The sequence below is a fragment of the Hordeum vulgare genome, chromosome 5H (assembly GCF_904849725.1).
Source record: "Hordeum vulgare subsp. vulgare chromosome 5H, MorexV3_pseudomolecules_assembly, whole genome shotgun sequence".
NCBI lineage: Eukaryota > Viridiplantae > Streptophyta > Magnoliopsida > Poales > Poaceae > Hordeum > Hordeum vulgare.
The window spans coordinates 160,341,661-160,413,749 of NC_058522.1; the positions used below are offsets into that span (position 1 = coordinate 160,341,661).

General features: G+C 46.0%; 1 protein-coding gene and 1 pseudogene across 3 annotated transcripts; one reads left to right on the forward strand and one right to left on the reverse strand.

The window, feature by feature from the left end:
- Window positions 1–17,879: 17,879 nt before the first annotated feature.
- Window positions 17,880–49,023, reverse strand: LOC123451955 (outer envelope pore protein 37, chloroplastic-like). Of its 3 annotated transcripts, none has more exons than XM_045128523.1 (7): window positions 48,537–49,020; window positions 41,111–41,257; window positions 19,264–19,353; window positions 18,861–19,031; window positions 18,685–18,779; window positions 18,324–18,444; window positions 17,880–18,194 (listed from the first exon to the last, which is right to left on the reverse strand). In XM_045128523.1, the coding sequence occupies exons 1-7, from the start codon at window positions 48,921–48,923 to the stop codon at window positions 18,063–18,065; spliced, it is 1,143 nt and encodes a 380-aa protein (XP_044984458.1). In that variant the 5' UTR covers window positions 48,924–49,020; the 3' UTR covers window positions 17,880–18,062. The 3 variants fall into 3 exon arrangements, with proteins under 3 accessions (XP_044984458.1, XP_044984460.1, XP_044984459.1); XM_045128524.1 differs by having other exon boundaries at window positions 18,122–18,214; window positions 48,537–49,023; XM_045128525.1 differs by lacking the exon at window positions 41,111–41,257 and having other exon boundaries at window positions 48,537–49,018.
- LOC123398390 lies at window positions 33,601–37,768 on the forward strand (annotated as a pseudogene).
- Window positions 49,024–72,089: the final 23,066 nt, after the last annotated feature.

A 72,089-nucleotide genomic window follows, 5' to 3' on the forward strand; every position in this document is an offset into this window, starting at 1 on the left:
TCTTGGGCATATTATCTATGCTGAGGGCATTAAGGTTGACCCGTCCAAGGTTCAAGCCATTGTTGAATGGGAACCTCCGCAGAATGTGAAGCAGCTTCGAAGCTTTCTCGGTCTTGCCGGATATTGCAGAAGATTCGTTGAGAACTTCTCCAAAATCGCCAAGCCGCTCTCTAGCCTTCTTCAGAAGGGTGTCAAGTATGTTTGGTCTCCAGAGTGTCAACTGGCTTTCGATACACTCAAAGAGAAGCTTATCTCCACTCCGGTATTGGCCCCTCCGGATGATTCCAAGCCGTACCAGGTCTTTTGCGATGCTTCTCTCCAGGGTCTTGGTGCAGTCTCGATGCAAGATAGGAAGGTGGTTGCTTATACCTCCAGGCAGCTGAAGCCTGCGGAGAAGAACTATCCGGTGCACGATCTCGAGCTAGCAGCTGTTGTGCACGCCTTGATGACTTGGAGACATCTCTTGTTGGAACGTAAGGTTGAAGTTTTCACCGATCACAAGAGTCTCAAGTATATCTTCACTCAGCCTAACTTGAATCTTCGGCAAACACGTTAGGTGGAAATGCTCCAGGATTTTAATCCAAGTGTTGAGTACACGCCAGGCAAGGCAAATGTTGTGGCAGATGCATTGAGCAGGAAGGCATATTGCAACAGTCTGATTCTGCAACCTCTCCAGCCGGGTCTTTCTGAGTCTTTCAGGAAGCATAATCTTCAGCTAGTTCCTCAGGGTTTTCTTGCGAACCTTCAGATCTCTCCTACCTTGGAAGATCAGGTCAGAGCAGCTCAGCTACTTGACGCTATGGTGAAGAAGGTCAAGATTGGCGTGGGAAAGAGTCTCCCCAAGTATAAGTGTTTCACTGTTGATGCCAGGGACACATTGTTTTTCGAGGATCGCCTTGTCGTCCCGAAAGGTGATCTCAGGAAGGTGATCATGGAAGAAGCTCATAACTCTCTGCTCTCTATTCATCCTGGAAGTTCCAAAATGTACCATGACTTGAAGCAGACTTTCTGGTGGACTCGTATGAAACGTGAAATTGCACAATTCGTAAACGAGTGTGATGTATGTCGAAGGGTGAAAGCAGAACATCAAAGACCAGCGAGCCTCTTGCAGCCTTTGCCGATTCCCGAGTGGAAGTTCGATCACATTGAGATGGACTTCGTCACCGGGTTTCCGAAGTCCAAGAAGGGCAATGATTCTATCTTCGTCGTCATCGATAAATTGAGTAAAGTAGCGCATTTCCTTCCAGTCAAGGAGTCCATTTCAGCAGCTCAGCTGGCAGAGTTGTACACCTCCAGGATTGTCTCTTTGCATGGCGTACCTATGATGATCTCGTCAGATCACGGAAGTATCTTCACTTCCAAGTTCTGGGACTCCTTTCAGTCTGCTATGGGCACGTAGATCCGCTTCAGCACAGCGTTCCATCCTCAAACTAGTGGTCAAGTGGAGAGAGTGAATCAAGTTCTTGAGGATATGCTGAGAGCCTGTGTTATCTCTTTTGGCATGAAGTGGGAGGATTGTCTGCCTTTCGTGGAGTTCTCGTATAACAACAGTTATCAAGCAAGTTCTGGCAAGGCTCCGTTTGAAATTCTCTATGGCAGGAAGTGTCGTACTCCACTCAACTGGTCCCAAACAGGCGAGCGTTAGATCCTTGGCAATGATATGACAGAAGAAGCTGAGGAGATGTGTCGGATCATTCGCGACAACCTCAGAGTAGCTCAGCCCCGTCAGAAGAGCTATTACGATAGCAAGCACCGTGACATGTCGTATGAGCTTGATGATTTTGTCTATCTCAAGGTGTCGCCTATGAAGGGTATGCAGCGTTTTTCCATCAAAGGCAAGCTTGCGCCTCGTTTCGTTGGTCCTTTCGGAGTGGTCGGCAATAGGGTAGACCTTGCGTACTAGCTCGAGCTTCTCTCAACCTTTGCAAATTTCCATGATGTGTTCCATGTTTCTCAGCTTTGGAGGTGTTTCAAGAACCCCGAGCGCACTGTGCATCTTCAAGATATCGACCTTCAGCCTGACCTTTCTTATCGTGAGCATCCAGTTGCGGTTCTCGAGGCCACTGAGCGCAAGACCCGTAACAAGACTGTCAAGTTTCTCAAAGTGCAGTGGTCACACCATTCCGATAAAGAGGCTACGTGGGAACGCGAGGATCACCTCCGTTCCGAATTTCCCGATTTCTTTCAGTCTTAGATCTCGAGGTCGAGATCTTCTTTGTAGTGTGGGAGAATTTGTAGTGCCCCAAGTGTAAAGCTTTCCCTTTTTGTAACCTTCCATGTGGGACCACCTTGACCTTGTCATGAGAGTTATCTATGCATGTGTGATTTCATGTGTTACCTTGTGTTCTTCTTTTGCATGCATGCATCCATGCCATACCATCCTTGCCATACCTTATGATGCTATGACTTGATATGATTGCATGTGATATTGCTAGGTGTGATTTATGTGATCTTGTGATTTCATGCTTGTGTGGCTTGAGTGGAGTGGTGCATGTGCTAGCAAGTGCTTAGTTTTCAAAACCAACCACCTTCTCCTCCTCTCTATTTTTCTCCTATGTAAAATTCCACCTCTTCTTTTCCCTTTTAAAATAATGCCCATGTTTTAGCTAAAATTGTGATGGATGAGAGATGTGAATTGCTGGTTTTGAATGGGTGTTAAAGGTGCATATGAAATTACAAAACACATCAAACAAATGCTGTTTTGTAAAATATCTACTTGCTCCTATATCCTTGGTCTTATTTTTATTAATTAGGAGTTGATTTTCCAAGTCCAGGGATGTGCTTGTTATATTTTTATCACTTGTATATACCCATGTGCATTTCTTTCCTCCCTATTATTATTTCTGTAAATAGGAATCAAAAGGAATGGTTTTCCCTTATCTGCCGCCACAGGTGGGCTCTCTCCCTCCTGGCCGGCCCATCTTCTCTCCCTCACGTGCACAGAGCCCACAAGAGCGAACCTCTCTTCCTCCTCTCGACGTCATCTCTGTACGACCGCAGCTCAACATCCCGATCGCCTCCCCTTCGATCCTGTGGCCCTAGCGCCTCACTCGAGGTGATATAAGGTGGAGGGAACCTTCCTCCTTCCCTAGGGTTCCCCCTCCTTCCTCCAGCGCCGCCGCCACCTCCCTCCTTTTCTCTTCCCTCTCCCTGGTAAGCTCTCTGTAGAGTAGGAGCAGAGAGAGAGAACCCTCCATCGTCGAACGCCGTCCTCCCGTCGTCTCCGGCACCGGTGGCCATGTCCACGGGCACGGGAGGTCACCCCGCGCTCCATTCCCGTCATCGCTGAGGTCGAGGAGCGACCTCAACAACGGCCAGGACCTCGTCATCGCCTCGGTCCAGGAGCTCTTCTTCCTCTTCTTCGGTTCGACAGCAGCAGTTCGTCTCCTTCCTCTCCATCGTCTCGTCGCCGTGGGGTCCCCTCCTTCCTTCCCCAAGGTGAGGTCGTCCTCCCCCCTTCCTTCCTCCTCCGTGGTCAGCCCGAATCCGACGAGGGCGTGGGCATTCTCGCTGCTCGAGCAGCAGCAGTAGCAGGTTGACGTTAGTGGTAGGAGATGCATGAGCTTTTGTGTGTGGGTGTGTGGCACAGGTGGATGCTCCCTCGCCTCTCGTAGTAGTAGCACCACCGAGGCTTTCAGACCCCCTCGCCGACGTAGAGCCCCCATGCCGCCATAATCTGTGTCAGCAGAGATTTGCAGGTGTTTCGCGCATGGGTGATGGTGTGTGTGTGTTGTAGCGCAGGTGCAGTCCGTGTGGGAGGCGTGCCGCAGCAGCAGGCGACGGCCTCCTTGACGCGCCGCAGCAGCTACAGCAGAGCGGTGCACCGGCGGCCTCCCTGTTGCCGGCGCACCTCCGTGCAGTGCAGCAGCAGCTCCGGTGCAGTAACTTGGTGCCAAGCTGGCACCTTTTCCCGTGCTTAGTGCGAAAACGGAACCCCTGGGTTCCCCGCGTCCCCCGCCGAGGTTTCTTCCTCCTGTAGATGGTCATGAGAGGCATCGTCAGCTCCCTCTGGTTCGGTCACCGGCGGGACGCCTCGTAGCAGCAGAGAGACCCTTCTTCTGATTTCACAACGCGCACTTGTCAGTCACCGTTCTGTAGTGTGTTGGTAGTAGTAGCGGTGCCAGTTGCCTGTAGCCTGTAGGAGGTCGTGGGTTCGAGTCCCCCCCCCCTCGGCACCTTCTTTTGGTTTGTTTTGTTTTCGGTTCAGTGATCTACAAGGAAGCCATACCCTGCTTATTCCATCTCCTTTGTCAACGGCAGTAGCAGCAGTGCAGTGGATGTGTGTGGTGTGTTGCACCAGGGGCTCTGGGGTTCGAATCCCAAAGAGACCTCATATTTTTTCTTTTCTTTCTTTCTGATGTTTTTTTGTTTTCCCTTGCTTTGTTTGCTACACTTGTGCCTAGATCAATGGGTTACAAATACCCTCATATATATTTTTCTTCCATGTTGTTTGATGGAGGAGTGAGAGAGAGCATGTATGTAGGGTTCATGTGTGTTAGGGTAGATGTGTAGATTTATGTGTGTGTAAGGTGTTGCACACACATGTGGTGGTGCTAGTGTAGGTGTGCATGTGTGTGCAAGTGGCATATGCTTGTGTTAGCATCCTTTTGTATTGCTAGCATGTGTAAGTGGTGTGGTTTCTACTAGATGACATGCATATGAGTAGATTTGAGTGTGTGGTGAAAACATCCCCATTGCAAGTTGTGCTCCTCCTCATGTTCATATGAAAGAGGGCATGAGGTGTGTGTAAGATCTACGAGGCTTAGTGAGTAGCATTTGTGTTGTTGATGTGCATGACACAAACATGGGGTTCAAACCCCCATGTCACTTTGTCATTTTGCACATGAACTCAACCTTTGTAGTTGTTGTCTTAGTAGGATACCTTATGGAGTTGACATATTCAGTTTTGTTGCCAGTTTGATCTTTGATTCCATGGAATAGGTGGAGCCCAAGGGCATGAGCTTTTGTGTGATAGTAGTAGGGGTTTTGATCTACACCATAGTGGTGTCATTTATCACTTGGTGTTATGTGTGTGCAAACTATGCCTAGAAAAAGTGGGCATGTGGCTGAAAAGTTCCAGAATAGTGAAATCTGAAATTTCACCTAGTCTGGGATTCTGGAAACATTTTCTTCCCCTATAGATGAGCATGTGCTGGTCATTCTGTTGATAACTAGTCTTAGTTCAGTGCTAGGATTTTGAACCTGGTATGTTTGTGAAACTTCCTGTCAAATTTCAAATCATTTGGAGTCCAGTAGATTATGTTTTGATTGCTGTCAAAACGCTTCAGAACAGAGACAGAAACTCAGGTGCAGGAATTTTCACTAAGTCCCTGAGATCTGATGGTTTTGGGAAAGTTTGTGGCCTTGTATCTTCTAGAGTTTAATTACTTTTTCTGTGATTCTTGCTGGTGCTTGTGGTGTTCTTGGTTGGCAACAGCCACATATATTATTTGTCATGTTTGAAGACCTGTAGCTATGTTGCATGCAGCTCCCGTACAGCTAAGATGCAGATTATGGCAGACTATGTAGTTTTGTCATTTTGGGCAATGTGTGTGCTTAGTTGATGTTGTGGTGTTCTTCCTTGGTCCAATCCATTCATGTTGGGTTGTTATTTGTCTTGGCAACCTGGTAATACCAGATTTGTGCCAAATGTGAGTGTGGTGTTGAATCTTCCACGTAGAGCTTCATATCTTGTTTCGTTGATTCCCGTTGATCCGTAGCTCCGTTTGCAATGTTCTTTATATGGTTTTGCACCGTTTTCACGAGCCGCATCTGTTCATGTCATTCTCATGCATGTCAAAATAGCTTAGTGTACAGTTCTGTCCAGAAACTTGCAGTAGTTTATTTTGCTTGTGCTAGTGATAGAAATAGTGGTGCATGCTCAATTTTCATCTCATGCATCATGTGATTGTTGCATCTTGTGGTGCTGCTGTTCATTGGTTATTATTATTATGTTGGGTAGCACCGGGATCGGCGAACTAATACGTGGAGTCAGGAGAGTACGTGCAGGACGAACCAGAACCATTCCAAGCTGAGGATATCACAGGCAAGATGATATGACCTTGATTCCATCTCTAGACTTGTTATGTTAGTTTCGTTTCCATGTCATATTGCTCGCTGCCTACCACTGAAATAAATTGCCTTCTTGAAATGCCATGAGCCCAAACACCGTTCTCCTTCCTAGCAAACTTGTGTGGCTAAGTAGGCTTGCTCAGCTACTAATGTTAGCATTGCTAGTTGCAGGTGTTTTAAACTCATGTGATGACATGAGCCTTCATATCATTATCTTAAATTCTGTTATTTAATTAATGCACCTATATATACTTGGTAAATGACGGGAGGCCTAGCCTTTTGCCGGGTGCTTTGTTCCGTTATTACCGCCTTAGTTACCGGTTACCGGTGTTTGATTCCATAATGATCGCTCCTAACACGTTCGGGGTTGTTATGGGGACCCCCTCGATAAATCGCGTAGTGCTAAGGCTTGTCCGGCAGGACCCAACATTGGTTTTAATCTGCTAATCACATAATAATCTGCATAGGGAATAGCTACCCCGAGGAATTTAATCAACAACCCGGGCCAGTGCTCCTCATGAGTGTTGGTCCAACCACCAAGCAGTCGGCAAGACCACCCTGGGGAAACTTGAGGTTTGGTCCTTGTCCACTTTGCATAGACGGTGTTGTCCTGAGACTGAGATACGCGGCTCTTATTGGGTCGTCGACACACCGGGAGGTCCTGCTAGCCTTGTCTTACCTTAGCGGTACATCTTGCGTATAGGAATCCCAGTGAAGCTTTGGTTCTCCCCAGAGTTGAGGTTTTCTTCTAAGGAATCCGACGAGATCACGAGATTCGTGATAGAGGATGCCTTTGCGGCCTGTGTTCATTTGTGATGGACTAGTTGGAGCACCCCTGCAGGGTTTAATCTTTCGGAAAGCCATGTCCGCGGTTATGTGGCAACTTGGAATATTTTGTTAACATCCGGTATTAGAGAACTTAAACATAAACTAATAAAACTGCCAACTGTGTGCATAACCATGACTGTCCCTTCGAAGATCTCTCTTCGATCGGGAACATGGTGGGGTTATGAATGTCGTAGGTAGGTGTTCAGGATCACTTAGTGATTAAGTAATCCCGACCGTTATTGTAGACCACCTTCCCTTCTATTGTGCGTAAGTTAGTCACTTATTCAAGCATAGGATGCTGCAGCCTGATACACTTCTCCCTTACCCTACCCAATAACATGACTAGTTCTTGCACCAAGGTCTTAAATTGTTGAGTCCCCGTGGCTCACGGATTCCTCCGAAACTCCTAGCAGGTACAGGTACCCCAGAGACAGATGATCCCGACGGCACCCAGCTGGCGTGGCAGTACGACGAGGAGACAGACCGCCTCTACGTGAACTATCCAGAGGACTGAGACGTGGTCGTGATCGTGGGCCTGCAGCAGGGTAGCATAGCATTTTCCATGTTTTCTAGTCCGTAGCGGAACTACCTTGTTTGTATCTGTGTTGTACTCTGAGTTATTAATAAGAAGACAGTTGAATCCCGAATTGTCTACTTTTATTATTATTTCTGCTATGTTACTTGCTTGCGAAACGCTTAGATGCGCTTCTTGCCTATTCGGGGCCTTGACCCCCAGATCGGAAAGGACCGCATCTTGGTCGTTACATGTGGGTGTTTGTAGTAAACCATGAGCCACGAGGACTCAGCAATCGAATGACCTTGGTATCGAATCTAGCCAAGTTATTGGGTAAGGAAGGTTAAGTGTATGGGTTTGCAGCAACCTAAGCATATATGGTGGCTACCTTACGATGATCAGAGTAAACATGTGGTGGTCTACGCAAGTCGGTCGAAGACTAGATTGATCACTAAGTGATCCTGAACACCTACTTACCTCAGACATAACCTCACCGTGTTCTCGATCAGAGAAGGATCTCCGAAAGAAACAGTCACGGTTACGCACTCAGTTGGCAGTTTTATTAGAATTACTTTAAGTTGTCTAGAACCGGATGTTATCAAAATATCCATATTTGCCACATAACCGCGGGCACTACTTTCCGAAAGATTAAACCCTGCAGGGGTGCTTCAACTACTCCATCACAAATTACCATAGGCCGCATAGTAATCCTCTATCACGAAACTCGTGATCTCGTCAGATTCCTTAGAGGAAAACCTCAACTTTGAGGAGACCCAAAGTTTCACCGGAATTCTAATGCGCAAGATATCTCGTAGAAGGTAAAACTAATCCAGCAAGGCTGCCCGTCGTGTCGACGAACCCGATAGGAGCCGCGTATCTCGTTCTCAGGACACGGCGGATGGGCGGGACGTCGGGTTGGCTAAACCCTGGGTGACCAGGGGGAGCCGGACATCGCCCAGTTTCGACCAACACTCAAGAGGACCACTGACCCGGGTTGTTGATTAAATCCTCGGGGTAGCTATTCCCTATGCATTTTTATTATTAAGTTATTAGCAAATAATACCAAAGTTGGGCCTGGCTGGAAAAGCTTTAATCTAAAACGAGTTATCAAGGGGGTCCCCATAACAACCCCGAACGTGTTAGGAGCGCTCAGTTATGGAATAAAACACCGGTAGCCGAAACTAAGGCGGCAACAACGGAACAAATCACCCGGCAAAAGGCTAAGACTTCCGTTATTTACCAAGTATATAGGTGCATTAATTAAATAACACTTAAACATAATGATATCAATATGCCCATGTTATAACATGGGCCAGCTCGCACCTGCAACTAGCAATGCTATCCATTAGAGGTTGAGCAAGCCTACTTAGCCAAACAATATTTGCTAGGAAAGGGAAGTGTTTGAGGTTTCATGGCAAAGACAGATGGCATACATATCATGTGGTAGGCAGCGGGCATGTAACGAATGAAATGTGATTCTAAGCATAACAAGGCTAGAAACGGTGTCAAGGTCATGGTCATCTTGCCTGTGATTTCTTCAGCCTGGAAATGCTCTTGTTCTTCCTGCACGAACTCTCGAGAATCCACGTACTCGCTCTCCGTTCCCGATGGTACCCATAGATAAGATAACAGCAAATAAACACCAGCAAAACATAATGCAACAACCAATATGATGCATGTGTGAAGAAGAAGGCATGCACCACTATTCTAGTCACTCTCACATGCATAAGTTGAGTTGTTTATATTCTGTACAAAACCTCATATTAAGTTATCTTGACATGCATGAACATCGCATAATCATATGCATCACGAGAAAACGATGCAAAAACCTATAAAGAATGTCGTGAACGGAGTCTCGGATCAACCGGAAACTACAAAACAAGTTACGAAGGCCTACGGGTTCAAAACAGCCACAAACACAATTATATGGGCACTCACTGGTGTAACCAGGTTGCCAAATGATCAAGCACCAAAACACAAGTGGAATGGTGTTTGAGAACACACTAAACCATCAACCATAGCTCACACAAGCTCAAAAACCAACTTGACACCAATCTGTTTTTATCAGCAACCTAGCACTTTGACTACAAGATCTATAGCAGCTACAGCCCTCTAAATAATTCAAACAAGACATGAAACTGAAGCCATCCAACTGCATTACAACCTCTAACAAGAAGCTAAGGCAAAGGAATCACAAATCAGCAAATATACAACCTCTAACTTGGACAAAATATGACAGATTGGGACTTAGTGAAAATTACAGATTTTCACCAGCTGCTTATGCTCTGAAGCATTTTGGCAGCCTCCAAAATTGTATCTACAGGAGGTATCTGGGCATGAAATTTGACAGGGAGCTCGACAAACATAACATAAAACAAACATTAGTTTGTTGCTTGGGCCAATTCCCAACAGAGGAGCAGATATGAACAACACAAGAGGGGAAGAAAATAACTCCAGATTCTGAGACTTAGTGAAATTCATAGGTTTTCACAAATCTGTCATTTTCAGTCAAGTGCCCACTTTGACAAGATGTAATAGCAACATGCAAAATCCTAAGAGCAACACATCTGCCCCAAGTTCTAGAGGGGTTCACCCACTACCATTCCATCAAGGAATCAACATCAATAGATCAAAGCTCCACCTAATATGAAGCTCTAAATAGGGCATGAAAACATAAAGTCCAATACTTAGGGAAAAAATATATGCATGGTGAGGGGGTCCACTGGGCAGTGGCTCTCTCTCAGTATGACATGTGGGTCCTCTGGACCCACTGTCATACACACACACTATACCTACACATGCTACAGCCACACACACACAAATACACACACAGTTGCACACAGTAACGAAAAATATAAAAGGGCTGATGGGGGATCGAATCCATGCCCTCTCGGCCGAAGTACGGGCTCGCTACCACTAAGCTACGGGTGAGGCATCTGATAGGAGGGGAGCTCGGGGCCTTTTGACCCATGCCCTCTCGCTGGGCCTCCCTCTCCGGCGGCAGGAAGAAGACGACCTTGCCGGAGGCGGCTACAGCCATGCCGAGGCCGGGCAGCACGCGGCGCGGCTGCGGAACCCCACAGGAGCTCCATTCCCGGGGCTTAGCACGGTTGCGCACTACGGGGCAAAACCCCAAGCTTGCACCCTACTCGACATGACGACAACGGCGGCTATGGCATATACCGGCGAACTACGGTGGCGACTAAGCGCGGGACACAACGCACAGAGACGGGGGGATGCTCAACGAAGGAACCAGAGAGGAGATCGGGGTGAGAAGGAGGAAGAAGATGGCGCGCTGCTGCACGGCTCGGGGCTTCGAGAACACGCCGGAGACGAGATCGGGGCCGACGTTGTGGACGCGCTCCGGCCTCGCTAGCGACGGGAATGGGATGAAGGCACCGCTGGGGGCGACGCGGACATCCTTGCACGAGCGGGAGGCGTCGACGTTGACGAGGGCGACGACGACGATGGTGAGGCGCCTCATGGCCCCTCTCTGAAACTCACCTCTCTCTCTCTCTCTCTGATCTAACTACAGAGAAGAATAAGGGAAGAGGGAAAAGTGGCGGCGGCGAGGAGGAGGATGCGGAACCCTAGGAGGAGGGAGGGCACGTCTGACGAGGCTAAATAGGCCCCTCGACGTCCGTGAACTTCACGGCGCCGATGCGCTGGCGTTCCTTCCCACGTGCTCACGCGCCTCCTCTGTCTGACGGAAAAGAAGGAAGAAGGAACGACGTGAGAAGAAAGGAGAGAAAGGTGGGCTACGCGGGGGACGGAAGGAGCTGGGCCTAGCGCGAGGGAAGGAAAAGGGGTTGGGCCTGAGAGCCCAACTTCTCTCACACTCCCTCTAAAAACAAAAGAAACACCCGAACTACTTACTACCAAAACCAGTTGAAAGGAATTAAAAGGAAGGATTTTGACAGTGGAAAATAACACTTTTGTAAGATATAAAATGAGGCCCCTATTTATATAAATAAAAAAATAAAGGAGGCATTTTAGAGCTAAGTAAATTAATTGATTTTTTTAACATAAGTCCCTGTTTAAATTAAAACAAAAAGGAAAATAATTTCAAAACAGTGAGGTTTGTCCTCCACAATTATTTGAAAGAATTTCCAAAGAAGATGAACATTTTAAAACCCCAAAACAGCAACTTAATTATGTCTCAAAATATATAAAGGAGAGGGGGGTTTTGGGCTATGGTGCAACTTTGATTTTGAGGTCATAGTTGCACCCACACCACACTCCACAAGAACATCACTAGCCACATGAACTCACAACACCAAGGTAGCCAAGATAAAGATTAACACAAAAATGATATGATGCATGAGATGCACATGAAATGACAAACACGTGCAATGACAATCACCTCCATATCATAGGTTCAACAATGTTACCACAAATTGAAAGGCTTACAAAAATAGGAAACAAAGCATCTGGGATGTTACAGTAAGGCAGACCGATCTAAAGGGTGGAAGCAACGGAACTTGGATATGTCCGAGGTCAAGTGTTATAACTGCAACGAGATGGGTCACTTTGCAAAGTATTGTTCGGAGCCTGACAAGCGGGAGATCAAGGAAAATTTGGCAAAGAAGGAAGACGAAGGTCCAAGTCTTCTGATGGCCGAAGTTTGTGATCTCGCTGAAACGGTGGTCGTGAAACCAAGCCAGAAGGTGCTACTTCATGAGAAGAATGTGACACCTAAGTTATCCGGGGATCACAACGTGTCGTGGTATCTCGACACGGGTGCCAGTAACCACATGACGGGATGCAAGAAGAAATTTCTTGAGCTGGTATATGATGTTGAAGGCTTGGTAAAGTTTGGTGATGGTTAAAATGTGGAGATTTGTGGGCAAGGATCTGTCCTCTTCGAGGGTCTCACAGGCGAACATCGCATACTCACCGGAGTGTACTACATCCCACGGCTTCGCAACAACATCATCTCTATTGGGAAGCTTGACGAGAATGGATGCAAGGTGGATATCGAGAACGGAGTGATGACGATCTTCGACAACCTCCGAAACGTGCTAGATATCCTCAACCTTGATCAATCTCAACCTGAGTGTTGGCTCGCCAAGAGTGATGATGATTCGTGGTTATGGCATGCTAGATTTGGACACGTTAACTTCTACGCCTTGAAGAAGATGTCAAAGATAGAGATCGTATCCGGGATGCCATTTATTGACCATGTTGATCGAGTATGTGACGGGTGCTTGGCTGGAAAACAGCACCACGGCTCGTTCCCTGCTCAGTCTACCTATCGTGCAAAAGATGCACTCGAGCTGCTCCATGGTGATCTATGTGGCCCTATCACCCCGGCAACTCACGCGGGAAAGAAGTATTTCTTCCTTGTGGTAGACGACTAGTCGAGATATATGTGGGTCATTTTAGGCGTTTGAAGCGTTCAAGAAGCTGAAGGTTGCAACGGAGATGGAACACAAGTTGAAGGTTCGCGCTCTACGAACAGATCACGACGGAGAGTTTACGTCGAACGAATTCAATGATTATTGTGAGAAGATTGGCATAAAAAGGTTCCTCACGAAACCTTACACGCCATAGCAGAACGGGGTCGTTGAAAGACACAATAGAACCGTCGTTGACATGGCAAGGAGTTTACTCAAGAGCAAGAACCTGCTGGGGACTTTTTGGGGAGAAGCTGTCTCGACGGCGGTCTATCTTCTCAACAGGGCACCAACGAAGGCGGTGATCGGCAAGACTCGTATGAAGCAATTTACGGACGTAAGCCGAATGTGTCTCATCTACGGACGTTCGGGTGCGTGGCACATGTGAAGATGGCGGAGCCGCATCCCTCAAAGCTTGCCGATCGTAGCACCAAGATGGTGTTCATCGGATACGAGAGGAGTTCCGGCACCAAGGCATACCGCTTCTACGATCCACAAACCAAGCGTCTACGGATTTCACGTGACGTTGTTTTTGAAGAAAACAAAGCGTGGAATTGGAGCGCATCAGCCAATGATGCTCCAAATGGTAACATATTCAGAGTTGAATTTCCAACTGACGATGATGCAGGAGAGGACGTCCACGTGGTTGGCAAGACGCCCAACTAAGCTGACCACCATGGTAGTGATCATCATGGTGCTGACACCGACGACGATGCTCATAGGTCGCAAGGAGATAGCGACAACGACGCACACGACACGGGTCGAGATCTCAATGACAACATCGACAACGAGGCGCATAGTGACGACGACAATCCAGATGATGATCACGGTCACGGCGACTACGCCGACGACGCGGATGTCGATGACACGCCCGGGACTCAGCCGTCTTCCTCAAGTGCATCAACACCGACACAATTTGTGTCGCCTCCTTCGCAAGACACAACGGACTCCTCAGGGCCTCGTCGCTACAGGATGCTCAAGAAAGTCTACAAGTACACAAAGCCAGTTACGCTCGAGTACTCCGGACTATGTCTGCTCGGAGTTGAGGAGCCGACGAAATTCGTAGAGGCGAGCAAAATTCATAGTTGGACGCACGCCATGGATGAGGAGATGAAGGCAATTGGGAGCAATGGCACGTGGACTTTGGTAACCCGACCTCCGAACCAAAAGGCGATTGGTTTGAAGTCGGTTTACAAGTTAAAGAAGGACACGAAAGGTGCCATTGTGAAGTACAAGGCAAGACTCATTGCAAAGGGCTACGTACAATGTCAAGGAGTGGACGTCCACTCGTATGATGCGGGAAGGTTCATCATACGGATGTTAAATCCACTTTCCTCAACGATGATCTCACGAAGGAAGTGTACGTGGAACAACCCCTCGGCTATGAGAAGAAAGACGAACAAGCGAAAGTTTACAAGCTCAAGAAGGCACTTTACGGGTTGAAGCAAGCGCCAAAAGCTTGGAACTCAAAGTTAGACCGCAGTTTGATCTCGCTCGGGTTCAAGAGATGTCCCCTCAAAGATTCGAAATTCAGTCTACCAAGCACCAACGAACATGTGAAGGTTGAAGACACGACCAACGGAAAGTATTGCCGTCAAGCTACGAATGAATCGACAGTAGCAAAGTCGGTAAATGGGATGCTACAAGGAACGATGAAAGCAATATCAAGAATGAAGCATGCGAGTAGTCGCATTTGGGATCCAGGTCGATAGTGGTGACCACGTCATGTTTAGAAGGGTGAATGTAAGAGCTAAACATGTCGTGTCCGAGTAGCACTCGTACAGCTGCCCGAGTAAGAATCGGTTAGCAGTAGGCTAAACTTATGCATATATATATATATATACCTAATAATAAAGCGGCTATTGCTTCCGTCGGAAAACCCACCGCGATATTTTTATAAAAATGCCCCTGTAATTTTTGTTATCCAACCCGGGCTCCATCATTTATCTGCAACGCAAAAGGAAAAAATGATTCGCTGCAAAAATTATACCCGTACGCATCGCCTCCCCCCATCGACCCTGGGCCACCCTGGCCTGTGCCCAGGCCGCCCCCACACCACTCGCCGCCGCGGTCGACCTCAATCGCCACCGCTGCCGATCTCAACCCACCCGCCTCCGCGGCCGTACCTCTCCCCGCTCACTGCCCACGTTGCGGCGCTCGAGCGCATCGCGTCGACCCTGGTCCACCCTGGCATGTGCCCAGGCCGCTGCCACACCACTCGCCGCCGCGGCCGACCTCAACCACCACTATTGTCGATCTCAACCCACCCGCCTCCGCGGTCGCACCTCTGCCCGCTTGCTGCCCCCGTTTCGGCGCTCGAGCACAGCTTCTGGATCAAATCAATGTGACAACTCCAGTGACTGGGGATGATGCGTCTGCTTGATGCAGAAAAGCGGCGGCGCGCGGATAAGGCGCGGCGGAGCGAAGTACTTGTAGGTGGAGGCGGGCCTCCATGACTCACACGGGGAACTTCGAGGTTATGGCGCGGCAACGGCGACTCCTTATGGCCAGATAGAGGCGCCTAACCCTTGCTCCCCTCATCGTATCCCCTCCTCCGGCAGGAACTCATCATCTGGTGAGATCCCCTCCCCATGCCTCCAACCGTGTGCCAAGCACCGGCAAGAAATTTTGTTTTGTGGGGATTTGTTTGCTGATGAATGAATGTATTGAATGTAAGATTGTATTGTTTGTAGAGACAGAGAATGGAACACCACCTTCAGTTTGTCATCTGATCCCACATTCTCTACCCCATGAGTGACATAAGATAACAGTCCATTGATCAATTCACGTAGCCTCTTTGTTTTCCTTTGTTTGTCCCGCTCAATTTCTCATCATGGTGGAATTAACAATGAACGGGTTGATTTCTCAACAAAATACGATAGGACTCACTACATTAGTTAGTTAGCTTATTATTTTAATAAATCAAAATGATTATAAAAAGATTAAAAGCGTGTGGTATTTTTTTCTCTCGTTGCAACGCACGGGCCTTTTGCTAGTATATATATATATATATATATATATATATATATATATATATATATATATGCTTGTACCCTTACCCCTTGTTATACATCAAAGATCAAATCAGATCAAAACGCAATAAAGCAATCGATACCAGCCTGTAGCAGCCACCGATTCTTTTTAACGTTGAGTTTCGTCGAAGCAAGTCGGTCGATCCGATTGACTAGAGCTAGCTAGCAAGCCAGGTTCACAAGTCCATTAACCTGCTTGCTTGCTTGTTTCGAGTCAGCTTTACGCACACGTGTATTAGCTTCGGTCGTCATTTCATCTACAATTCAAAAGCCAACATTGTTGACACAGTACTACGCTCGTGAGGCGCGCTGCAGTTCCTGAGCGAGCTTGCGTGCGGCGACCTCCAAGTGTTCCGGCGACGGCAAGCGGGCGTGCCGGCAGATTATCTGGCCTCCACGCAATCCCGGCGACGACGAGCGAGTACTCGAGCAAGGGTTGGAGTTTACCCGTTCGGGCAACGGCGGGCAAGCGACTCAAGGCGGTACTTGCGATGGCGAGCGAGCGAGCAGGGCAACCCTCGGCCATGCACATTTTTTTATTTTCTCTAGGTGAAGAGGCAGATGGACCATCAATACCAACTGCCACTTTTACAGGAGTTTAGATTTCTCCCCTCACTTATCCTTTGTTGTCTCCTTATTTCTAGGGTTAGCAAAGTGATAGCTGGTTAGTTGAGCTTTGCTCCTTCCTCTATTTCTCACATGGAGACCAAGGCCTTCACAGTAGAAGATCCCTAGAGGATGTCAAGGCCCCTTTTGTAGGGAAGATTCATGTTAGATTCAAGGCCCATCTCTCCTAGAGATTTGGATGAACTACACATCTATCTTTATTTCCTTTATTGTTCTTGGATCTTGATGCAACCCATGCATTGCTTGTGATTTGAGGGATACTTGGTGTGAATCTTATCCAATAGAGTGTTTTCCCCTTTGACTTTTTCACATTTTCCCTCGTGTTCTTCGTTGAATCCACCTTCGTGTTCTTCCACAAATCTACCTCCAATTCGTGAAGATCGAACCACCTCGGGTTTGCCCCATATCACCAAATATATATAATGTGAAACTTATCTTATGATGAATCTAATGATATATGTTTGACTTCCTAGGTGTAAATAATTTTATCCGCAAACTTGATCAAAGTTTATAAAGTTTGACTTTTTAAAATATCTATATGCACTACATTATGAAACAAAGCAAATAGGGTTGTTTGAATGTCCAAGGCTAACTAGGCCCGTGGTTTACACAAGGAAAAGGCATCGATCCCCGGGGATACTTTACAACCAAATGGGCGGAAATTGCGTTTGGTGACCGAGCTCCATGAAGGCCTTTAAATTTGAAATTCAAATTTCATGAAAATTCATATTTTTACATTTCAAAAAATTCTGAAGAAAAATACGAGAATAAGTGAAGGCGTAACACAGATATGTGTAATTTTCAGAAAAAAAATACATTGAAACGAAGGCTGTGCAAAAAAGACAAATCTAAGGCTTTTTTTACGCATGACACTATTCATCGTTTCAGGTCATGAATTTGTTTTTTTTATGCAGACCGTATTTCAAGGTATTTCATTCTAAATTTTTACACACATATACATAACATCCTTCTTTACTTGCAGATTTTTTTGAAACCGAAAAGTTTGAATTTTGAATTATTAAAAAATTTCGGTCTCCATGGAGGCCGAGCTTCAAACGTCCGCTCTCATGTCATACAGTAAAAATATGAGCTGCATGCAGCTACCTGTTGCACGGACAACAGAGTCAAATTATTTTTTACTGATAGTTTTAGCACTTAGATCAAGCATGTGCATGAGTGCATTAGGCTAGGTAGATGCAGATGCAGCTCTGCCCCTGGAGCCAGGACTGCTGCTTCAACCTCAGAGACCATATTGAACACATACTTTCTTGTACCGGGATGTATCAAAGCACTTTGCAACCTCCAAGATCAAGTTGGACCTCGCCAGCAACTACGAGGACGAGATGCAATTATCTCGTAAATATCCAAACTAACCCTGATAATTACCACATGTATGATACGAACACATGATAATTCGAAACATTTTTTATGACAAATTTAATGACGCAAGGATGACAACTTTAGTTGTCGAGCATGACAACTTCTTTTTCGAATGGCAAGTTTCAGTCTTTTTTCAGGTTGGTCTTTTCTTTTCGGATGGCAACTTTAATTGTACAAAACAGGGCCACACATGTTGCACTTATGATTCGGGAACTAAAAGTCCCATCTTTTCTTCACCCGCAACACTACAGTTGGATTCCGTATATTGTCCTGAGGGACTTTCACCATAAGTTGGACTTTTGTCTTCAGGGGGGCCTCCTTTGTCTTGCCGCTTGCGTCCCCAACCTGCATTACATGGTGCAAATCTACATGAATCCAACAACAAAATATTATTAAAAAAACAATAACTTAAGTCCTATGATGATCCAAATTACGCTGACTAGTTATTGCTGTTAGTTATGAGTAAATCCTTACCCAAACAGATGCCCAGCCAAGCCTTTCGTTCGACCCATAACCTGCTTTCCATTTGACATGCTTACTGGCCTTTTGTTTATAGACAGCACTCCAGTAGTTCGTGTCAAAATGGTACCGATAACTGAAGATGATAAGGAACGTTAAGCAATGGACGTAACATATAAACAAGGGGCTTCAAGCTCCATGTGCATTGGAACGTACAGCAAGGTTACAAGTGCATCATTTGCAACAGTCTCACAGATCTAGTAGGCAAATCATATGATGTTTCTTTTCTAAGCCTAGATCAGCTACTCTACATCAACCTGTAGAGCTTCTGGATTCCAACAAAAAGATGGAAATCATTCACATCATTTTTGTTTACCTGAACTTGTCTGAAGGAGTTAACTGGCGTTTAAAACCAAATGATAGTGAATTTGATGGTAAAGTGAGGCTGGGAATGAATGAAAGCTCATCATCCTACAAAATAGAACAAATGATCCATTACAAGCAACATGGCAGAGCAAATGCTCATTAAACAAGGCCAGCTTAGGGATGTACCTTATAGAGATACTTGATATTCATCATATTATCATTGTACAATGCAGTGCAAACCCCACTCAGAACATGAGACTTCACTATACCATTTACTGACAAAATTTTCTCACCCTCATCCAATTTCTTCTCCTTAACTGAAATTTCCCCGTTAGGAAACATCAAGGTTGCTCTTGGCTACACACAGAAGATATCTATTATCATGGTATCTAAGTAATAAACTCAATTACCACACTAAAAAAGGTTGCAATGTTCACATGATCTGTACCAAAGATTTGACAGCTTCTGAAAAAGTTGACAACACAAGAAAGGAATCACAGCACAGCATACATATAGGAAGATCTTTGTGATTGCATAACACTAGCTGTCTTCAGCTAAAAAAAAATCCTCTGCAATGCAAAATACTGACCAATCCATTAGGAGGAACCAGCGATGCTAACTCAATTTTGCATGGTGAATCTCCCAAATTAGTAGTTACTGCCACTTCTCCTTGTCCCTCCTAAGAAATAAAATGTTGTCACCTATCTTTTATGATATATAGTATACACTGTAGAACAACAAAATATTACCTCCGTCCGAAAATTCTTGTCTTAGATTTGTCTAGTATTTAAACAAATCTAAGAAAAGAATTTTGGGACAGAGGGAGTATAAGATTAGCATAACATTTTCTAACGTTGGGTAAGCCTTCCATTAGATTTAGAACCAAGGAGTATATTGACAATGTGCAAATCATTACTCATATTTCATTTAGCTCAAATAGAAGTGGCAATCAAGTACTCCCTCCATCTGGAATTACTTGTAGCAGAATGGGTAAAAATGGATGTATCTAGGACTAAAATACGTCTAGATACATCCATTCCTCTGACAAGTAATTCCGGACAGAAGGAGTATAAAACTATAAGCTGAATGCCAACTTTAGAATACTGGGTGGGTGATGTCATGTAATGGTAGAAACCACATACCAATTTTGGATGGGACTGCTACTATCTGAGAAATGTCAAACGAAAACAATAGTCATTTTAGCCAGCCAGCAGATCGGATGGTATGTATATTATCATCAGGTGCTATGGCAGAGAACCAAATCAGGAACAAGATGCATGTTATTCTCATTGTTCAGGTGTATCTGTACCACTGGTCAAGCACATAAATCCAACTTTCAACAAATTGCAACGGAAACATGATATTTTTTTCTCGAAGATGCATGAGAACTGTGTATCATTGCATTAAGGATAAAAAATATATTTACTAGGAAGCCTCGTCACACACACCATTCAATCCAATACTACAACGAGAAAAACATGCACCTGCAACAAAAACCAACAAGCCGAGTAACCCCAAAAACGACCATTAGGTGGCAGCAGCAAAAAATGATTGTGCTTTGGTTTTCATAGGACACGACAAGACTACAACAATGATTGTGCTTTTCAAACAAAACTTTCAACAAAAATATCTCTGGATATGATACCGTTTGTTTTAGAACAGTAGGTAAAAAGCCGTGAAATAGTCACAAGCCGTGAACAAGCCTCAACAGTTAAAAGGAGAAAAACAGGTAGCATATACTGAGTTGTTTCTTTTCTACTCCATAGAGAGAAGTATAATAGAGAGAACATCTCATTTTGCAGTAGAATGTACATACAAGTGTTAATTACTATACATAGTATGCAAACATAACTAATGAGAATTCCCTAGCAAAATCCAGGTAATGATTAATGCTCGATTTCATTAGCGCATATTTCTGTACCAAATAAACTGAAATAATCAGGTCATTATGCCAATAAAAACTAAAGATTTTTTTATGCACACATGCTCAAATTTTTATATGCACACCAAGAGGCTGCCCGTTTCATGCCCAGGAGGAGAGCATAAATCACATCCTACTGGAGTGTGTTCTCGCGAGGGACGTCTGGACCAGTGCTTGTCTAGCTCTCAACAAACTGGATTGGGTCGCCCCAAGGGGATCAAGATTGTGCACTAACAAGCTTGGGGCGGGCCTAGGCAACAAAGTCATACATGTGATCTTCCTTCTAGTAATGTGGGAGTTATGGAAACACCGCAACGCCATTGTGATTGATGGAGCTTCACCATCACTGCCACATGTAGTTCATAGAATAGAGATATTGAAGGTAGAGCATGGACGCAAGCAGGAATCTTAAAGGGAGATGTGGAAGCCTTGTTTGGGGCTTTGGAGAGGCGGGCTAATTCGAGAAATTATATTTGAGTAGGAGGGTGGAGCTGGTGTTCATGTAATATGTAATCACCAACGTAGGGGGGCTCTTTACCCCATCCTCTTCTTTAATATATAGTACACACACTCATGCGTATTTGAGAAAAAGGAATCATTTCATGATCAAACACAGGTTGTGACAAGTATGTGACTTTAAAAAACCTATGGGGGCTGACCTATACATACGATGAAACAGATAGAGCAGCTCATCAAGTTGCACTTGCCATAATTAATTCATCCAGGTGAACTAAAGAAAAACCAGGTATTAGAAGTGCAAATGTTGAAACTTGGAAAATTGAAAGGGAGCTTCATGGATGCCATGAAAAATCATGAAAGTTGAAACGCAAGTTAGTTGCATCTTGATTAACTTGTTACTGAGTGTTGGATACTAACTAGGCTTCAGCTTGTGCTACATCTCCTGGCCCATGTGGCCATATGTCTAGTGGTGTGTGAGAACATCATACCCTAATCAGGGCGACGGCTGCGTGTTAAATAAGCAGGGGCGCAACTCCCTGAGATAGCGTACACAATTTGAATTACATCTTGGAGAAGAAGAGATAAGAGAGATAGAGATATTCGGTTAAAAGAGATTACAATCGTTTAAACTAACTCTATCTAGCCATCTTCCTTGGAGTCCAAGATAGCCGGTTGTGTGCACACCACGGGAGGCATCATATGCTTAACATCCTCCCTTAATCACAACTTTGTCAAGTTGAGATTACGCTTAAATTCCTCAAGATTTCTTGTTGGCAATGCTTTTGTGAATCCATCTACAACCTGATCCTGTGAATGCACAAACCGAATTTCCAGTTGCCTTCTAGCAACTCTTTTTCTGACAAAGTGGAAATCGATTTCAATATGTTTTGTCCTGACATGAAAAACAGGATTAGCAGATAAATAAGTAGCATCAAGATTGTCACACCACAAACATGGGACTGGTGTATGCTTCACACCAAGTTCTCTTAACATAGACTGCACCCAAATAATCAGTTGTGGCATTCGCTAGTGCCTTATATTCAACTTCTGTGCTTGACCTTGATACAGTGGCTTGCTTCTTAGCACACCACGATATCAAATTAGAGCCAAAGAACACTGCAAAACCACCAGTAGAGCGTCTGTCATCTAGACATCCTGCCTAGTCAGAATCAGAAAAGGCACTAACAAGAATGGATGAAGATTTGTTGAAGGTGATACCAAGATTCAGGGTATCCTTCACATATCTTACTATACGTTGGCGGCAGTCCAATGGGTGTTGGTGGGTGCCTGAAGAAACTGACATACTTTGTTTACAGCAAAAGAAATATCAGGTCTTGTCAAAGTTAAATACTAGAGTGCTCCCACCAAACTTCTATATCTCGTGCTATCCTCTTGACTCGGAAGTTCACCATCAGTGAGGGACAACTTTTCAGTACGAGAGAGACGGGTTGGAGAGGACTTGCATCCCTGCAAACCTGCTCTTCTCACCAGATCAGTAGCATATTTTTCCTGAGAGAGATGAAGGTTGTCACCATGTTTCTTGACTTCAATCTCTAGGAAGAAATGCAAGTCTCCCAAATCCTTGAGAGCAAACTCAGCACTTAGATCTTTCAACAGTCCTGTTATTGCCTCATCAGATGAACTTGTGACAATAATATCATCAACATAGATAAGGACAAATATTGAGGTATTTGACTTATTGTAGATAAACAAAGACGTATCAGATTTTGAGGGAGCAAAACCAAGTGCTTGGAGTTTTTTACTGAGTCTGGAGTACCATGCTCAGTCCATATAGGGCTTTATCAAGCTTGCACACATGAAACGGCTTACTCTTGCTTTCAAACCCAGGAGGATGTTTCATATATAGGATGTTTCATATATACTTCCTCTTTCAAAACACCATGAAGAAACACGTTCTGTACATCTAGCTGTCTGAGACTCCATCCCCTGAAAACAGCAATGGATAGTACAAGACGAATAGTTACAGCTTTTACAACACGACTAAACGTGTCCTCATAGTCAATGCCATACCGTTGTTTGAAGCCTTTTGCAACTAGTCTAGCCTTGTATCGGTCTATGGTTCCATCAGATCTTCTTTTGATTCTGAAAACCCACTTAAAATCAATCAAGTTTTTACCTCTCTGTGGGGGAACCAGATGCCATGTTTTATTTTTATGAAGTGCCATATGTTCGTCTTCCATAGCCTTCTTCCATCATGTGTCACTGAGTGCCTCCTCGAGAGTACTAGGTTCACCTATTGAACATGCAAGACCAAACTTTCTTATTTGCTTATAATCAACAGGTTTTGTTACCCCTTCTTGTAAGCGTGTACGCGGTAGAACAGGGACTGCAGCAGGGTTGCTTGGAGCAGAAGATCCACCGGCTGCACCTCCTGGTCCTGAAGCTGATCCCTCCAGCGATACAACGGGATCTTCTATCATCTCTGGTGAAGTTAGCGTCATAGCGACCGGCGCAGAAGATCCTCATGAGGTGATGATGGCACGGGCCCAACCAAATCCTCGTTGAATCCCAAGTCGGTCGACTGGGCAAAGCCAGCACCGAGCTACGCGCCGGTCTCCTGTCGGCCCACGCGCGCCGGTTGGCGCCTCACGTAGTGGCGGGGCACATCAGTAGGCCAGCGAGCCGACGCAGGCCGCGTGTCGCCACAAGATTGGCGCGAGCCGGCTGCGGCATCCAGGTGCGCAGGCGACGCGGTTTCTGCCGCGCTGACACCCTGCGGCCGTGTTGATCCCGAGGGAGATCCGTTGCTGGACTCCTGCAACGCCAATCCCGAGGAGGATCTGTCCCCCAGCCGTGGACACATAAAATGTCGCGTTGTGGGGCTATTTTCTTCACCATTTTTGCTAATTTCCACACTGTTGTCTCCATGATTTTCATCTACATCATCACAAGGCTCAAGTAGACAGTTATGAGAATTAGCCAAAATTTGATCATCACAATCATTTTCCCCTTGATCAAGACCAGTGAAACTAGATGGTAAAAGGAGGATTTCTTTTCGAAGAAGGGCACCGGCGTTAGGATGAAGATCAGAAAAGGGAAATTTTGTTTCATCAAAGACGACATCCCGTGAGATGTAGACATGGCCAGTGGAAACATCAAGGCACTTAACACCTTTATGTTGAGCGCTATAGCCAAGGAAAACACATTGCTTGGAGCGAAACATAAGCTTGTGATTGTTGTAGGGGCAAAGATTTGGCCAACAGGCACATCCAAACACACGAAGAGATGAGTAATCTGGCTTGGTGTGCAGGAGCCTTTCCATGGGAGTTTCATTGTTAATAACACGACTAGGAAGCATGTTGATTATATGAACGGCGGTGAGGAATGCCTCATCCCAAAATTTGAGTGGCATGGAGGCGCCAGCAAGAAGTGCTAAGCCTACCTCAACAATATGCCTGTATTTACGCTCAGCAGACCCATTTTGTTGATGGGCATGTGCGTAGGACACATGATGAGATATTCCAAGATTTTGAAAGAAAGAGTTTAGTTTCTCATATTCACCTCCCCAATCTGATTGCAGGGCAATAATCTTGGTGTCAAATTTTCGTTCAACAAGAGCTTGGAAATTAAGAAGCACTTGAGTATGTGTGTCTACCAACAGAAGAGGGCGCAGGGCCCCAAACATCAGAAAATATAAGTTGCAATGGTTTGATGGAAATGTTGGTAGACACTGGATAAGGTAATTGATGACTTTTGGCCTTTTGGCAGGTATCACAAATTGTTTCAACAATGCGCTCTCCAACATGTGGGAGTTTATTTTTCCTAAGCAAACGCTCAACTAAAGAAAAAGATGCATGCCCTAGACGATCATGTCATCGTGTTGAAGACACTTTGATGGCACTAAGAACTTGTTTATTCAATCTTCTAAGCTCTGGAATCAAAGGGTATAGCCCACGAACACATCTACCTCGATAGAGCACCTTCTTCTTTGCCTGATCCTTAATCAAAAAGAAGAAAGGGTGAAACTCAAGGAAGACATGGTTGTCAATAGCAATACGATGAACGGAAAGAAGATTCTTGGAGGCACTAGGAATATGCAGAATTTTTCGAAGATGAATCTTTTTGTGAGGGGTTTTAATGATGGAATGACCAATATGGCTGATTTTAATACCTTCTCCACTGGCGATGTGAACGTGGTCCTTGCCACGGTATTTTTCCCGCATGGTTACTTTCTCTAGTTCGCCGGTGATGTGATTCGTGGCGCGCTGTCGACATACCAATTTGTGTCGATGCCGTAAGAGCCCTCCGCAGCTCCAGTCACCTTCTCATCTTGAGATGAGTCATCACCATCTTCATCGAAGTGATACCAGCAATCTTTTGCTGAATGCCCCGGCTTGCCGCACATTTGGCATCGGATCGTGTCCGAGTGTGAGCGGTTGGAGGAGTTGGAGTCTCGCCGGCCTCTGTTAGGCCGACTGCCGCAGTTGTTGCGGACGTTGCCTTACCTTCGGATGTGCGGGGATGTCTGTCGGCTTACCTTCGGATTCTTCTCCAATCTCATCGTCTGCGTCACTACCGTTGTGACTGCTGGGGGATGTTGAGTATTATGATTATTAGGAAGTATAGGATAAACTAAGATTTGTTCATGCCTTGTCTTGTACTCCAAGATGGTCATGTACCTATATATACGCCTACGAGGCTCAAGCAATACAATCAACTATTTCACCAATCCCTGTCTAACTCTTCTAACAGAAAGTACCTGAGTTGGTCCACGAGGGGGATGCTAATTCTTAGGATGAAATCGATTGAAGGGTATGTGTTAGGAAAGTTAGTGAGCCCAAAAAGAAGCTGGGAGAGGAGTGGAAGAAATGGAATACAGATTCACTGTAATCACTTGGTTCTGAATTCCTTGACACCTGCCGTAGCAGCATCAGCAGGAGTGCTTTCCACGTCAACAGAGGTATGGAATACCCTGTCAGAGATGCATTCAGGCAAGGGAAATGTTATGCTGGTCTCTCAGATTGAAGACACAATACACAACCTGACTCGAGATGAAAAAACAATGATGACATATGTGGGAGAGCTGAGGTATGCATGGGCAGATCTGAACCACCTTGCACCCTTGTTGCTGCCTACTCTGAATGTGTAGCAGAAGCAAAAAAGTGGATCGAGGGCTACATATTTTTTTGAAGGGACTGCATTTGAGGGCAGTTGCACTAATGCATCTGCCCCAGTTGCCTACACTAGAAGAGGCCATTGCAGCCATGGCACTGGAAGAAACAAGGTAGAAACAGATTGAGAAAGTGGAGGTGGTACCTAAATCAGCTTACTATGTGTCAAATAGGCAGGAGACACGGGATTATTACTGTTAGGAAGTATTAGTATTAGTCTAGGAGTCCTTATTAGTCTATTAGTATTAGTCTAGGAGTCCTTATTAGTTTATGTTTACTTTCCTTACACCTCAAGTCATGTGTAATATATATATGCCCCTTGGGCCTTCAATAGAGATAAGTTGCTTTCCTAACATGGTATTAGAGCTTAGGTTATTTTTTTCGGGCGCCGCAACTCGCCCACCCGATCCAATCTCGCGCGCTCCACGCCGCCTCGTCCTGCTCGATCTCCTCTCGATCTGAGCAGGGGCGGCTCGTTCTGCTGCTCGATCTGAGCAGGGGCGGCTCGTCCTGGGCTCTTCTCAGCCTCCAGCCGCCGCCGCCTCCACCCGCCGCCGCCTCATCCCGCTGATCTCGCTGCTGTCCGCCGCCAGCTCGGGCTCCCGATGGAGGTGCGATCTCGCGCCGGATCCTGCTGTCGACGCGCGATCTCGCGTCGGATCCCGCTCGCGTCCGCGCCGCTGCCGCCCCACCTTGCCGCTGCCTCGTCCTGCCTGTCCGTCGCCGCCGATCTTGCTGCTGTCCACCGCCAGATCAGGCTCCAGCTCGAGGTGGCTTGGATCAAGCTGTCGACACGGTTTCAGATCGCGGCTGACTCGGTTTTTCCTTCTTCCGCTGCTGCTTCACGACACCACCAGCCCCGCGATCTGCCCGGCGCGTTACAGCTGCGTGGGCGTGTGGCTGCTCGCCCCTGCTTCGGTGTGGGCAGCAGCTCCTGCTGCTACGTGGTGGTCCTGTTACTGTTCCTTGCAAGTAGCATGACGTTCCTGCTAGGTGGTGCTCCTCTTGGCCGCCGCTGCCTCTGCTCCGCACGTTGCTGCTGCGTGCTACCTTTGTGCGGCATGTGCAGCTTTGCTTCCGTGTGCGTAGCTGCTGCTATCTTCTGCTACGCGGGCTACTGCTGCATGCATGTCTGCGCTGGTTGCTGCTAAACCATGAACCACATCTCTGTTTGATGTTCTCTTAATTACCATTAGTCCTTCCCGTTAGCAGCTAGCTTAAAAAAATAAATCCAATGTTGTTGTTTCGTCCTTTGTCCAGTGTTGCATGCTTATGCACCTTTGTCTGGTGTTGCATGCTCTTCTCGCTAGTTGTTTTCTAGTTTTCTATATTTTCCACTGCGTCCACCAAATCCATTGATATTTTGTGTTTTCTTATGCCATGTGAGTCCACCATACCTTAGTCCGTCGGCCTTTTCTTTGGTCCTGATCCTTTCTATGCAACTTTTGTGGCCTATTTGCCCTTGTTGTTTTCTATAGGATTTTCTGAACTTCTTTTGCATTGTCGATCTACGTCCATCGTGCCTTATCCGCCGAGCTTCTTTCGCCGATGGTTGTCGTGGACTATGATTTTCTGCACAATGCTTTATTCCTCTTGATGTGCCATCTCTTGTCTTCCTCTCGATGTGACATTTTTTTTTTGACAACCCATCTTCTCTTGATACTTATCTTGTATCTTAAGTGATGCGGTGTCTACCTCTGACGTGCCACCTCTTCATTATCTCCTTCGACGACTCGACAAGTTTTGAGGACTCTTCATGCTACGACGACACTCTCAAGACGCGGATTTGGATTATCATTTTTTTTAGTATTACACTTCTTCAAATGCAATGCTATTGCATACGCTTTGCATTTGAGGGAGGGTGTTAGGAAGTATTAGTATTAGTCTAGGAGCCCTTATTAGTCTATTAGTATTAGTCTAGGAGTCCTTATTAGTTTATGTTTACTTTCCTTGCACCTCAAGTCATGTGTAATATATATATGCCCCTTGGGCCTTCAATAGAGATAAGTTGCTTTCCTAACAATTACAATGTGGAATAAATGGGAATCCAAGTCAGAACTGTTTTGCCCCAAGACATGGCCGTGGAAGGGGCAGAGGAAATTACAGGGGAGTTAGAGGCAGGAATGCAGAGAATTCCAACAACTTCAGTTATCAAAGGAGTGCTAGAGCAAACATGTCAGGCATGGATCAAGGGCAAAGACAGTCTAGTTTAGGCAGAATGAAGTGAAGAGGGGAAAGCAGCAGACTAATGCAAGCTTTGGGCATTTTGCCCACTTTGTCTACACCGATGAAGGTAAGACTGAAAATGCCTCTATAGCTATACACGGATTAAAATCAAAATTGATATAAGATTCTGGAGCATGCAAACATGTTGCTGTTAACCTTGGGGGATTTGAATCGTATAGTCCATCTACGCATCAAGAAACAATACAAACTGCCGATGGTACAACTCAGTTAATCAAAGGAACTAGAGTAGTTCAATGTGTGGCAAATATTAAGCTATCATCAGTGCTACACGCACCGGCATTTCCTGTGAATTTACTCTCTCGAAATGCATTGGTTGGTAAAATAGATTGTCATGTAATTGTTGACAAATATGTATTCCTAATTCAGGAGAAGCTGAGTGGAAAGAAGATTGGGACCCGAACCAGACGTATAGGCCTGTGGTACACGGACCCGTGATGAATCCGGCAAGCAATGAGGTTCAGCACTAGCTGCAACACAAAATTGTCATGATGCATCATTGTAGAATGGGACATGTAGCGTTTGATAAAATGAATAAAGTTTTCCAGATGTAACGAGTGGAATTGATAAGAACAATCTTAAGTGTGAAGCGTGTGAGTATGCTAAACACACTAAAAAAACTATGTAAGGGGCTCAAAAGTCTATCCACGTTTATGCTTGTGAAATCTAATGTGTGGACATGTCCTATTTCCTCTATCAGTGGGATCAAGTATTATGTGACATTCATTGACTGTTACTCACACAATGACTTGGGTGTACCTTATGAAGCATAAGGATGAAGTGCTATCTTCTTTTCAGATTTTCTCCGCGTATGTTAAAACTCAGTTCAAGCTGCAGGTCCAAATGCTCGGAAATGGGACAGAATACATCAACAAGTTTTATTTATTTTATTTTTTTTGGGGGGGGGGGGGGGGGGGGGGGCGCTATCTGATCACGGTATTCTACATCAGACATTATGTCCATACACTTCACACCTCAAAATGGAGTGCCAGAGAGGAAGAATCGCCACATCTTACAAGTGGCTCAATCATTGATGTATACCATGAATGTCCCAGAATTTCTCTGGAGTGAGGCACTGATGACTGCTACGTTTCCTATAAATCACATGTCTTGAAGAATATTAGATATGAAACCTCCTTGTAAATTATTGCTAGGTGAGAACAAGTTGGTGGTTCCTCCCAAGGTGTTTGGCTGTACTTGTTTTGTTCGTGATCACAGGCCCTCGGTAACAAAACTTGACCCGAGAACTGTTAAGTGCATCTTTGTTCGCTATCCTACTGGACAGTGAGGATATAAATGTTGGAGTCCCTCCGAGCAGCGCACATATGTAAGTCTTGATGTTACCTTCTGGTAATCGAACCCCTTTTATGGTGAAAAAACAGATTTGAGTTGTGTATTTGAAGGGGTTGACCAGCTCGGATGTAGCTAGGCGAGTGTCGTAGTCGATCTAAACCCGCATGTTTGGGCATATGATGTGTTTGAGTTTGACTGGCCTATAAGGGACAGTCGAACGTATTGGGTACAATAGTGCATCCTGCAGGGATAAAACTACTCGAATAGCCGTGTCCACGATTATGGGCGACTCGGATCTTGTTGAGTTGTTCGTAGAACAACTTAAACATTAATAATCTTAAAATTTGCCAACCATGTGAGTGCCTTGTGGGTTCTTCCTCAGTGGGAGATGCGAGGAGGAATACAGGGCAGTGCCCTTTGCTTTCGTTGAAGCCTTCTTAAGGTAATTGTATACTTACCTGTCTAAGGTATAATTTGCTTCCGTTGATGAGTTGTATCTTCGTCAAAAGACCCTAGTTGTATTCATTCATTAAATTTGTCTGTTTGAAGTTGTATATATATATTGTTGTTGTTGCGGATTATTTCGTTACTTGTGTTGTGATACCGATCGTTCCACAACATGGTGTACGTTGTGTGAAGGTGTCGCCTTAGGATCGATATTATGCGGAGGCCAAGGGAGGTTGCTAGATCTGGATAGTGTCAGTCCCTGGTGCTACATGTGGTCCGAGCAACGCCATGCAGGCCAGCTTTGCCTTGAGCTTGCCGTTGTGTCAGATTTTCCCGATCTCATGTCCGCATAGAAGACAAGTAGGCCCTACATGTCAGTACATATATTGAGGATGGAGTTATTGGGGATCTCCTAAAGCTGATGGATAAGTCTCTGTACTAAGGTCTTTGTGGGGCTGCAGCACATGGTCCTTGTGTCCTTGTGGCTGTTAGGATAGCATCCTTGACCACCAAGGACTGGCAGTTAGGATAGCATCTTAGACTAGCATCTTAGCATATGCTTGGTTGGCTAGCAGCCTATAAATATGTATCCCCAACCCCTTATGTTGGCATGGCATTGTGTGAGAAATAAACCAACGAAAATTGCCCCAACTCTCCCAGTGTCATCCACCACTATCGTAGCCTCACGTGCTGCCTCCGCTGCTGCTGCTTCTACCTTCGTCAACCAATAGTCGTTGGGGCAACTCTCCCCTCACGTGCTGCCCCAACTCTCCCAGTGTCATCCACCACGGAGAAATACCCAAGGCACTCCGCGGCAGCTCCGCGCCTGCGGACGACGGCGCCGACGCAGACCGCGTCAATGTGGCGCAAGAGCGGACGGCACAGTGGGCAGCCGAGCACGCCCGCACACATCGCGATAGCGCTCCAGAAAGAGGCGCGCACGGCGACGGCGGCTGCGATGACCAGGACCGCGGCCTCTACGGGGTCCGGACTGTGGTCAGGGATGTTGGTCCTGGTGTTGGGTGGCCTACCCTCACCAAAACCAACTACGTCGAGTGGGCCGCGATCATGAAGATCAGGCTCCAGGTTCGGCACCTGTGAGAGGCGGTCCAGGACGGCGACGTCGACCTCCATGAGGATCGACGGGCGCTGGACGCCCTCATCGCCGCGGTCCCACCCGAGATGCAGTTCTCGCTTTCCAACAAGCGGACTGCCAAGGAGGCTTGGGACGCCATCGCCGCGGCACGCATCGACAGCGACCGTGCTTGCAAATCCACACTGCAGGCACTTCGCAAGGAGTGGGAGAGCCTGGCCTTCAAGCCAAGTGAGGACGTTGATGACTTTGCTCTCCGTCTCAACACGCTGTTGTAGAAGATGATGCAGTTCGGCGATGTCACCTACAACGAGGAGAGAGCTGTCGAGAAGCTTTTTCGGTGCATCCCCGAGAAGTACAAGCAGATGGCTCACTCGATTGAGTCTTTGCTGGACCTCTCCGTGATGACGATCGAGGAGGCGATAGGTCGCCTCAAGGTCGTCGACACCGACGAGCCACAGTCTCTCTCGGGGCCCATCACCACCGGCAGGACGCTGCTCCTATCTCGGGAGCAGTGGGATGCCGACCTCGGTGACAGGAAGACGGGGGAGCCCTCTTCCACGATGGGCGGCCGCAGGCGAGGCAAGTCGTGCAAGACGCGAAGAGGCGCCCAGAGCAGGGCACAAGGACGTGTCAAAGGTGATGCCCGCAGAGGCGCTAGGGACGGTGCCGCTGGCAAGCACAAGCCGGGACAAGACAACACTTGCCACAACTGTGACCGGCTTGGCCATTGGGCCAATTAGTGTCGATAGCCACGACACGGTCAGGCTCGCGTCACACAGGCGGAGGAGGAGACGGCTCTGTTTATGACGCATGCAAGCATCGAGCTACCTTCAGCGACACCGGTCGCAACAGCTCTCCTCCACCTCGATGAGTCAAAAGCGTACGCTCTTCTCGCCGATGGCTCCGGGGAGGACAAGACTGTGGGGTGGTGCCTCGACACCGGCGCCACCCACCACATGACCGGTCGAATGGTATTCTTCGCCGAGCTCGACTCCGACGTGCGAGGCTCCGTCAAGTTTGGGGATGCCTCTACCATTGGAATTAAGGGTGTCGGCTCCGTCATCTTCATCGCCAAGACTGGAGAGCACCGGTTGCTCACCGGTGTCTACTACATCCCCACGCTAAGGAACTCCATCATCAGCTTGGGGCATCAGGATGAGAACGGCTCACGTGTGCTGATCGAGCATGGGATCCTACACATCTGGTATTGCCGCCGTCGCCTTCTCGCCAAGGTACCCAGAGGTGAAAATCGACTCTACGTCCTTGACGTGCAGGTGGCACAACCCGTCTGTCTTGCTGTTCGTCGAGACGACGAGGCGTGGCAATGGCATGAGCACTTTGGTATCTTCATTTCAAGGCCCTGAAGCGTCTAAGTGCCAAGGAGATGGTGCAAGGCCTGTCGTGCCTCGACCATGTGGAGCAGTTCTGCGACATCTGCGTGTTGACGAAGCAGAGGCGACTCCCCTTTCCCCAGCAGGCGTGTTTCCAGGCCAAGAAGAGGCTTGAGCTCGTGCACGGGGACCCATGCGGCCCGGTGACGCCAGTCACACAAGGAGGTCGACGCTACTTCCTGCTGCTCGTCGACGACCTCTCTCGCTACATGTGGGCGATGGTTCTCGGCAGCAAGGGAGAGGCAGCGGACGCCTGTTGTTGCGGAGGCGGAGAGCGGCCGCAAACTACGCGTGCTCCGCACTGACAACGACAGCGAATTAACGACGGCTGAATTCGCGTCATACTGTGTCGATGAGGGCATCCAGCGCCACTACTCCGTGTCGTACAGCCCGCAGCAGAACGACGTCATCGAGTGGAGCAACCAGACGGTTGCGGGGATGGCTCGGCTCTCCTCAAGCAGAGAGGGATGCCGGCTGTCTTTTGAGGAGAGGCGGTACTGACGGCCGTCTACATCCTCGACCGCTCGCCTACTAAGGCACTCGACGACAGTACACAGTACGAGGCCTGGTATGGGCGGAAGCCGGCGGTCTCCCACTTGTGGGTCTTTGGCTGCCTCGCGTTCACCAAGGAGCTCGACCACATCGGCAAGCTCGACGCGGGAGCACTCCGGGAGTATTCATTGGCTACGCGGAGGGTTCGAAGGCCTACCGCATCCTCGACCCAAAGACACAGCATGTGCGCACGGCGTGAGACGTCGTGTTCAACGAAGGGCGAGGATGGGCATGGGACAAGGCGGTGGACGACGGCTCGACTCCGAAGTTTGACGACTTCATTGTCGAGTACGTCCCCTTCAAGGAAGCGGGGGGAGTAAGCAGCTCCCCTTCGCCGAGCACTTCTACCTCAGTTCCCAAAACTCCATCGACCCCTGTGTCTGCTACGCCGATGGCACCACAACCAGCGACGCCACGTACTCCAGCACCGACAGTCACCCCTTCGGGCTCGTCTTCATCAGCACCAGCTCACGTCGAGCACGGCCCGGTGGAGTTTGCTTCTCCGCTCTCTCACGACGAGGAGCGCATCGTGTCACGCGACCTGGATGCGCAGCTACAACTTGCGTGTGACGACGGCGAACCTCGGTCCTTTGCAAAGGTCGGGAGAAACGCGGCATGGCGCCCCGCGATGCAATTGGAGATGGATGCAGTCGAGCAGAACTGCACATGGGAGCTCGCTGACCTCCCTCGTGGTCACCGCGCGATCACCCTTAAGTGGGTGATCAAGCTGAAGAGGGATGAAGTCGGCGCCATCGTCAAGCACAAGGCTCACTTGGTGGCACGAGGTTTCTTGCAGCAGGAAGGAGTCGACTTCGACGATGCTTTCGCTCCCGTGGCACGGATGAAGTCCGTGCGACTTCTCTTTGCGCTAGCTGCCCAAGAGGGCTGGCGTGTCCATCACATGGATGTCAAGTCGGCGTTCCTCAATGGCGACTTGAAGGAGGAAGTCTACGTGCATCAATCGTCAGGATTTGCGATCCCCGGACAGGAGGGCAAGGTACTCCGCCTGCGGAAGGCTCCCTATGGCCTACGACAGACACCTAGGGCATGGAACACCAAGTTGGATTCCACGCTAGAGAAGATGGGCTTCGAGCAAAGCCCGCACAAGGCGACCGTCTATCGACGGGGCAGTGAAGGAAATGCTCTGCTGGTGGGTTTCTATGTTGACGACTTGGTGACCACCGGTATCAAGGATGCAGAGGTGGCGGCATTCAAGGAAGAAATGAAGGCCACCTTCCAGATGAGTGATCTGGGCCTCCTCTCCTATCTAGGGATCAAGGTGCACCAGGATCACTCCAGGATCACGCTTCGACAGTCCGCCTACGCCAAGCGCATCGTTGACCTAGCTGGGCTCACCGACTGCAACCCAGCTCTCACCCCGATGGAGGAGAGGCTGAAACTGAGCCGCGACAGCACGAGGAAGGAAGCGGGCGCTACGCAATACCGACGCCTTGTGGGGAGCCTTCGCTACCTCGCCCACACAAGGCCGAACGGCATTCTCCATCGGCTACGTTAGTCAGTTCATGGAGCGACCGATGACGGAGCACCAGCAGGCGGTGAAGAGGATCATCCGCAACGTGGCGGGGACCCTCGACCAAGGCCTCAACTACCCTAGGTGTCCGGGGGCGGCACACTTCGTAGGGTACAGCACAACGACCATGCCGGCGACATCGACACCAGCAAGAGCACGAGCCGGATCCTCTTCTTCCTCGGCAAGTGTCTCGTGAGCTGGCAGTCGGTCAAGCAGCAGGTGGTGGCCCTGTCCAGCTACAAGGCCGAGTACATAGCGGCCTCCACCGCCTGCACTCGGGCGCTCTGGCTCGCTCGACTGCTTGGTGATCTCCTCGTCCGAGACACTAGAACGGTGCAGCTCATGGTGGACATCAAGTCCGCTCTGGCCCTGGCAAAGAACCCTGTTTTCCACGAACGGAGCAAGCACATCCGAGTGAGGTACCACTTCATCCGAAGCTGTTTGGATGAAGGGAGTATCAAGGCGAGCTACATCAACACCACGGGCCAGCTCGCAGACCTGCTCACCAAGCCTCTTGGGAGGATCAAGTTCCTCAAACTCTGCTCCAGGATCGGGATGGTTCAACTTGCCAGCTCGCAGACCTGCTCACCAAGCCTCTTGGGAGGATCAAGTTCCTCGAACTCTGCTCCAGGATCGGGATGGTTCAACTTTCCCACAAGACGACGCACAAGGCTTAGGGGGAGAATGATGGATAAGTCTTTGTACTAAGGTCTTTGTGGGGCTGGAGCACATGGTCCTTGTGTCCTTTTGGCTGTTAGGATAGCATCCTTGACCATCAAGGACTGGCAGTTAGGATAACATCTTAGACTGGCATCTTAGCAGCATCTTAGACTGGCATCATAGCTAGCAGTCTATAAATATGTATCCTCAACCCCTCAGGTTGGCATGGCATTGTGTGAGAAATAAACCAACGAAAATTGCCCCAACTCTCCTAGTATCATCCACTACTATCGATGCATAGGCTGAAACGACTAACAAAAGCAACACCCCCCCCCCCACACACACACACACAATAATCTTCTCTACTATTAAAGGGGGATCTGCCGTCCGTCGTGATGGTTCAACCACGCCAGATCCCCGTCGCTAACACAGTTCCACCGATTTTTTTTCCATCCCTCATTAAACCAATCGATTTTTTTTCATTCCTCCTTAAACCAATCAATTATCAATTAAATACATAAAATCTGGTTCACAGGGCAAAAAGCAACCGCTGCCCTCCTTCCCCCAACCCACCACCCCACCCCAACCCCACCCCCCGCTCCTCCTCCCCCGATTTTTTCCCTTTGACAGGGTTCATTCGTTCGTTCGCTCGCTCGCTCTTCCATCTCTTCCTCGCAGCAGCTCTTCGATCTCTTCCTCGCTATGCCTCCTTCCACGATTGCCGTGGTAATCAAGGGCCCCGAACTGAATTGGGATCGCCTGCCTGTTTGTACCTTGTTTCGCCGGAGATCTGGAGGAATTTTCTGGTTCGGCGTGCTGATTTTCTGTGTTTGTTTGTTCGTGTAGATGGCGGTCTGCTTGTCCTGGACCCGGCAGCGGTGGCTCTGTTCGGCGGCGTGCGACAATCGTGCACCCCCGCGTCATCTCCGCTGCAGAGGAGGCACTCCGGGCGGCGCCGGCGGCCAAGAGGCAGTGGCTGAGGGAGGCGCCGACACCCTCCACGCGCTCCCGGACGGGTGCCTCTTCGAGGTCCTGCAACGCGTGCAGGGCGCCCGCGCGCAGGGCGCCTCCTCCTGCGTCTCCCATCGCTGGCTCGCGCTTCTCGGCGGCATCCGTGCCTTCGAGATCAAGCGGGCCCAGGCCCCCGCCGTGTCGGACCTCAACCAGGTCTTCGTCTGCGAGGACGAGGATGAGGCCGGGGCCGAGGCAGCCTCCGCGCGCCCGGGCCGCTCCGAGAGGACCCTCGAGGGCGAGGCCGCCACAGACGTCGCCCTAACCGCGACGGACGGCCTCCGCGGCAGCCTGGAGAGCGTCGTTGTACGTGGGAGCCACCCGACGCACGGCGTCACCGACAGCGGGATCTCCGCGGTCGCCGGTGGGTGCCCCTCGCTCCGCTCGCTCTCCTTGTGGGACGTGCCGCTTGTGACGGACGCCAGGCTCGCTGAGATCGCCGCCGACTGCCCCTCGCTCGAGAAGCTCGACATCACCGGCTGCCCGCTGGTCACCAACAAGGGCCTCGTCGCCGTCGCTCAGGGCTGCCCGGATTTGAAGACGCTCACCATTGAATCATGCTTTGACGTTGCCAACGAAGGACTCAAGGCCATCGGCAGGTGCTCCAAGCTGCAGGCGGTGAACATCAAGAACTGTGCGTATGTTGGTGACCAGGGAGTGGCTGGTCTCATCTGCTCCGCGACAGCCTCGCTTGCCAAGGTCTGCCTTCAGGGTTTGAGCATCACTGATGCTTCTCTTACTGTGATTGGGTACTACGGAAAGGCGATCACAAACCTCACCCTCACTCGCCTGTCATCGGTCGGCGAGAGGGTTTTTTGGGTGATGGCAAACGCCGTTAGCCTGCAGAAGCTCCGATGTATGAGCATCACCTCCTGCCCACGAGTCACCGAGCTGGCACTTGTTTCCATTGCCAAGTTCTGCCCGAGCTTGAAGCAGCTTTACCTCAGGAAGTGCAGCCAAATCTCGGATGGTCTTCTCAAGGATTTCGCAGAAGCATCCAAGGTTTTGGAGAATTTGCAGATTGAGGAATGCAACAGGGTTACTCTCACGGGCATCCTTTCTTTCCTCCTGAACTGCAGCCCAAAGTTCAAGGCTCTCTCTTTGGTTAAGTGTACTGGTATCAAGGACATTTGCTCTACACCTGCACAGCTCCCCGTTTGCAAATCACTTCGGTCCCTTACCATCAAGCACTGCCCCGGATTCACAGACTCGAGCTTGGCCGTGGTTGGCATGATCTGCCCTCATTTTTACAATAATACCGTTTGGTTACACCTGAATAACGAAGTTATCATTCTCCTGTATATCGTAGGCTACTGAAGATGCCCGAAAGGTAGCCGAAGAGGAAAGAGCTCTTGCACTTGCTGAAATTGAAAAATCTAGAGCTGCAATAGAAAAGGTTGAGAAAGCGTTGCAGGAACATGATTCGGCATCAAGTAGCAGAGAGAAGGAGGTGCTTCCTCAATTAATGATGAGCTTGGATATTTCTATACTGTTATTCAACGTCCTCTTATGTAGTTGATGATGCAAACGCATTGACATGGATTCTTTTTATTTTAATAATTGCTACATTTTTTACTTAAAATCTTTGGTTTTTTCCTGGTCAGGAGATAGAGGAACTTAGGAAAGAGATTCGGGAGGCTAGACAAATAAAAATGCTACACCAGCCAAGCAAGGTTTGTTTTGCATCATTGGTTCATTGTTCTATGCATGTAGTTGTAGTTTTCGTGTTTATGTTAATATGCTGATACTTCCTCTGTTCCATTTGCCTTTCTTCTGTCAAGTTCAAACTGAGTACCCCCTACGTTTCTTTTTGTCCTAACTCCTTTTCTTACAAATTGGCATGTCTTCTTTTCTCAATGCTATATCTCCGCTTCTTATACTTCCATATATCTTGTAATCAGACGAAGCACATTGTAGCAATTTGCCCCTCATGTATTTACTAACAGTTGTCATGAAAAATATCGTAGGTAATGGACATGCAGTTTGAGCTTCAGGGATTGCGTACACTCATATCAGAAAAAACACAGCTTGGCAACCAGTTAAAGAAAGAGGTAAGTCTTGTTAGGACAGGCTCCATATTATTTAAGGTATTGTAATTTGAGTAGTGTCGAGCTATGTGAGACACCACTTACTTTTATGTTCAGCTTGCCATGATCAAGAGGCTTGAACAAGATAGCTCTAAACTCTTTGAGCTTGAAGGTTCTGATACTCTTGGATCACAGTTTCGTATTGTCCCTCAAGTTGATGGTGCTCCAGACATCTCAAGTTGTCCAGCTCAGTGGTACCGTGTAATTTCTAGAGGCAACAGAGAGCTCATATCGGGTATGCAATCTGATAAATAGTTCCCAGAGCTTGGTAGACATCTTCCATGAGCATTGAAAGGAAAAGACTCATCCGGCAAAAAACTCTGCATTAAACCATGTTTCATGAGAACATCTAATACCTTTTTGGATCATTGTTTTCCTTCATTTATATGTTAATGTGTTTAATTTTCTGCTGCAGGTGCAACGAAACTTACTTATGCTCCAGAGCCATTTGATGTTGGCCAATTGTTGCAAGCAGAAATAATTTTGAAAGCAGATAAAGTTACGGTTCAGACAGACTGCCCTATAAATCCTTGTTAGGCATTTCCCCACTTCTGTTTTAACATCTGTTATCTGCCGAATTATGGGGGAAATAACTGATGTTGGACATATTTATATCTTCCAGAAAATAACTCTGTTGCTTTCTTTGTGCAATATCAAGCATTAGCAACTTCCACACATCCCAGACCTGATATTTATAATTCCAACTTGTGCCAGTCATCCTCTTCCTACATTTGAGCCTCACACTGATTTTCTTCTTTTGGTAGACCTTAATAACACTAACATCTATTTTGACCTGACAAGGCATAGGCACCATTTGATTTGTGTTGTGGTATTATATGAATTAGCCTCATGCTACAATCTGCCAATGGCCCTGCTTGTTTAACTGCATGTTTTGTCACACTTTCTTATAACAGTAAGACATCGGTATTGGGTACAAGCAAGTGTAATGGCTGACTCTGTTGTGTACTTTGAACAGCTTCAGGACTGGAACATTATGTGGAGTCGCTAATGAAAAGGGCAGATATTGAGTTCAATGTAGGTATGCATCTTCCTTGCCTACAGGCTACCAGTAATTCAGTATAAAACTTCTTCAAACACTTTACCGTTGATGATTTTACTGCATTAACATTGGACCAGCTGTAAACTGCACAATCTTGTTATTTTGTGGTAGGAAATCTGTGCGCTTCGGTTACTGGATATAATTAATCGAGGCTTGCATATGTGCTGCTTTGTAGGTGGTCGTCACCCAAATGAATGGGAATGACTACGCATCAAAATCCGTCCATGTATTTCATATTGGAAAGCTGATAGTGAAGCTTCGGAAAGGAAGGTCTACAAAAGCAAGGGAGTCATATTCCACCATGATGAAGGTAAAGTGAAATCAAGTTCATAGCACTTCTCTTGCACATCTGAGCCTAGAGGGCTGCAGTAAGATAACTGATGCAAGTCTGTTTGCCATTTCCGAGAGTTGCTATGAGCTCGCCGAGCTTGATCTTTCAAACTGCATAGTCAGCGACTATGGTGTTACGGTGTTGGCATCCGCGGAGCGGCTCAAGCTCCGTCTCCTCTCACTGTCCGACTGTCTCAAGGTCACACCTAAGAGCGTTCCATTCCTGGGAAGCATGCCTGCATCGTTGGAGGGCCTCAATCTAATAAGTGGAAAACGATTCGTCTTTTCCCTTAAATCGCCGCCGCTAGCTTCTGGTTCATCAACCGTTTTTGCCATTTGACTACAACAAGGGCACTAGCCAGTCTATTGGCTACACCATATCAATCCCGTCCGGGAGACCTGGGTTTGACCCAAGGTACTCCCCATTTTTTCTAGCCTTCTATCAAACCTCAAATATTTTACAGATTAAAGTATTTTTTTAAATATTCATATCTTTCAAACCTCAATTTCAAATTTAACATGTTATTTTTTTCACAAAGGCCATCTCGCAAAATTGTCGCTTAATTGTCACCTTAACCCATTGTCAAATATCACCTATAAGTGATAAAAAATATTCATGATTTTTAGAAAATGTTATGATTTCTAAATTGTTCATGATTTCACGAAATTACGAGTGATAGTGTATCTCAGTGATGCAGTAAAATATGGTCATCTCCATTGGGAATTAGGAAAAAAAATCCGTTGCAACGCACGGGCCTTTTGCTAGTTAGAAAAGTATTATTGGGGAAACTTGAATAACACACTATACACTGTAGGGGATGATTTAGTGAGGAACCGTTGGAGATGCTCTAATAATATCAATGGCTTATGTTGCTTCCATAACAAGAAATGCATGTTGGAGCTCTCTTCGTCTTCCTCCTCTTTCTCTTTCACCGGTGCTTTTAGCAGATAGCTGTTTCAACTGATATGCCACGTGTCTACCGAAATTGTAAAGTAATGGTGTGGCAGCCACCATAGAAAACCACTTATAGGACATGATCTGCACTGGTTACTACCCTTGGACAATGGAAGGTTTACAACTTCACAGTTTTCAAGTTGAGAAGAAAAATTAGACTCAGAAACTACATTGCAGCTTCCTACAAAAAGCTTCTCAGAGACTATATTACAGGAAAACACGTGGGAGACAACAGCAACAACTCACATGTAGGTACAGAGCACGCACCTTTCTACAGTTGTACTTCAACTGGAAGTACCTATCCACGCGAATGCAGGAAACAGTGGAATCATCATATTCATGGTCACAAGAGATGGACAAACAGTGTGTCGAACAGCTGATATGAATGTAAGATTGCTCTCCATTCTGGTAATTCTGGAACATAAGGCAGTCTCAGGAAGACACACAGTACTGCCATATATTGATGTCCTAACGAAAAATCATTTCCAGCAGAAACTATATAACAAGTAGGTATTTTGATAGCAACAGATCATGGGATGCCACCTAATTCAAAAAGGTTAAAGTGCCAATAAAATGTGTTTCATAGACATGGTTATACACTATTAGCTCTTCTCATTGATAAACTACTCCGCATCATATAAATCCTATGCAATGAACACAACACTTTTTAGCATGAGGTGATGTAGAGCATATGTGCCGGCTTGGACAGAATACAACAACCGCCTAATTGAAACTCCTCCAGCATATGAGATAACATACTACTATACTAGTGTATTCAAACCATTTTTCCTATGTGATTTTGTTCTCCTCTTGAGCTGTATATTCTGCATGAATGCATAAGTTTTAAGCCGAACATGAATAGTCCACTAATGCAACACCTTAGAAAATTTTCTAGCCAGTATTCAATCATTTTGCCAACCCAAGTCAAGAGCTCCTCAGTACTAATTTTCACCCCATTGACACAACCCACTTGATGTTGTCTACCCTATTTTAAATGAGGATAACCCCAGGTCTCTACATCCATCGACACAACCCACTTGATTTCGTCTACCCTATTTTCTTAAATGAGTATATTATTAAAAGCAATGCCAAGCAAAGCCAAACGTTAAAATCAAACAAACCAGTTTACAAAAAAATAAAGAGAAAACCCGAGGCTGCAGGATCTCCACAATCTTGCCATAAACCTTACGACCCTGAACCATAATCCACCGCTCAAGCGACATGTGACCTAACAAAGGGCCAAAACTCCCACACGACCCCTTCAAGAAGGAATCGGTGCTCACACGCCAATGTTAGCTGGTCCAACCACAGAGTCAAAAATGAGGCTATCACCCGTGCAGCGGAACTTTTAGCTGAAATCTTCAACTACGGTTTCGTCTAACTTTATTTTGTGAAAGGGCCTAAGGTCATATATTAAGCATCGCATGTCCTTACAAACACATCCATACAGAAAAACAAAATTAGAATCAAATCCTTGAGGGTGCCGAAGTCTTCTTCCTCCTGCATCCACCAACGCCACACCATGAGCATAGCTCGATGCCGCATATGGGCCTCCGCCTCAACAGAGCAAACTATTTTTAAACCCAAGAGCTTGTACAAGCAGCGGCCGAGAAGTCGTCAATGCAAACCAGGAGACGCCTATGCCCGCGATCTACAAAGCAAATCACCACTCGAAGAAGAAAACACCGATACAGGCCTGTAGAAACTCTGAAGACAACGAAAGACGACCGAATCCAGATAGATCCACCGCAAACCTAAACCAACCGGATCCCGAAAGACCCGCCAGAGTTACATCTCCACACTCCCCCCGCGGTGATAAGCACACCAACAGAATGGGGAAAGAGCGGGGAGAACATTATTCCTACACTAGAACAGCACCGCCGCCTTGCCGCCCCAAACCGAACTCGAAGACTCCCTGAAGAAAACCTGGAAAAAATTACCCATGCCGCTGCACGAGAAATCCGGGTCTGATGTCAAGCTCGTCAACGTCCAGGACCGTGCATCGACTCCCTCTTCTACGGTAACCTAGCCAGGTTGGGTCACCGTTGAAGATCACCACGCTGGATTGCCAACGCCTTCAAGCACCGCCTGACGAAGACAGACACTCGAGCACACATATACTTAGCCATCCCGCAGCAGCCCTCCAACTCTTACACAAGCAGGCAGGACCTGCCAGCTGCCAATCGCACCGCACAGGCTTTGCCTGGCCACGGCCCCCGCGGTGGCGAGAGAGGAGTAGATGGGGCAGCGGCTAGGATTTTGGTCAGGCCGCCTGGAGAGGGAGTAGATGGGGCGGCGGCTAGGATTTTGGTCAGGCCGCCTGGTCCACTCCTCCACGAAAAGGTACGTCTGTACAATTTAGGTGTTATTATGGATTTCGTAGATGATGTGCCGGCTCAGTTTCTCAGAGGTGCTCATAGAAGTAGGGTGTGTGCAGGTGCGTGCGTTCACAGGGATGAGTGTATATGTGTTGAACCGGTATGGGCCCAAGCCCATCCTCTTATCTCTTAGGGCTCAAGCCCATGTGGAGGGAGTGACCTAGAAGAGGCATCCAGCCCTCCCATTCCCAGTCCCAGCCGCCACACGAGAGTCTCCTCGTGAGAGCAACGAGACAGCAGCTCGACCCGGCCAGCCACCTAGGTACCTCTCTCCAGCCAACATGGTATCAAAGCAGGTTGCGGCTGCGGCGGCTTAATCGCTCGCCGGCGAGGTGGCGGTGTCCGACGGGGCCAGGCGCGACGAGGGACGGCTACGTGCTGGGCTATGCGCGCGCACGAGGCGCGCGGCACGGGAGCTGCGTGGCCAGGGTCGGCGGGGCCTGAGGAGACTGCGGCGACGTCCGGCGAGGTGGTGGCGGATCTGGGCGGCGTCCGACGAGTCAGCGGCAGAACTGGGAGGTGCGGCTCGTCGGCTGAGAGGTAGGAGGAGGCGAGCTGCTGTGCTGCTGCTTGGCAGGCTGCTGTAGGACAAGAGGAGAAGGGGTCGGCTGCTGTTGGAGGCCAGGAGCTGCTGCTAGTTGCTCTGGAGCTGCTGCTAGAGGAGAAGTTGTTGCTGTTGAAGAAAGAAGGAACTGCTGGTGTTGTTCTGCTGCTTTTGCTGCTGAGATTCCTGCTTGCTGATGCTTGGCTGTGACTGCTGTTTGAGGAGTTTCTGCTGCTGCTGGGAGTTGCGGCGGCCACTCCCAACCAAAGATGGCTGAACCAAAAGCTCTTGCCGAGGCTTTCGAGAAGATCACCAAGTTCCTTGTAGAGTCCAACTCCAACTCGGGGGCCATTGTTCCTCGACTGGAAGGGGCTCAGAAGCTCGAAATGTCGCCCCTGGACATGAAGCTAGAGGGGCAACAAATTATTTGAGCTCGTCGAGGAGGGCTTTGTGGACTGTTGAGCAGAAGGAGCTTGATGGATGTTTGTTGGGCACCGTTGCAGAACCCGGAGACAAGAGTAGTGCAGAGGGAAAGAGGTGCAAGGTCATCAACTCTATATTGATGGTGTGGTTGTTAAACTCCGTCGTGCACTCCATTGGACGCTCTGTGGAGGGGTTATCCACACCTACTGAGATATGGAAGGTTCTATCCACCCAGTACTCTGGCAAGGGCAATGTCATGCTCATTACTCAGATTGAATACAAGATTAGGTTGTTGCGCCAAGAGGATGGCATGTTCGTGATGTCATAGGTGGCAGAACTGCAGGCTCTGTGGGCAGACCAGGATAACTGTGATCCTCTGGAACTCTATGATGCAGCTTCAATCGAGTCAGGGCACAAGTGGATGGCACGCGGGCGTGTGCCGAAACTTTTGGCTGGCCTCAAAGGTTGCTTTGATGGTAGGAAGGCAACCCTGCTGCACCAACCTAGTCTGCCTACCATTGCCGAGGCTATTGCAGCGATGACTCAAGAGGAGGTGCGCCTCTCTCTTGAGCAGGCATACATGAAGCATGTGCCAACTTCGGCATTTACAATCACTGAGCCCATGGAGTGGGGAGATCCCAACAAATGTCACATTTGTGGGGAGGTCAGACACTGAAAGAGGGAATGTCCAACTCGTGGCAAAGGCAGGGGATACAACAGAGGGGGAACTGGCAGAGGCAGGAGTGCTAGAGGCAGAGGGGGATTTTCACAGACCTCAGGGAGTCTGGCTTCTAGGGAAGAGGTGGCTACTCAGGACACTTAAGGGGTCAGAGGGCTCACATGGCCGTTGCAGGAGACACGGGACGTCATAGGGTTTGACTCTGGAGCGATGAGGCTGCCTATGGAGACTTTGCTCACTGGGCCTCCACCGATGAAGGTAATTCGACAAAGGCATCTTTTACTCCTAATGAGAGTACTTCGGAGTGGGTCCTAGACTCTGGAGCATCTAAGCATGTTGCGGGTAATTCCTGTGTGTTTGAGTCTTACCATAAGCATGCTCCTACTCACAAGGGCAGTATACAAAATGTTGATGGTACAGAGCATCCTGTCGTAGGGGTTGGTACAGTCAAGTGCACTTCAACCATCTCCTTATCGTCAGTTTTACATGTGCCAGCTTTTCCTGTCAATTTGGTCTCTTTCAGTGCTCTCATTGATAAAATAGACTGTCGTGTGATCCTTGACAAGTTTAGTTGCTTGATTCAGGAGCGACGGACGGACCAGGCGGTTGGGACTGGCACCTGGCGTAGGGGGCTTTGGTACATGAACCAGAAGGTGCAGCCAGACTTGGTGTGTGCTGCGACCATGGAGGACAAGGAGAAGCAGGTGATCCATCACTGTAGGATGGGCCATATATCTTTTGATAAGATGAGTAGAATATATCCGGATGTTATGTGTGGAGTAGGCAAGGGCAAGTTGACATGTGATGCTTGCGAATATGCAAAACACACACAAACCTCATATGTGAGTAAGGGGCTTAGGAGCATATCTCCTTTTATGCTTATTCATTCGGATGTATGGACTAGCCCAATAGTGTCAATGAATCGAAAGAAGTATTTTGCTACCTTTATTGATTGCTATTCTCGTATGACTTGGATTTACTTGATGCGTCACAAGGATGAGGTGTTTAGCCGTTTTCAGAACTTCCATGCTCTTGTAAAGAACCAGTTTCAGGTGCAGGTCAAGGTGCTCAGGACTGGTAATGGCACAGAGTATGTGAACAATATTTTTGGGGCTTTCATGGCTGACCAAGGGATTCTTCATCAAACTTCATGTCCGGACACCCCACCTCAGAATGGAGTGGCCGAAAGGAAGAATCGTCGTATTCTTGAGGTTGCTCGGTCGTTGATGTTTACCATGAATGTGTCTAAGTTCTTATGGGATGAAGCAGTTATGACAGACACATACCTGACCAACCGGACACCTTCCAAGATACTAGGTATAAAATCCCCTTCTGAGTTGCTCGTTGGAGATAATAAGTTTGTTGTTTCCCCAAAGCTGTTTGGCAGTACTTGCTTTGTTCGTGATCACCGACCATCTGTCGGAAAGCTTGATCCTCGAGCAATGAAGTGTGTATTTCTGGGATACTCTTCTAGTCAGCAGGGGTATAAATGTTGGTGTCCCTCTGAAAAACGTAGATTTGTGAGTATGGATGTTACCTTCAGGGAATTTGAGCCATTCTGTGGTGAGCCTACTGATCTCAGTCTGTTGTTTGCAGAGCTAGACCACCTACACCCTGTGCAAGAGGGGGAGAAGGATGTGTCTCGTGCTCAGGGTGATTTTGTGGACATTAACACTGATAATGATGTGCAAGTTCAGGTCCAACCAATTATGGGTACAATTCCGGTTAGTACTCTCACTAATGATGATGTGCAGGTCCATGTTGAGCCAACTGTCGATACACTTTAGATTAGTGCTCTTCAGGTTCCTGTTCGGAATCGATGGCAGACGAATACCTTGGTGTACTCTCGACGGCAACCACACGTGCAGGGGAAGCAGCAAGGCGGTGAGGCAAGAGTGCAGGGGAGCAGCAAGGCGGTGAGGCAAGAGTGCAGGGGGAGCAGCAAGGCCGCAGTGAGGCAAGAGTGCAGGGGGAGCGGCAAGGCAGTGAGGCAAGCTCATCTGACACAGTGGAGCTGCCCATTGCGTTGCGAAAGGCTACATGTGAAGCGAAAAGAAAGGGTGAAGTAGCAAGGAAGGCTCTACCAAAGGATGATGCTTGTGATGATCTTGATATTGACAATTTTGTGTCTTATAAGGCTTTGTCACCTTCATATAAGGCATTTGTTGCCTCCCTACAAACTGTGTCAATCCAAAGGATTGGAAGGCTGCAAAGCAAGATCCAAAGTGGCGTGAAGCGATGATAGAAGAGTTGGAAGCATTGAGGAAAAACAAGACGTGGGTGCTAACCACATTGTCGGCAGAAAAGAAGGCAGTGAGTTGTAAGTGGATCTATACAATGAAGCAGAATCCTGAGGGGAAGGTGGAACGGTATAAGGCCAGATTTGTCGCTAGAGGATATAATCAAACTTATGGAATTGACTATGATGAGACGTTTGCTCCCGTGGCAAAGATGAACACGGTAAGGATATTGGTATCTTGTGCTGCTAATTTTGGGTGGAAGTTGCATCAATTAGATGTCAAGAATGCCTTCTTGCATGGTGAGTTACAGGAAGAAGTGTACATGGAGATACCATCAGGTTTTAGTACTTTAGAGAATACTGGGAAGGTATGCAGGCTGAAGAAATCCTTGTATGGACTGAAGCAATCACCAAGGGCATGGTTTGATAGGTTCAGACGTGTGATCCGTGGTATGGGGTATGGTCAGTGTAACGATGACCACACTATGTTCTACAAGCACTCTACTCGACAGATCACCATTCTTGTTGTTTATGTGGATGACATTATCATCACTGGAGATGATAAGGAGGAAATAGAGAGATTAAAGGGTTGTCTGAGCAAGGAGTTCGAGGTAAAGGACTTGGGTAACCTAAAATACTTCCTTGGTATTGAAGTGGCTCGGACAGAGAAGGGAATCTCTATGTGCCAACGAAAATACACCTTGGATCTCTTGAGTGACATGGGCATGATGGGATGTCGTGTTGCCCCTACTCCGATTGAACAAAATCACCAAGTTACAGCATAATCAGGAGAGCTAGTGAATAAGGAAGATTATCATAAATTCGTTGGGAGGTTGTTGTACTTGTGTCATACCAGGCCTCACATTACATATGTCGTGGGGGTGGTGAGCAGATACATGCATGAACCAATGAGTGGGCATCTTGATATTGTGCACAGAATCCTGAGATACTTGAAGCGGACTCCGGGTAAAAGATTGTCGTTTGGGAAGAATGGACATCTTGAGGTGGATGGCTATAGCGACTCTGACTGGGCCAGTTGTCAAGATGATAGAAGATCAACTTCTGGCTATTGCGTGTTTGTGGGAGGGAATTTGGTGTCATGGAGAAGCAAGAAACAACCATTTGTGTCTAGATTAACGGCAGAAGCTGAGTATAGACCATTATCTTAAGGGTTGTGTGAGATGCTTTGGGTGAAGTACCTACTGAGCGAGTTGAAACTTCTGAGGAATGGAACCTTGAAGGTGTGATGTGACAATCAGTCGGCTATAGCTATTGCTAATAATCCAGTTCAACATGATAGGACAAAGCATGTGAAAACTGATCGCTTATTCGTTAAGAAGAAACATGATAGTTCAGTTGAGCAACCACACTTCACAACGTCATCACACATAAGAATCAAGAGAAAAGCGGTGGGTAAGCAGAGATCGCACCTTCGTGTTGTGCGCCGCACGAAGGTGCAGCGATCCTGCAAGGTCGGCCGTGCCTCGCAGCACGGCGCCGCGAGAGGCAGTGTCGACGATGGCGGAGAAGTTCCGCGCGATGAGCGCCACCTCGGAAGTCGGGGCCCCTCCTGCGGCCCCGTGGTGAAGTCGGAGGCGGAGCTTGGCAAGGCCGTTGAGGACGCGGCAGGAGATGCGGTGGGAAAAGAGCTGGTGCTCGCTGTCGAACTCTGACGTCACCCTGATGGGCGGCCGCCCACGTAAGAAACCGCGCTCCGGCGGGGGTGGATTTCGGCTTGCTGCGACATGGGGGGTGAGAACATCCTCTTCCATTGGTGGGGGAGGGGGCGGCGCGGAGAGGAGCGCGGGCGCCGCCATTGGACGGGATGCGACGCGGAGGGGAGAGGTGGCAACAGGAGGAAGAAGAGGGACGGAGTGAAGAGGACACGTGGCTATTTCTTATGTGCAGCAATCCAATGGATATGGTAGACCTTATAGAGCATCCAAAGCACAAAAAATTATGGAGCCTTAAAATAGTTTTACAACGTTATTATAGCATTTTTTAGGGTGTTTAGTTTTTCACATGATTAAAAACCCGTGTACAAAAAATACACAATGTAAATTACAAAGCGTACGCAGTCCGACGACCAAAATTTACATCGTGCGATAGCGCATTTTAGCGCGTGCCCGAAAACTTTTGCGTGCACACAATTTTACAGCATCTGTTGAAGCGTGTTCGGCGTTAAAAATGATTGTTTTTAACGCGTCGAGCAGTTTTTAGTCGCATGTTGAAGATGCTCTTAGAGCAAGTATAATAAGGTATAGTGAGTAGCCTTTAAGGATTAAACTATTATATTTTTACTGAACTAGATGAAAGAAAAGAGGAGGGAGAAGGAAAACGAAGTGCACATTAGAGCATGGTTAATAGTATAGCCAATTGTGGACTATAAGGAATTGACATGTCACATATAGTCAACCTAATAGCTAACATGTATAGTAACAAGTTGCTAAGAAATATTACTTTATTAATGCATGGCTCGCCTTACATCCTCACAATGTTTCTTTGAGCTCGTGCTACATGCGGATGTTAATCTGAAGTCCGCTTTCCATCTCTCTTTCCTTCCCTCTTATCCGACTCAACAAAAATATAATAGTTTAATCCTTACAACTTGCTCATTGTACCTTATTATACTTGCTCTTAAGAACCAGCTCTAGCACGGGCTCCAAGAAACATTATGGGGATGTAAGGTTGGCCATGTATTTAATAAAGTAGTACTTCTTAGCAACTTGTTATTATATGTGTTGGCTATTAGCTCGACTATATGTGACATCACAACCCCTTATAGTTAGAAGTTGGCTATAGTATTAACCATGCTCTTAGGTCTCGGAGTTTGGTTACCCAACCGAGAAACCGAACCGCAACCACACAACCGGTTAGTCTGGTCTCTCGTTAGTGGTATGGTTCAAAAATTGGGAACTGCTCAAGCTTCAATTGCATCAGTTGGAAATCGACGATGATCGGTATTAACGAAGTAACAGAAAAGTAGACACGCCCTCGTACACTCATTTTGCATCATGAACTACTATTGATATTTGTGTTGATCATGTTCATTATCCCTTATTATCATACAATCATTATGCTCTTTCTCTCTCAATATGCAAGGTACATCACTAAGAGGGAAATATGTGGAAACTAGAATTCTGGACCGGGAAACTGAGAAAAGGCACAAAAAATCAACTTGCTCCAAATGACGTGAAACTTTATGGAGATTTTTTGTAAAATATTTGCAATTTCTTAGCCAAAAATATACGGGAGAGAGGCCATCAGTTGGGCACAAGCCAACAGCCCCCCCCCATTGCGCCCTAATGGCTTGTGAGGCCCCAGCTGGCCCTCTAGCGACCATCTTCTCCTATATGGTGTATTTTACCCTATAAAAAATCATAAGTGATCTTTAGGGACGAAGCGCCGCTGTCTTGAGGCAGAAACCTGGGTAGAGGCCCTTTTGCTCTCCGGCAGAGAAATTCTGACGGGGAAACTTCCCTCTCGGAGGGGGAAATCAAAGTCATCGTCATCACCAAGGCTTCCTTCTTCATGTGAGGACCAATCTTCATCAACATCTTCATCAGCATCATCTCATCTCAACCCCTAGTTCATCTTGTGTATCCAATCTTTGTCTCAAAACCTCAGATTGATACCTACGGGTTACTATTTGTGTTGATTACATTTTGCAGTTGATACTTGTTGGATTACTTGGTGGAAGATATTATGTTCAGATCCTTAATCATTATTATTATATCTCTCATGTTGAACATGTTTATGAGGTGTGAGTAGTTACTATTGTTCCTGAGGACATGGAAGAAGTCTTGTTATAAGTAATGATATAATGATTGGTATTCGTCCAATATTTTGATGATATATTTGTTGTTACTTCCTTTAGTGGTATCATGTGAACGTCGACTACATGACATTTCACCATGTTATGGGCCTAAAGGAAGTCATTGTGGAGTAACAAATAGATGATGGGTTGCGAGAGTGGCAGAAGCTTAAACCCCAATTTATGTGTTGCTTCATAAGGGGCTGATTTGGATCCACATGTTTCATGCTATGGTTATATTTATCTTAATTATTCTTTCGTAGTTGTGAATGCTTGCGAGAGGGGTAATCATAAGTAGGTTGTTACTTCAAGTAAGAACAGCACCTTAGCACCGGTCCACCCACATACCAAATCATCAAAGTAGCGAACATGAATCAACTTAATATGATAAACATGACTAGATAGAAATTCCCATGTGTCCTCGGGAGCGCTTGCTTTATATAAGAGAACTTTTAGGCATATCCATTGCTATAAAAAGGATTGGGCTACCTTGTTGCACCTTTGCTACTATTGTTACTTGTCACTTGTTACGAATTATCTTGCTACAAAACTATCTATCACTGCTACTTACATCACTTGCAAAGAATTCCTTGCTCAAAACTGCTTATCATTTCCTTCTGCTCCTTGTTGGGTTCGACACTCTTACTTATTGAAAGGACTATGATCTATACCCTATACTTGTGGGTGATCAGGAATCTTGTCTGGCGCCGTTACCGGGGAGTGAAGCACCTTTGGTAAGTGGAAATTGGTAAGGAAACACTTTCGGTATGTGCTAAAATTTACTGTTGCTTATCACTATGAACGGTCACCCTTTGAGGGGCTTGTTCGAGGCATCTTCGCCTTGAACGAAAGTTGAGGAAATTGTTCCTCAACCTGTTGAACCCACTGAAAATATTTATTACGAGATTCTTTCGGGTATGGTAGAGAAGCTGTTGGCTACTCCTTATAACGGTTCAACTCATCCTGATTACCATTTGATATATGTGGATGAGATTTGTGGATTGTCTAAGCTTTCATGTCTACCCGGAGACAAAGTTAAGAAGAAAGTTTTCCCTCTATCTTTGGAGGAAAAAGCACTAATGTGGTACAAGCTATTGGATTATACTAGATCATGGGATTGGAATCGCTTGAAGGTGGAATTTCATTAGAAGTTTCATCATATGCATCTAATTCATCATAATCAGAATTTTATTCGTAATTATTGGCCTCGTGAAGGAGAAAGCATCGCTCAAGCTTGGGAAGGCTTAAATCTATGAAGCACACTTGCCCCAACCATGTGCTCTCAAAGGAATTGATTATACAAAAAATTTATGCGCGTCTTTCTCATGATGATCAAACATTATTCAATGCTTGTGTTGTCGGTTCCTATATGAAGGAGACTATTTAATTCAGATGGGATCTTCTGGAAAAGATTAAACGCAACTCCGAAGATTGGGGACTCGATGGAGGTAAAGAGTTAGGTATACAGTTTAACTTTGATTGTGTTAAATTTTTCATGAAAACTTCTCCTTTTGATAAATTTAGCAATAAATATGGCCTTGACTCTAAGATAGTAGCTACTTTCTGCGAATATTTTGCTACCTATGTTAATCTTCCCAAGGAAAAGTGGTTTAAATATCATCCTCCCATTGAAAAATTACTCGAGGAACCTATTAGAATTAAGAAGGAAGAAATAATTGTTAACCATGTTGATCCAATTGTTCCTACTGCTTATATTGAGAATCCTCTTTTTCGTGTTAGGATTAGATAACATGCTAAGGCTACAACAGTGGTTAATAAGAGTTATGTTAGAACACCTACACCTTCTGAACAAATAAATGTTGAGCCTAATGTTGCTATATTTAAAGATCTCCTAGTTGATAATGTTGATGAGCGGGTTATTTACCTTTGTGATGAGGCTGCTAGAATTGCGAAACCTGTTAGAAACAAACGGGGTGAACTAGATAAAAATAAACTAGTGCTAGGCACACCTGTCGTCTCAGTTAAAATTGGAGATCATTGCTATCATGGCGTGTGTGATATTTGTTCTAGTATTAGTGCTATACTTTTTCCATTATATCAAGAAATTATGCATAATACAGAACCCTCTGAAATTGAAGATATTGATGTCACTATTAAGCTTGCAAACCGTGATACTACTTCGCCACTTGGGATTGTTAAAGATATTGAAGTCTTGTGCGGAAAAGTCAAGTACCCCACCGATTTCTTAGTACTTGGTTCGAAACAAGATAACTTTTGTCCCATCATATTTGGTAGACCTTTCTTGAATACGATTAATGTTGAAATTAATTGTGCTACTGAGAAGGTCAAAGTGAGCTTTGGTGATATTTCTCATGAGTTTAACTTCTCCGAGTTTAGAAAATAGCCACATGAGAAAGAATTGCCTAGTGAGGATGAAATAATTGGTCTTGCTTCTATTGTTGTACTTCCTACCGATCCATTAGAACAATATTTTCTAGACCATGAGAATGATATGCATTTGAATGAAAGGAATGAAATAGATAGGATACTTCTTGATCAATAACATATCCTTAAGCACAACTTACTAGTTGAAATTTTAGGTGATCTTCCTCCACCCAGGGGAGATCACGTATTTGAGCTTAAGGCTTCACCTGATACTTAGAAATATGCTTATATTGATGACAAGAAGATATATCTTGTTATTATTAGTGGTGACCTTTCAAAACATGAAGAAAAGAGATTACTCAAAACTCTAAAGAAGCAGAGTGATGCTATTGGATATACTCTTGATGATCTTAAAGGCATAAGCCCCGCTCTCTGCCAGCACAAGATTAACATGGAACCTAATGCTAAACGAGTTGTTGATCATCAACACCATCTCAACCCTAAGATGAAAGAGGTGGTAAGAACTGAAATATTAAAACTTTTGGAAGCAGGTATAATCTATCCCATTGCTGATAGTAGATGGGAAAGTCTTGTTCATTGTGTTCCTAAGAAGGGTGGTATAAGTGTTTTTCTTAATGATAAAAATGATCTTATTCCACAAAGGATAGTAATTGGTTATAGGATGGTAATTGATTTCAGGAAATTGAATAAGGCTACTAGAAAAGATCATTACCACTTACCTTTTATTGATCAAATGTTAGAAAGACTATCTAAGCACATACACTTTTGCTTTCTTGATGGATATTCTAGATTCTCTCAAATACCTGTGTCAAAAGAGGACCAAGAGAAAACCGCCTTTACTTTCCCTTTTGGAACTTATGCTTACGGGTGTATGCATTTTGTTCTATGCAATGCACCTGTTACCTTTCAAATATGTATGACTGCTGTGAAAAGATTGTTAAGGTTTTCATGGATGATTTTTCCGTTTATGGGACTTCCGTTGATGATTGCTTGAGCAACCTTGATCAAGTTTTGCAGAGATGTGAAAAAACTAATCACGTCTTGAATTGGGAGAAGTGCCACTTTATGATGAATGAGGGTATAGTGATTGGGCATAAGATTTGTGAATGAGGTATGGATGTGCATAAGGCCAAAGTTTATGAAATTGAGAAAATGCCTTGCCCAAAAGATACCAAAGGTATAAGAAGCTTCTGAAAAGGACGTGGATGTCGCCTAGAGGGGGGGGGGGTGAATAGGCGCTTTAAAATAGTTAAGGTTTAGGCTTGAACAAATGCGGAATAAAACTAACGTTTAATATGTCAAGCACAAAACCTACAAACAACTAGGCTCACCTATGTGCACCAACAACTTATGCTAAGCAAGATAAACAACTAAGTGATCGCAAGATATATTACAATAAACAATATGTCTATCACAAAGTAAAGTGCATAAGTAAAGGGTTCGGGTAAGAGATAACCGAGGCACGGGGAGACGATGATGTATCCCGAAGTTCACACCCTTGCGGATGCTAATCTCCGTTAGAGCGGTGTGGAGGCACAATGCTCCCCAAGATGCCACTAAGGCCACCGTAATCTCCTCACGCCCTCGCACAATGCAAGATGCCGTGATTCCACTAAGGGACCCTTGAGGGCGGTCACCGAACCCGTACAAATGGCAACCCTTGGGGGCGGTCACCGAACCCGTACACGTGGCAACCCTTGGGGGCGGTTACCGGTACCCGTACAAATTGCTCGGGGCAATCTCCACAACCTTATTGGAGACCCCGACGCTTCCCGGAGCTTCACACCACAATGATTGAGCTCCGAGACACCACCAAGCTTCTAGGACGCCAAAGCATCCACGAAGAACAATATCAAGGGTACTAAGTACCAAAGGTAGTAAGCTTCTCAACTTCTCACTTCCACGTATCACCGTGGAGAACTCAAACCGATGCAACTAATGCAATGGCAAGAACACACGAAGTGGTCAAGTCCCTCACACTCAAATCCCTCCACAACAACAAAAGCTATGGAGAAATATGAGAGGAAGAACAAGGAGCTCACAAAGAACTCCAAGATCAAGATCCAAGGGGTTCCCCTCACATAGAGGAGAAAGTGATTGGTGCAGATGTGGATCTAGATCTCCTCTCTCTTTTCCCTCAAGAACAAGCAAGAATCATTGGAGGGATAGAGAGTAATCAAGCTCTAAGAATGTCAACAATGGAGATAGAACAAGAGCTCAACAGATCAATTCAGGCAAGGGGGAAGAAGACCCCCTTTATATAGTGGGGGGAAGAATCAGACCGTTACCCCCACTCTCTGCCCGAGCTCCAGCGGTACTACCGCTGGCTGCAGCGGTACTACCGCTGGCACTCCAGCGGTACTACCGCTGGCACTCCAGCGGTACTCGATGAGGCGGTTCTTCCCCATGAAATCAAGCACCGCTCCCCGCGGGTCCTGGCGTTCGATGAGGAGCGTCAGGAAGGTGCGTGGGGCACGGACGTCGTACTCGGGAAGGAGGTGCGCCGCCGGGCCTCTCTCCGAGCCGCGAGGTACCAGCAGGCCTTGCGGCGCTACCACTACTGCAACATCCGCTCTAGGACCCTCGAAGTCGGCGACCTCGTCCTGAGGCGGGTCCAATCCAGGGAAGGCTTGCATAAGCTTTCACCCATGTGGGAAGGCCCTTTCAAGGTCGTCCACGTCTCCAGGCCTGGCTCCGTGCGTCTAGAGACTCAAGATGGAGTCCCCTTCCAGAATGCGTGGAACATCCAGCACCTCCGCAAGTTACCCATGACGACCCTGCGCCGCCTCTGCACTGCCTCCACGCCACCCCTGCATCGACCCTGCATCATCCTTGAATCCTTCCGGAATCTACTTCATCTTGTGACACTCTCACGTAATAACGAGCCGAGTCTGTATACACCTTGGGCCCCCCGAGGACACGGAAGGGGTCCATCCCACGCCTAGTGGGGAAGACGAAGGAAATCAACACAGTCCACCAATAACTTCCGGAATCAGGCGCCTAATGCCTCGGGGGTAGGGACACTCGCGAGACCAAAGCGTCCTCGCGACCTTCGAGATATACCCCACCGTGACATTTTCACGTAATAACGAGCCGATGCTGTATACGCCCCCCCCCCGAGGACGCGGAAGGGGTCCATCCCATGCCGAGTGGAAGACCTTAGCTCCGCGCTGGGTGGCGATGGAGGCGGAGAATAGATTAGGTCCCGGACGCGGCTTGCATTTGCTTTTTTTCTGGCTTGCATGATATTTATGAAGTCAAAACTCAAGGCCTTTCCAAACAAAGCTTTCCACAAAAACTTATTTTCCCCCACATTCTTTGCAGCGTGCTCTTTTCCTCTAAGTCATGCATCCGTCTGCCCTCACCCGCTCGTACCCAGCGTGTAGGGGCTGGGGGCACGGTGCCGGCACCTCGCCAAGGCCTTGGCACCCGAATACACATGTGGTACTCACCGACGAGTCGACAGACTCATGCCAACTAGCACTTGCTCACGAGGCCTAATCGCGGCTCGACGCACCACCCTGGAGAGGGAACATGTAACATTCCAATTTTCTTAAATTAGGATGTTAATAGATCATTCATATGGATCTCATATTTTTCTATGCATTATTTGTTCTTTCTGAAAATTCTATTCATTATGCAACTGAGGGCAATTTATATAGGAGTGGAGATAACATAACTTCTCCCGAGTCAAATAAAAATTTCATAAAGTTTTGAATAATATTTGGAGTCACCTGATTTAGTTTTGCAAATTTTATAAATTCCGATTTATTTTCAGTTGAGTTTTTCAATGCTCGTTGTGTGGCCTATTGCATAAAAAATTGTTTTTGTAATTTGCATTAGGTGGAACTAGGATTCCTGTAGAATACATTAGTCGCGTATATTTTTCTGTTTTTATATAGTATTCTAGGGTATATTTTTTTCTGCTATTTCATTTATCTAGAAAATGTATTTTTGTTTTTGTTCTGTGATAGTTTAAAAAAACGAAACCGTCGAGCCAGGCCGACCCAGCTCAGCCCACCAAGCACCCTTGCCTGGTTTTTCCAAGGAACGGAGCCGGAGACGCTAATACTGCTTCGACCAGGACTCCCTCGAGCAGAAATAGTCCCAACGACCGAATCCCCTGGAAACAAGACCCGTGTCGCCCGATTTCCCCCTGCTCCGATTTCTTTTCCTGTCACCCTAGCGCCTCCGTCTGTTCGTCTTATCTCGTCGATCCCCGCAGCAGAGCCACCGCAGCAGCGCCATTTGCCGGAGCATCGCCACAGGAGGTCCGACAGTTACCGGAGAAGCACCACTAGAGGAGCCATGCCGAGACTGACCCGTTTTTCCCTGTTGTTTGTGGTGAGCACACGCACGCGGTCCGTTTCAGCCAATCCTGATGAACACGTGCAGTTGGTGTAGGATCGGATTCAACCCAGTTTTTGACCTGTTTTAACTTAGACAGATTCCCGACAAAAGTTTTTAAACGTGTTTAACTTTTTGCTCATAGCTCTGAATCAGGAAATTCTTTTTCCTGTGATCTCGTATTGACGAGTAGAACATGACATGACCAGTAGTTTCCAGGTTAGCAATATTTAAAATTTGATTTGGACCAGATTTATTTTAAACTTTCCGGAGGCCATAATTTGCAAACCATTCGTCCAATTTAGTTGTTTCTTTTTGCGTTATCGTCGTATCAGCATGTAGATGATTCATATCTACTGCCATGCTATTGTTGTTTTGGTTTTAATTTTTTTTTCTCGTTGTTGATTTTATTTGGTGTTGTGTGATTGTGGTGATTGATTGTTGTGATTGTTTGAAACGTGTAGATTGCCCAGAGTGCGACACAAACTATTGTCAGGAGTGTGACTTTTTGAACCAGAATCAAGGCAAGTTACATGTTGATCATCTTTCACCTATTGTTTTCTATGCATGTAGTATTATATCACCCCATCAAATGTAAGCATGCATAGGAATATTATTATTATGCTATGCTATTGAGCTATCCCCTTGTCATTAAAGATCGTGTTAGATATAGTTTTGCTATGCTATGTAGACGGGGTTGGTTCCAGATTATGTGAGGATTACTAAAAAATAAATCGAGTAGTAATTAAGGATATAATAGACCTCTGGGTGGATATGGTATTGCTGGGTGGTTTTAAGAACATCATGGTTTCAACCCTCTGAATGTAAGTAGAATGCCGCCCAGGTACAGAAAGATCAGACAAACTTATTGACTAGTAGCTTCCGTGTGCAAACACTAGCTATATGGGCTCTGGCTTAGTTGAGTAGGTTGTGGGAACCTTGCCTGGGCAAAGCTAGCAGATGTAGATATGAGTAGGTGTACCGGCTACCGTTGGGTGGAGGTGACTGCTTCTGAAAGACTTCGTCTCAACCTTCGGGTTGGGTCTAGTGGGTACATTGTGCAAACCTCTGCAGAGTGTAAAAACTAATCATGATTAGCCGTGTCCCCGGTTATGGAGAATTTTGAGTAGCTTGGCCATTACAGTTGTTGAATGATCTTCACAGAGGAGCACTTAATAAAATTTGGTGGGAAACTTAATAAAGGTAATAGGTTGGAGTTGGAGATGCCAATTCAACCATATGTTAGTTAATTGCAACAAACAAATTAAAAACTTGTCTATTAGGTAGTTATGAGGATAAAATCAGCTTTCAACAAAATAACCACCAGCCTTCCTTTGTTATACTATGCATGTACATGTAGGTCTTCTATATTATTCTTCCTATGTAACTTGCTAATACATTCAAAGTATTGACCTATATGGCTGCAACGTATTATGTTGCAGGATATTCAGACAAGGAGTAAGGTACCATTAGGGTCATGAGTCTTCACTCAACATCGCTAGTGGGCTGTGATGGGAGTCATCGTTATTACTCTGCTACTTTTCCGATGTTTGATATAATAAAGCTAGCTAAGTGCTATGCAAATTGTTATACTTTGTAAATTCTGGATCATACGTTGTAATAAATGACGCACTTGTTATTCTGGTATTCATTTATATTGTGTGTGCTAGCGCGTCGATCCAGGGACTAACACAGTAAAGCAGAGAGACTCAAATCCTTCTAGGTTTGGTCATTACAGATGGCATCAGAGCAATGCATTGACTGTAGGTCGTGACCGTATAAAATGGATTAGGAAAGCCATAGGAGTGAAAATTTGTTATATAAACTTTGTCTACATCTTACTCTTTCATTAGACAAGCACTCTAGTATCTTGACCAGTCTAAGTAGGAACTAGTGCTAAGACCACCAGTTATTTTTACTTTTGCGATATTATCGTGTTAGCGTATCCAATTATGCCCGCTTTTGTGGCATGCCGATACTAGGTTGCTTGCTTGATTGTTATTTAGCTTGTTTGTTAAATTAGGATCTTGTCGAAGTTATTTGACTATATATATATAGATATGTTGGATTATTGTTATGTGTGTTGGTGTTATTGTTTATGTTGTTTTGTTGCCATATATATTACCTTGATCATACTATGCATATGGGTAGAATATCTATATTCCTTTAGACCTATTCTATCTATTACTCATCTATTCTTGCCAACCAAAACCCTTAGTATGCCTATTAGAGTGAGTTCCCGAGGAGCTGAGATGATAGGAGGTGTTTGGTTGTCATCAGTTAAACTTGTCTATTGGGAATCACGAGTTTCCTACAGATTTGATCATATTGAAGTCGCAAGGTCTGGATATTATTTTGGGTATGGATTGGATGATCAAATATCAGGGTGTCATTGATTGTGCTAGTCGGTCTATATCTCTGAATGCCCCAGACGGGACGAGAATCAAATATGTATGTAAGTATCAGCATAAGCGGATGCAGGTGAACTCTCATAAGGGGGTAGCCTCAAAGAGGTGCCAGTTGTGAAGGATTATCTAGATGTGTTTCCAGAGGAGTTGCCAGGTATGCCACCAGATAGAGATATTGAGTTTCTTATTGATTTAATGACTGGCATTGGACCTATTGCAAAGAGACCATACATAATGCCTCCTCAAGAGTTGGAGGAATTGAATAAGCAGTTAAGGGAATTACAGGCAGAAGGATTTATTCACCCAAGTTCATCACCTTGGGGAGTCCTTGTTTTCTTTGTGGAGAAGAAGGATGGAACCTTGAGGATGTGTGTTGATTACCGTTCTCTAAATGAGGTAACTATTAAGAATAAGTATACTTTGCCTATGATAAATGACTTGTTTGACCAGTTGGAGGGAGCTACTGTGTTTTCTAAGATTGATCTTCGTTCTGGTTATCATCAATTAAAGATTTGTGAGCAAGATATTCCAAAGACTGCTTTCACTACGAGGTATGGGATGTATGAGTATACTCTTATGTCATTTGGATTGACTAATGCCCCTGCATACTTCATGAATATGATGAACAAGGTGTTTATGGAGTTCTTGGATAAATTTGTGGTTGTTTGCATTGATGATATATCGATGTTCTCCAAGAATAAGCAAGAGCATGAAGTGCATCTGCGTTTGGTGTTGGAGAAATTGAGGGAGCACCAGTTGTATGCCAAGTTTAGTAAATGTGAGTTTTGGCTCGATGAGGTATCATTCCTTGGCCATGTTATATCAGGTAATGGATTTGCAGTTGATCCATCCAAGGTTGATGCTCTTACAGAGTGGGAGTCAACCACATCAGTTGGTGAGATTCGTAGCTTTTTGGGCTTGGCAGGTCATTACAGAAGGTTTATTGAGAATTTCTCAAAGATTACAAAGCCTATGACTGAATTTTTGGAGAAGAGGAATAAGTTTGTTTGTACTGATGATTGTGAAGCTAGCTTTCAGGAGTTGAAGTAGCGTTTAGTTACAACACGAGTCTTAACTCTGCCAGACATACATAAAGACTTCCAGGTATATTGTGATGCTTCTCGTCAAGGACTTGGGAGTGTTTTGATGCAGGAAGGTAAAGTTGTTTCTTATGCTTCGCGCCAGCTTAAGAATCATGAGCATAATTATCCTACACATGATTTGAAGTTAGCCTTAGTTGTGCATGCATTGAAAACTTGGAGGCATTATCTCATTGGTAATCATTGTGATATATTTACTGATCATAAGAGCTTAAAGTACATTTTTACTCAAAGGGAGTTGAACCTCTGACGGACGAGATGGTTGGAGCTTATTAAGGATTATGATTTGAATGTGTAGTATCATCCTGGTAAGGCTAATATTGTTGCTGATCCATTAAGTCCTAGGAGCCATGCTAATGCAGTTAATATTGATGATATGCCATCGGAGTTATGTGAGAAGTTTAGAAATGTCAGATTGGAGATGGTCCCTAGAGGCTATTTGGCAACACTTGAGGTAAGGCCTACTTTGTTTGACATAATTAGGGAAGCTCAAAAGGATGATAAGTATATTGCTGAGATAAAGAAAAATATGCTAAAAGGGAAGGCAAAAGATTTCCATGAGGATGGACATGGAACCATATGGTTTGAGAAGCGTATTTTGTGTACCTCGGGATGCAAAGATAAGAAAGTTGATTCTTCAAGAGGCGCATGATTCACCTTATTCTATTTGCCCATGTAATATTAAGATGTATTTGGATTTGAGGGATAGATTTTGGTGGCCTAGGCTGAAGAAGGAAATTGCTAGTTATATTGCAGTATGTGATGTGTGCCAGAGAGTTAATGCAGTGCATCAGAAACCAGCAGGTTTGTTACAACCATTCCTATACCTGATTGGAAGTGGGATGAGATTGGTATGGATTTCATCATAGGGTTACCCAGGACTCGATCAGGTTATGATTCTATTTGGGTAGTTGTTGATTGTTTGACTAAATTTGCTCACTTCATCCCGTTAAAGACTACCTATAATAGTGCTAAGCTAGCAAAGATTTATATGTCTAGAATTGTTTGTCTGCATGGATTTCCAAGGGAGGTAGTGTCTGATAGAGGTACTCAGTTCACTTCTAAATTTTGAGCCAGCTGTATGAATCATTGGGTACTAGATTGGAGTTCTGTACATCATTCCATCCACACACAGATGGGCAAACAGAGAGGGTGAATCAGATTTTGGAGGATATGTTGAGAGCTTGTGCTTTGGACTACGACTCCAGTTGGGATGATAATTTACCGTATGCAGAGTTCTCATATAATAACAATTATCATGCTAGTTTGCAGATGACACCGTTTGAGTTTATGTATGGTAGGAAGTGCAGGACACCATTGATGTGGGATGAGGTTGGAGAGCGTCAGTTCTGTGGACTAGAATTGATTAGTGATGCTGAGGAGAAAATCAGGTTGGTCCGTGACAGGCTAAAGATAGCACAGTCCAGACAGAAGAGTTATGCAAATGCTAAGCGTAAGGAGGTGACATATGAGGTAGGAGACCGTGCATACCTTAGAGTTTCAGCACTTCGTGGAATTAAGAGGTTTGGAATCAAAGGTAAGTTAGCACCATGCTTTGTGGGGCCTTATAGGATCTTGGAGCGTAGAGGAGGGGTAGCTTAGCAGCTGGAGTTGCCAAAAGCTTTGTTAGGATTTCATAATGTGTTTCATGTATCCCAGTTGAAGAAGTGTCATGTAGAGATGGGAGATGTTCCTTTGAGAGATACAGTGCCACTTGAGGCAATTCAGTTGGAGACAGACTTGATATATGAGGAGAAGCCTGTTAAGATTCTGCAGACAACGGAGAGAGTTACTCGCACCAAGACAATCAGGTTATGCAAAGTTCAGTGGAATCATCGTACAGAAGAAGAGGCTACTTGGGAATGAGAGGAGGATCTCAAGCATGATCACCCACACCTATTTGCTAGCCAACCTGAATCTCGAGGGCGAGATTCATCTTAAGGGGGCTAGGTTTGTAACATCCCAATTTTCTTAAATCATGATGTTAATAGATCATTCATATGCATCTCATATTTTTAAATGCATTATTTGTTTTTTCTGAAATTCTATTCGTTATACAACTAAGGGCAATTTTATATTGGAGTGGTGATAACATGACTTATCCCCAGTCAAATAAAAAGTACATAATGTTTAGAATAATATTTGGAGTCACCTAATTTAGTTTTGCAAATTTTATAAACTCCGATTTATTTTCAGTTGAGTTTTTCAATGCTCGTTGTGTGGCCTATTGCATAAAAAATTATTTTCAACATTTGCATTAGGTGGAACTAGGGTTCTTGTAGAATATATTAGTCGTGTATATTTTTCTGTTTTTTATAGTATTTTAGGGTATATTTTTCTAGTATTTTTTATCTAGAAAATGTATTTTTGTTTTTGTTGTGTGGAAGTTTTTTTTAAAACAAAACCACCGAGCAAGGCCGACCCAGCAAGCCAGCTGGCCAGGCCGACCCAGCTCAGCCCACCGAGCGCCCTTGCCTTGTTTTTCCCACGAAGTGAGCTGGAGACGCTCATCCTGCTTCGATCAGGACTCCCTCGAGCAGAAATAGTCCCACGGACCGAAGCCCTTTGAAACGAGACCCCCGTCGCCCGATTTTCCCCTCCCCTGATTTATTTTCCTATCGCCCGAGCCACATCCGCCCATTCGTCTCATCTCGCCGATTCCCGCAGCAGAGCCACTGCAGCAGCGCCGTTCGCGAGAGCACCGCCGCACGAGGTCCGACAGTCACGAGAGAAGCACCACCGAAGGATCCATGCCGAGACTGACCCGTTTTTCCCTGTTGTTCGTGGTGAGCACACGCACACGATCCGTTTCAGCCAATCCTGACGAACACGTGCAATTGCTACAGGATCGAATTTAACCCAGTTTTTGACCTGTTTTAGCTCACACAGATTCTCGATAAATTTTGTTAAACATGTTTAACTTTTTGCTCGTATCTCCGAATCAGGAATTTTTTTTCCTGTGATCTCGTATTGACGAGTAGAACATGACAGGACCAATAGTTTCCAGGTTAGCAATATTTAAAATTTGAGTTGGACCAGATTTAGTTTAAACTTTCCGGAGGCCATAATTTAGTTGTTTCTTTTTACGTTATCATCATATCAGCTTGTAGATGATTTATACCTACTGCCATGCTATTGTTGCTTTGGTTTAAAAAATTGTTTTCTCGTTGTTGGTTTTATTTGGTGTTATGGATTGTGGTGATTGATTGTTGTGATTGTTTGAAACATGTAGATTGCCCGGAGTGCGACGCAAACTATTGTCAGGAGTGTCACTTTTTGAACCAGAATCATAGCAAGTTACATGTTTATCATCCTTCACCTATTGTTTTCTATGCATGTAGTATTATATCACCCTATCAAATTTATGCATGTATATGAATATTATTAGCATGCTATGCTATTGAGCTATCTCCTTATCATTGAAGATCATGTTAGATATAGTTTTGCTATGCTATGTAGACGAGGTTGGTTCCTGTATGCATTGAGATTATCTGAGGATTAATACAAAATGAATTGAGTAGTAATTAAGGATATAATACTCCTCTGGGTGGATATGGTATTGCTGTGTGGTTTCAAGAACATCATGGTTTCAACCCTCTGAATGTAAGTGGAATGCCGCCCAGGTTCAAAAAGATCAGACAAACTTAGTGAATAGTAGCTTCCGTGTGCAACCACTTGCTATATGGGCTCTGGCTTAGTTGAGTAGGTTGTGGGAACCTCGCCTGGGCAAAGCTAGCAGATGTAGATATGAGTAGGTGTACCGACTGCCGTTGGGTGGAGGTGACTGCTTCTGAAAGACTTCGTCTAAACCTTCGGGTTGGGTCTAGTGGGTACAATGTGAAAACCTCTACAAAGTGTAAAAACTAATCATGATTAGCCGTGTCCCCGGTTACGGACAATTTTGAGAAGCTAGGCCATTACAGTTGTTGGATGATCTTGACAGATGAGACACTTAATAAAATTTGGTGGGAAACTTAATAAAGGTAATAGGTTGGAGTTGGAGATGCGAATTCAACCATATGTTAGTTAATTGAAGCAAAAAAATAAAATAAAAAACTTGAATATTAGGTAGTTATGAGGATAAAATCAGCTTTCTACAAAATAACCACCAGCCTTCCTTTGTTATACTATGCATGTACATGTAGGTCTGCTATATTATTCTTCATGTGTAACTTGCCAATACATTCAAAGTATTGACCCATGTGGATGCAACATATTATGTTGCAGGATATTCAGATGAGGAGTAAGGTACCGTTAGGGTCGCTAGTCTTCACTCAACATCCCTAGTGGGCCATGATGGGACTCATCGTTATTATTCTGCTACTTTTCCGCTATTGGATATAATAAAGCTAGCTAAGTGCTATGCAGATTGTTATACTTTGTAAATTCTGGATCATACGTTGTAATAAATGACGCACTTATTATTCTATTATTCATCTATACTGTGTGTGCTAGTGAGTCGATCCAGGGACTAGCACAGTAAAGCACAGAGACTCAAGACCTTCGAGGTTTGGTCGTTACAGAACAACATTTGGTTTTTTCCTCACAACAGCTGTTTATCTTGGGACAGTTTGAGCACCTAAGGGGGCTCATGAACATAATGTCTCAGGAGCCTTACCGGTTACAAAGCCACCTGGCACCCCGGTGCCAAGGCCCGGCCCCTTGACGAACCACCTTGGTAACGGGTTGCACCTCACAACGGCATGGAAATGTGCGGGACTGGGACCTACCAACACACAGCTTCCTGAATGCATATTAGGGACCTCCAAAAACGGAACTCACGAGGGCCTCTTGAATGTCTAAGGGGGGTCCTGAGCATCGCGCCTCAGGAACCTTATGTCACGCCCAAGTTGCGACCCTATCCTCAATTTGGCACGAAGGCCTCGTCAGGGATAGAAGCGCATCTCGTCGCGTCGCAAGAATGGATATCGTTACAAGTACATGTACTGAAAAGAAGGGATATATAATAGAATTGGCTTACACTCGCCACAAGCTACATCAGAGTCACATCAATACATTACATAAACATCAAGAGTAAGAGCAGGGTCCGACTATGGACGAAAACAAACGAGAAAAGAAGAACGACGTCCATCCTTGCTATCCCAGGCTGCCGGCCTGGAACCCATCCTAGATCGATGATGAAGAAGAAGAAGAAGCAACTCCAAATGTGCAATCAACGCGCTCGCGTCAAGTAACCTTTACCTGTACTTGCAACTGGTGTTGTAGTAATCTATGAGCCACAGGGGACTCAGCAATCTCATTTCCAAAGGTATCAAGACTTGCAACGCTTAATGGGTGAGGCATGGATAAGTGGTGAGGTTGCAGCAGCGGCTAAGCATATATTTGGTGGCTAAACTTACGAGTACAAGAAATAAGAGAGGGAAGATCTACGCATAACGGACGTGTACTAATCATGATCAAATGAATGATCCTGAACACCTACCTACGTCAGACATAACCCCACCGTGTCCTCGATCGGAGAAGGAACTCCCGAAAGAGACAGTCACGGTTACGCACACAGTTGGCATATTTTAATTAAGTTAACTTCAAATTATCTAGAACCAGTGTTAAACAAAGCTTCCACGTTGCCACAAAACTGCGGGCACGACTTTCCGAAAGATTTAACCCTGCAGGGGTGCTCCAACTGGTCCATCACAAATTACCGCAAGTCGCATAGAAATCCTCAATCACGACACTCGCGATCTCGTCGGATTCCTTAGTGGAAAACCTCAACTCTGAGATTACCCAAAGCATCACCGGAATCCCGATGCACAAGATATCTCGTCAAAGGTAAAACTAATCCAGCAAGGCCGCCCGACGTGTCGACGATCCCGATAGGAGCCGCGTATCTCGTTCTCAGGACACGACGGATGGAACTAGCTACGGGTGCGAAACCTCGAGTTTCCCCGTGGTGGCCCCGTAGGCAGACCGTTTGGGACCAACACCATCAGCACTGCCCCCCTGTTTATGTAAAATTACTCCTCGGGTTCATGACGCCCTATGCATCTCAATATTAACAAAATTATTATGTTGGGAAAATGTAGAACCAAGGTTGGGCCTTGCCAGACCAGCTTTAATTTAAAACGAATTATCAAGGGGTCCCCATAACAACCCCGATCGTGTTAGGAGCGCTCATTTATGGAACATAACACCGGTAGCCGGAACTAAAGGGGGCAAAGGTGGAACAAAACACGAGGCTAGAAAGGCCGAGCCTTCCACCTTTTACCAAGTATATAGGTGCATTAAATTAAATGGCATTTGATAGGGTGATATAACAAGGAACCCATGTTTTCACATGGAAGCAACTACACCTGCAACTAGCAACGCTAACAACATGGTTAAGCAAGCAGTAACATGGCCAATCCGTGGTTTTGCTAGGTCGAAGAGGTTGAAGGTTTTCATGGCATTGTTGAGAGGCTGATATTTAACATGTGGTAGGCAACGAGACGTAATCGGTAGAAGCGGTAAAACTAGCGTGGCAATGATAGTAATGGTATCTGGGGAAATGGTCATCTTGCGTGAGATCCCGCTTGGAAGAAGAATGACTCCGTGAAGCAGACGAACCGATGTAGTCGAACATATCCTCACAATCCGACACGCTTGCGGAACTCTAGCGAGACGAAGGTAACCGGAAACAGGAATCAACACACGATATTCACCACACGATGCACAACATATATGATGCATGACCATCTCAATTTATGCAAGTCACGGCATGTCAATGCACGACAAACAAACACTACACATTAAGTGAAGTGCAATATGCAACGAATTGCATATTGACGAAACTCCACATACGGATTATTTAGTTCTATCTCGATGAGGTACACGTCTATATTAAATATTGTTAATCATGGCAAGAGGTGAAGCGCAAGTAATCTACCTATCTAGGCATTTTAAATGAGGTCGGAAATGACATATAGCACCTCCGAAACAACCTCACATGTTAATTTACAATTCTGTCCAGATCTGAACTAACACATTTAATTAGTTGTTAAACAGCAAAACAAATATGTTCACGTGATTCTACGTGTCGTTACAAGCAATTTATACATAGAGATCATCTCCAACGGAGCTACGGATCAAAAGATACGGACACCGCAAGATATAATGGCATGAATGCAAAATGTGTGCTACAACGGTCACGAGCACTTCAAAACATACAACCAGCAAAAGAAAATGAAACTACACAATATTCTAAGCAAGTTTCATGTAGGACACGATCAAAACGGAGCTACGGTTCAACATCTACGAGCAAAACAAGAAAACACTACAATCTGCCAAAATCAGCCACATAGCATTTTCTACGCCCCACAACTACGGGCTACACTACTCCGATAAAATCAAGCAAGGAATGACACGAAAGAGGGCAATAAGCACTACTACAAACAACTAACAACAACTTGCATGGCAGCAAGGAACAGTAGGAAAAGAAGTCACAAAATGGCTTCCCACACACTATTTCAGACTTAGTGAAAATAGTAGTTTATGAAGCTGCAGTTTTTGATCTGAAGGCATATTGACAGCAGCAAAACCAATAGCTACAGGACTCCAAATGGCATGAAAATTTACAGCATGCTAGAGAATCACAAGGGCTAGAACTTACTCCATTGCACCCACCTCAAAAGAGCTACAGATCAAAAGATAGAAGCAAGAGAAGACAACAACAAAATATAACAGATTTCAGACTTAGAAATATTTCAGCTCTTCCAAATCAGCACTATTCTAGCAACTTGAGAGCAAGCAAACCACACCTAAACATGCATTTCTATTGCAACCAAAAATACCAGGGGCTTGAGAAAACATCAAAGATCCACTCTCTAGTTGTCAACTCCTTCAAACGAAGCACGAAATAAATCCTACGAAAATGACAAGAGGGCAACATGGCGAAATATCGCGTGAACTAACTTGCTCAAAAGCTATAATTAATTGCACAGAAAAATCATATGGATTTTTCTACCCCGAAAACATATAAAACATGTGGGGTTGCGCAACAAAAATTATTGCCACACGTAAATGCGAGATAATAACCTAAGCACGGAAAAATAAACTAGCGGCAATCCCTACACGCAAAAATACAAATGACCGCTCTAAAATACATGGAAAAAATGGTTCATAAAACAGGGGCATTTAACCTACGACATACAAGCAATCCGGACTTACGCGAAAATTAAATACGGGCACTATCCTATCTAGACAGCACGTAAACCTAGGCATATGGTGGCTCAAACTACGTCAAACAAATACACAAGTTGCACCAACGTAATGTACGCGTAAAACTACACGAAATACGTATACTAAACGTTCTGATCCGACTAACGGAATAAAAGTTACGGGCGTTGTAATATACGGTTATTTTCTGGAATTTAATTATTCCGAAAACTCCTAAGTTACTAACGGGCCGACTCATGGGCACAAAAACACTAAGAAGCGCACGCGGCGCTGGATAGAGGCGGGGCTCACCTGGGGCCATGGGCCAACCAGAGGCTGCAACAGAGGGGAAGGCCTCGGCCTGGCTTGGGCCAGCTGGGCCTGGGGCGCAGCCCAGCGCGCGCGCGGGGGGGGGGGGGGGGGGGGAGCACTGCGCTCGCGTCGTCCCCGTCCTCCCGCATCCTCCCGCACGGGACCGAGCCCCATGGCGGCTGCCGGCGGCGGCTCGAGGCACGCGGCAGCGCGCGTCGCGAGGAATCCGGGGCGGCGGCTGATCCGACTGGAGGAGGCGAGGTTGGGGCGGCAGCATGCCGGTTGGGGGGCGGGGCGACGAGCCGGTGAGGAGGCGCGGGGCTGCGGCTCCACGGGAGGCGTTTCCATGGAGATCGGGGGCGGCGGCGGCTTGGGGAGGCGGCCGCCTCAGCTCTCCGGCGAGCGGCGGCCAGAGGTGGGTCCGACAGGGAGGTGCGGCGGCGCGGGCAGGAGGGGCTCGAGCATGGGAGGAGTTGCACGCACGGGAGGATCTGCGGGCATGGGAGAATCCCCTGTGGTCACCCGGACATTGTCCACTTGGGTGGACATTGTCCGGTAGGTGGGATTTGGGTCTATTCTGAGCCATTAGATGCAAATCCAATGGCCAGATTTGGTCAGAGGGTTTGGACTGCGGGATTTAGAGGGTTAGGCCTAGCAGGTGGTTTTTTTTGAGGGGGTGGCTGCCAAAATGTCTAGGGGAAACCCTAGTGAGGTGAGAGGGCTCTCTCTAGGGGGGTGTTACTTATATAGGGTTGGTCTCGGGTGGGGTGGACCTCGTCCGTCCGATCGCGATCCGATGACCACGAACGGAGGAAGTGGCTAGGTGGAACTAGTGGGCTGTGAAGAGTGGTTATCCGGAGACTAGAGGGAAAACGGGCGGCGCGGCAACGATTTATAACACACCGAAAGACGTCCGACGGTAGATCGAATACGGTGCCGCCACGATCGACCGTTCGGGTACCAGACGGAATCCGATCGCGACGAAATTTGACAGGCGGCCTAACTATATTAAAATACGACCGCACGTCAAATCTCAACCCAATCAGAGAACGTTTTACGCACACTTTTAAAACAAGGTTTCGATGATGCCGCGGGCGCGTGCGTGTGCGGTCGGGCTCAGAACGGACAACGACGAGAACCGGCAACTAACAACGGATGCAAGTTTGAAAACTGGCGGCAACGGAGATGCCGATGCAATGCAGATGATGCGCATGATGCGATGATGAATGCGACAGACAAACGAACCACACGACGAAAACGGAATAAAAGGGGAATCTTCTGGGGCGTCGGTCTCGGGCTGTCACACTCTCCTACACTAGAAGAGGATCTCACCCCGAGATCCAAGAATTAAAGGGGGAGAGGATGAGAAAGAACAAGAGGTAAAAAACTTAGTCGCTTCTTTGACAAACGAGTGAAACCAACGATCTTTGAAAGTTGCAAAGCGATGAGGAATGATATGGGAAAGAAGCAAGAATTCACGGAAAATTTCGGCAGCACTTCGGTAGGAAAATGGGACAATTTTTTTCCGATAAGATGGAAGAAATAGACAATATTCATAACAAACAACTAAATAGAACACGGGAACACCATGGTCTTGATAGGAGAACAAGATTGACCCAAAAGAGCAACATGGCAATGCCTCCGGAACAATAGAATAGGAACTAGCTCATACGGAAGAAGATAATGAAGAAAAGAATGACAACTACTATCTCAAATGAACTTCGCAAGCATCCTTGCAAGAAGAATTGAACGGAGTTGTTGGAGAAACAACAACGAAAAGAACAAGACAGTAGTGGGATTATTAAAATCATCTCAACATATATGAGGTGACAACCAACCACTAAAAGAAACAAGAATAGAAGAAAGCAAAGATATCAAAAGTTCTTACACCAAGAGGGTGCATTGAGAACTGGGATTAATGACAAGCACCATGATAGCACCATCCATAGGAAAAGCTTTAGGTGAAGTCCAAACCAAGATAGCTCAATGAATAAATCATGGGTTGAAATATCTCATGATCAAAGACTTGGTGGGTTTAATTATCTCATTCTTGAAAGGAAAACTCTTCGAGGCTCCTAGACTAACAAGAATGCTATAATACCACCTCAAGGATAAAGGAAAAAACAAATGCACTTGGAAATGCAAGATAAGAAAACTTGAGGTTCTCCAATAAGAATCTTGAAGAACACTTGATAATGGATTGAAACCTTGAAGGACCACCATGAAGGACCTCCGTATACAAATGAACGTTGCGAAGATATGAAGGTAGAAAAGAATAAAATTATGACCTTACCAAGATTTAGATGAAGCCTCACAAAGAGATACTAAAAGAACTTGGAACTCCGGAAAAGAAAGATAAGCGCTTGAGAAAAGAATTGATATCATGAGCCACTCCGGAAGAAGAATTGAAACCATTTAATGAAGTATGAATAAGAATTATGTTATGCTAATCCTTCATCAAGTTTAATTGATGACAAGCAACTG

Bases quoted from the DNA above. Each gene is read 5' to 3' on its own strand.
- LOC123451955 (XM_045128523.1), bottom strand. From the start codon at position 48,923: ATGGCGGCGCCCGCGCTCCTCTCCGCGCCGCCCCCTCCCCCACCAATG. The intron at 18,445-18,684 runs GTAAACAAAAAT...TATCATCTTCAG, and splicing joins ACTCCTTCAGACAAGTTCAG to TTATCGGTACCATTTTGACA. The intron at 18,195-18,323 runs GTAAGGATTTAC...CATGTAATGCAG, and splicing joins TTGGCTGGGCATCTGTTTGG to GTTGGGGACGCAAGCGGCAA.